Raw genomic sequence first — 64,560 nt, 5'->3', positions numbered from 1 at the left:
AGATAGAGGTATCTTGTGTGTGCTCTCTCTTCCCGTTAGAGGGAAGATGAAGGCCTCTCCTGTGTCCTCTCCATGTTAGAAAACAAATTACATCACAATGTAGGACATCTGCTGTCACCTATGCAACCCTTTTCACTCTACTATTAATAATTTTAACATCGTCATCAATTAGGACCAAATTAAATATTTTTGAAAGTTAAAAAACTTAATTGAACCAAATAAAAATTAGAACTTTAATGGAATTTTTGAAACAAATGAGAGAAAAAAAAATTTAGGCGATGCTTATATTGTTTATTGTCTTTTATTTGGTGCATGATTATATAATTTATCAAGGATAAAACTTGTGCTAAATTTTTAAAAATGTTATTTTATGGTTACTATAAGATGTAATTTTTGCACACCTAGTTTCTGGTGGGGAATTTAGGCTGATAGAGCTAAAATTGATGTCTTTGTTTCTCTATCTTATCTTGCAATTATGGTAAATGTGTTCTTTTATTTAGTATGCACGTTATTTTGATAGAAATTTCATCCACGACTTCAACAAGATAACCTTGTCATTGTCCAAATTTCTACAAAATGATGTGTAGTTTGTCTTTAACCAAACATGCTGGGAGGCATTTCAAGAGTTGAAGAAGAGACTTGCCACTACCCTTATTATTCAACCATCTAATTGGAAGTCTTTTTTCTTTTTTTTTACTTTATCTGTGATCCATCAACTTTGCATTTGCCAAGCGATTGAATATTTATGCCTCTCACCTATTAGATACAACTCATACTAATTATACCACCATTTATAAAGTACTTTTGGCCATTGTTTTAGTTTAAGATAAAATTTTATTCTTGTTAGGCTTTAGGATTGTAATTTTTGACCATACAACTTTGCATTTCTTATTGAAGAAGCCCAAATTAAACAAAGATTATTAGACGAGAGTTTATTTAAGTCTAACTCAATATCACAACACAAATTTATAAAGTGAGGTTTATATCTATTTATATATTGTGAAATCATCTTATATTTATTTAGTTATTGTGAGATCTCTAACACGTTTCCTCACATCAAAACGTATATATCTCGAGCATGAGACTAGACATTAATGACCAATTCGATAATAACCCAATAACGAGTAAAACAATAACATAACAAACAACAAATTTCACTAAAATATGCTTTGATCCATGATAACTTTGATACCATGTTAAGTTTCATAGAAAAAAACTCATACCTCTTTATTTATCAAACCATTAATACAAAGATATATTTCACTTTATTCATTCTAAGCATAGTATAAACATAATAAATATTAATACATACATTTTTTTTGCAAATTTAAAGAACTAAAAAGGAGGCCAATTGTTGGTAGATATATAATATAATTTTTTGGGTTAAGTATGTTTTTAGTATCTGAATTTTGACTCAAAATTGAAATTTGTCTTTCTCCGAAACTTCGATAAATTTTGGTTTCTGCACTTTAAAAATAAATGAATATAGTCATTTTAATCCAATTATGTTGAATTTAATTTTTACGTATTTGGGTGGGTTGAAAGAACTATATTCATTTATTTTTAAAGTTCAAGGACCAAGATGTATCGAAACTTTGAATGTAAGCCCACTTACTTTTCTGCCTTTATTTTAAAGGGTTGCCCCAAATGAGTTGGGCCTAGGGTTGGCCCAAAAGGAACCAAAGTCCCTAAACCAGCTGAAACACTTTCATTCTTCTCACTTTCAGAAAATAGCCTCCTTTCTCTTACAACAGTAACGCTCCTTTGCTAGGGTTTGGGATTCATCAAAGTTCAACTGAGTTCAACCCCTTTCTTCCACTCACGTAAGTTATTTTCGATGCATACTCTTCTCCTTTAGTTTAATCATCGTGCTTATTGTTAGGGTTCCTCGTAATAATCTCGTGCTCCATCTGTATTAAGATTTTCAGCTCTTAAACCTGCTCCTGGAGCTGTCGTGCTCATTTGCTTAAGTGTCGGAGTCATTTGGCTAGCTCCTTCCAAGTAAGGGAAGCTAGGGTTTTATCTGTTCATCGATTTTATGCTTGTTTTGGTATGACTTTATGCTATGATAGTTTATTGTATGTGGTGAGTGCTTGGAAAAATGCTAAAACTTTGTGTGGTTGTGAATTCTTGGTTATGCGTGCGAGAATAGTGGAGAACTCTGGTATCTTCGCACAAGCGAGCTAGTCTCGCCCAAGCGAGAGCCTTAAGGGTTTCTCCCTGGAGCTTGCGCGAGCTGTCGCTCAGGTGACGAGCTTCTGTTTTGAGCGAGAGCCATCTCGCTCAGGCGAGGAGGTCTCGCCTAAGCGAGAGAACGCGAATGCTTCTTGTTCCTCTTTTCGAGCTCTCACCTAGGTGAAGGGAGCTCACCTGAGTGAGGGAAATCTCTCGCCTAAGCGAGACACTTCTGCCTGAGCGAGCAGTTGGGCAAGAAGTGCATTTGTTCTGTGGTTTCTTGGTTTTTGGATGTTGGTCATATGTTTGGACTGATTATATATTTTAAAGCATGAGTTGAGTGATTTTTTTTTGCATGAGCAAGATGAATGGTGGTTTGTGGTTTATGAGTTTAACAACGATTTGGGTATGATGCATGGGCTAGATTCATGAGTCTTGGCATGGCTTTGGTATGATACATGTATGAGATGGTTGGTACTAAAGTGACATGGAATTGGTATGAGCAATACTTGTATATTGGTTGTTGGAACATGTTGTTGGTTTGGGTTAAGGCGTAATTCCATGAGCCTCTAGGAGAGACCTCATGGTGGTGCCTCACTTGGTCGGGACGCAATTCCATGAACCCTGTTAGTGGGAGTTCATGGTGGTGCCCCATCTATATAATTTCGTAAGGATTCAAGGTAAGGTTGCATCTTGATGCTCTAAGGAGTCAGTTAGTCTCACATAGAGCGGACTGACTCTTGTGGTGAGAGTAGCAAGAGGCCTGAAACTCATTAAGGGCTAACCTTGTGTGTGGGGGTTGAGACATTGTAACACTTAGCTCGGGGGAGAGCAACTCGGTAGAGTAGGAAAATCCACCACAAGTGCAAGCATCCGCTGAATCTGACTAATTATATGTATTCGGATGAGTCGAGTCAGAGTCTTAGTGTATTGGTTGAAAAGTCATAACATGTTTGGTTGACATATACTGCTTGGACTGTGAAATAGCCTGTAACTGTATGATAAACTATTTTCCACTCTAGCTTACCCTTTTGTTTGTTGTATGTTCTATCGTGTGGTTTTCTCTCTTTGTGATGATCATCAACTTGTTGATGTGAGCAGATGTGAGAAACACCCATGGTCATCAGGATGATGGAGGTTCCGCTGCGTAGCCTACCCAACCTGGACTTTGCTGTTTTGGGCTTTATTATAGGGTTATGGCCCATGTATTGGCTTGTCCTTTAAATTTCAATTTGATTACTGTTGAACTTTGTATCTTGTTTTGTTTTGGCATCGTTGTATGCCTTGGATATGGTAAGGAGTAATGTTTTTGCTCCAGGACCGCGCTACTATATTATTCTGTGTGAAGTTTCCTTTAATTAGGATTATTAATTAAATGGGACGTTACATTTATGGTATCAGAGCGGTCAATCCTTAGAGTCTGTGGACTTGGATTTCTGCTTAGCTTTCTCTATGTCATTCTGAGTGTTCTTAGTTAAGTTAATGTCTTATCTACTCTAACTTTTGGTTTTCCTATGTGCCAATGAATTATGGCACCTCCTCCTAGGACCTCTTAATCATCTCAAGGCGATGTACCTGATATCGCCAGAGCAATAGAAGCCATGGTGGCGGCGATGACCCAACAGAGTACGACTATGATGCAGCAACATGAGACATCAATGCAGTGACAGGTAGTGTCCCTTGAGCAGCAACAACTGGTGATGCAACAAATGGAGGCTGCTAGGGTAGCTATCGAAGATGCCCACAAGCAGCATATGGAAGCCCTCCTCCAGCTGGGGGAGAACATGATGGTTGCACTTGCCTTTGGTCTTGAGCCACGACCTACAGTCAGGGAGTGGAGTCTAGAAGACTTTCTGAAGCACCATTCAGCGAAATTCAACGACAAGAAAAGTCCTGATGCCACAGACCAATGGCTAAAGGACATAGAAAGAATATTTAATGCGAAGATGTGCCCCGCTGAGAGCAAACTGGCGTTTGTGGTGTACATGCTCACCGGTGAGGCAGAACATTGGTGGATAAGCATGAAGTCCATCATGGAGGAAAGAAGGGAGCCCGTTACTTGGGAGGCCTTCAGGGGGAAATTCCTCTCTGAATATTTTCCAAACAGTGTGAGGTATACTAAAGAGGTGGAGTTCCTCTAGTTGACCAAGGGAGGAAAGTCAGTGATGGAATATGCTGAGAAGTTCAAGCATCTCAATTGCTTCTACACCTTGCCGCTCGATGAAGAATGAAGATGCCACAAGTTCGAGAATGGCCTCAGGGGTGATATCCGTTTGATGGTAGCCCCATCAAGGACTTTGCTGCATTGGTGAAGAAGGCCAGGGTGATGGAGAAGATGAAGAACGAGGTAGAGGGTCAACGCTCACAGCACTAGAGGATTGGGGGACCATTTGGGTCCAAACCGAGGCATGAGGAGAGGAGGAAGCCTTATGACATACCTCATCACCAATCCCAAGGGTCTAGGAGTTTTCCTACACAATATGGCCGAGTCCAGTGCTTCTAGTGTGGGGTCCCTCACTTGAGGAGTGTCTGCCCCCGTATGAAGGGTTACCGCAGATGTAACAACTGTAGCAAAGAGGGCCACTTTGGTAAAGATTGCCCTTCCCTTACTAGGGCAGTGGTACGACCTCTAGTGCAGACTCCTACTCAACACTAGTAGAGGAACAGAGGCAACAAGCCTCAAACGACAAGCAAAGTCTACGCTTTGATAGGAGAAAAGGCTGCAGACTCAGGTAATCTTGTCATGGGTCACTGTGTGGTAGCTGGAAAGCATTGTTGTGTATTGTATGATTCTAGAGCGACACACTCCTTTGTGTCAGATGCTTGTGTGAAATGTTTGGGTCTGCCGGTATGTGAGCTATAGTGTGAGCTTATGGTGTTTACTCCAGCGTCAGGATTGGTCAGGACATCGTCCTTGTGTGCTAGGTGTCCAATGGAGGTAGAAGGACGCAGGTATAAAGTGAATCTGATATGCTTACCTCTACAGGAGCTAGAAGTGATATTGGGGATGGATTGACTCTCTTCCAATCGCATTCTTATAGATTGCCGAGAGAAGAAGTTATTGTTTCCCAACTCAAAAGAACCCGAGTTGTCATCTACGCAGGGGGTTATGAAGGAGATTCAAGATGGTGCTTAGTGCTTCATCATCTTCACGCACCTAGAGGTGGAGAAGGAAGAGGTGACGTCTATGATACCAGTCGTGCATGAGTTTGGAGATGTATTTCCAGAAGAAGTACTAGGGTTGCCTCCCAGTAGAGAAGTGGAGTTCTCTATTGACCTGGTGCTAGGAACCGGTCCAGTGTCGATGGCTCCATATCGTATGGTTCCAGCAGAACTGGTAGAGCTCAAGAACCAAATAGAGGAATTGTTGGAGAAATAGTTTATACGGCCCAACACTTCAGCTTGGGGAGCACTAGTGTTGTTAGTAAAGAAGAAGGATGAGAGTTCACGCCTATGTGTGGACTATAGACAGTTAAACAAGATGACCATAAAGAACAAGTATCCCTTTTCGAGAATTGACGACTTGATGGATCAGTTGCATGGGTCGTCGGTGTTCTCGAATATTGATTTGCGGTTGGGATACCATAAGATTCTAGTGAAGGCGGATGATGTGCAGAAGACGGCCTTCAGGTCCCGATATAGCCACTACGAGTATGTGGTTATGCCGTTTGGTGTGACCAATGCTCCAACGGTGTTTATGGACTACATGAACAGGATTTTCCGACCATTCTTGTATAAGTTTGTCATAGTCTTCATAGACAACATACTTATCTATTCCAGGACCCAGAAGGAACATGCAGAACACCTGAGATTAGTGCTTAGCGTCCTGAGAGAGAAGCAACTATATGCTAAATTGTTTAAGTGTGAATTCTGGATGGATGAGGTACAATTCTTGGGCCATGTGATATCTGCACAAGGCATTGCACTAGATCCAACAAAGGTTGAGGCAATGGTAAAGTGGGAAAGTCCCAAGTCAGCGACAAGATAAGGAGCTTCGTGGGTTTAGCTGGCTACTATAGGAGATTCATAGAAGGATTCTCCAAGATAGTGGCGCCTCTGACCTAGCTTACCCGGAAAGACCAACCCTTCACTTGGACAGATAAGTGTGAGGAAAGTTTCCAAGAGCTGAAGCGATGATTGACGAGTGCTCCGATATTGGTTATCCCGGATGTTGGTAAACCCTTTGAGGTGTATTGTGATGCCTCTCACCTTGGACTTGGTTGTGTTTTGATGCAAGAAAAAAAGGCGGTGACATATGCTTCGAGGCAACTCAAAGTGCATGAGAGAAACTACCCCACTCATGACCTGGAGTTAGCAGCCATCGTGTTCGCCTTGAAGATCTGGAGGCATTATCTTTATGGTGCTCAGTTTTGTGTATTCAGTGACCATAAGAGTCTCAAATATTTATTCGATCAGAAAGAGCTGAACATAAGGCAGAGAAGGTGGATGGAATTCTTGAAGGACTGTGATTTTGAACTCTTGTACCATCTGGGGAAGGCGAACGTAGTGGCAGATGCTCTGAGTAGGAAGATCGTACATACTGCACATCTCATGATCAAGGAGGTGGAGCTACTAGAGAAATTCAGAGATATGAAGCTACATGTGGAGTTGGGATCCGAGTTCATTAGGTGTAGTACGCTAACTATATCTAGTGACTTCTTGGACTTAGTTAGAGAAAGATAGTTATTAGATGTCAGCTTGAATCAAGTGAGAGAACAACTTGAATTAGATGAAGCAAAGGATTTTTCTTTGGGTAATGATGGCATATTAAGGTTTCAGGGCAAGGTGTTTGCCGGATGATGTTGAGGTGAAACAGTTAATCCTTGAGGAAGGGCATAAGAGTCGTCTTAGTTTGCATCCTGGCATGACTAAGATGTATCAGGATCTCAAGGAAACATTCTGGTGGCAGGGTATGAAGAAGGATGTAGCTCAGTTTGTATCAACTTGTTTGACGTGTCAGAAGGCAAAGGTAGAACATCAAAGGCCCGATGGAATTCTACAGCCCTTGGAAATACCAGTGTGGAAATGGGATAACATCTCGATGGATTTCGTGACCCATTTGCCACGAACTTTTAGGGGGCATGACACCATCTTGGTTATAGTGGATCGACTGACTAAGAGTGCTCACTTCTTGGCGATGAAGTTGAGGATGTCCATGGCCAAGTTGGCCTAGTTGTACATTAAGGAGATTGTGAGGTTGCATGGGGTGCCGTCAAGTATTGTTCCAGATAGAGATCCACATTTTACTTCCCGGTTTTGGCAGACATTACAGAGTGCTTTGGGAAGCAAGTTGACTATGAGTTCAGCCTATCATCCCTAGACCGATGGCCAGTCTAAAAGAACGATCCAGTCGCTAGAGGACTTGTTAAGAACATGCGTGCTGGATCACTTGGGTGCTTGGGGTGAAGTTTTACCATTGATAGAGTTCACCTACAACAACAACTTCCACGCAAGCATTCACATGACGCCATATGAGGTTCTATACGGTAAAAAGGGTAGGACCCCTCTATGTTGGTTTCAGGATGGGGAAGCAGTATTGGTTGGGCCAGAGTTATTAGAGCAGACTACTAAGAAAGTGAGAATGGTGAGAGATAGAATGCAGGCTTCACAGAGTAGGCAAAAGGCATATGTAGACCGTAGGAGGAGACCCTTGGAATTCGCGGCTAGAGATCACGTATTCTTGAAGGGCTCTCCGCTCAAGAAAGCTTTCTCCTAAGTTCCTTGGCTCTTATCAGATCTCAAGGAGGATTGGGCCAGTGGCTTATGAGATTGCTTTGCCTCCTCAGTTGGCAAATCTTCACCCAGCGTTCCACGTGTCACAGTTGAGGAAGTATGTCTTTGATCCCTCTCATGTGTTAGAAGCAGATGATGTACATATCAGGGAGGATCTCACTATGGAAGTACCACCAGTGGCTTTAGAGGATAGCAAAGTTGAGGAATGCCGAGAAAAAACAGCCAATCTTGTCAAAGTCATCTAGGATCGGAGGACAAATGACTCTACTTGGGAGTTGGAGGAGGATATGAGGAAATTGTTGTAACGTCCTAGCCATAAATTACTTATAAGATAAATAAAAATAATATTTAACTGAATAACCTAATTTATTAAGAACAATTTCCCAAAACGCGGGAAGAAATTTAAACTTAAAGTCCAACGTGCCAAATCAATTAATCATACAGCGCGGCAAAAACCGAAATGTAATATAGGTGTCTATAAAATTTATTACATCAAATCCATATCATGGCAAAATAAAATCAGAAAAACTCTCAAAGAGGTCCCCTCTCCGCCTCTATGTCTCGGTCTATCCACTTGCATCAACATCTGCTCCCATGTAACAAGTTACATGATCATCGTCACACATATACAGATAGGGTGAGCTCGTTTAAATAAAATCAAACAATATATTAATAAATACCACATTAACAAATTTAAACCCGGTTAGCACACTTCCCTTTCTTTTACTCTTTAATAACCAACACTTGCCTTTAGACGTCTATCATTTTCATACCCTTTAGGTGAGATCCATGATCGATCTTTGCTGTACGAGTGTCTACTCGCCCCTCCGACTATAGGCCACCACCCGATAGTCCACACGTGGGAATAACTTTGCCACGGCATCTCACCGTGACACCAAGTGGAGTTCCCCAAAACAAACATAAGTTTGTAGTTGTTCCCAGACTACCAAATCTCTATCAGAATCCACTGAAGAGGGCAATCATCTGAAACCTCGCCGTACGAGCCACAACCCGCACACTCCACTGGACTTCCTAAACCACCAGGCTACTACCTAGAGTGGTCATGTGTTACCCCAATACAAGATGCACTCGTAACTGGGCCCCCAGCCAAAGCATCGCATCATAAACGTTCTCTAAAGCGGTGTAGAAAACTTTCCTCACGCACCATCACTGGACCAAAATCAGCTGGCGCACATCTCACGCCGCTAGGCGGAACTTAGCTCCAGACCGCCTGGCGGGCATCACACACCGCCAGGCGCCATGCATCTGCAGTACCCCCTTTCTACCGCCACTGCTTGGCGGCCACCACCGCGCCGCCAGGCGCACTGCTCCGTCGTCACCGCCTGGCGAAGCCTTCGCCTGCCGCTAGGCGCCCTGCTCCGGTTGTGACCACTGTCACTTATTTATTTCCCGTCCGCCTGGTAGCTCGCTCACGCCGCCAGGCGCTATACCAGTAGCACAATGCTACTTGTGTTTGGCACTAAAACTGGTCCTAAAGGATCCCAAAACATTCAACATAGGGAATTACAACACAGTATGATTTTCCAAACATAAACCTTTAACTAGATTACATTACAACTATTCCCAACACCACCAATTTGCTCAACATCATGCACACATGCTCACAATCTTTTGGTTCTACCATTTACTGACTATAAGATTCATGCCACAACAGTTTTCTTACCAACATAGCTCAATATATTATCACAAAACCACTTTCAACTCACTAATTAAAACATAGATAACACACATGCAATATCATTCATATCAATCCTACCTCTATTGACTTATAACACATGATACCAAACATGCAATATCATTCATATCAAACCCACCCTTTATTGACATTTAACACATAGTCATACACCTCCTATAATTTTCAGTGCATACCAACATATACTCATTTAGTTAACTCACTCTTCTTTTTCCCCTTAATTACCCCTCATGCACACCCAACCTATAACCTGTGATAAAAGTTCCTTTCTTCCTACTATTCTCTCTCGAAATATACCCTCTGTTTATCCCTCATACTTCTCTTGGCATACAATCATAGTTTAAAACTCAACAAAAACATCAACCGAAGCCATGACACACCATTTCACAGATTCATACCCATCAACAAATATCTGTAGATCATATAATAATCTGATTTCGTAACGCCATATCTAATCCCGAATTTATATCATGCATAATTGTTTCCAACCCTCAACATAAACCCTAACCTCCCAATTTCATATCAAAAGTAGTGTTTTGCAGCAAAATCAACATACGCATAGTCTATCAACATCAAAATTCATATTTGAGCATACAGACATCACGACCACATCACAGGTATCCCAAAACATCAAAAAAATGACCAAAACAGTGAAACTGGGTTCGTGCCGCTTGGCGGTTCATCCTCTGCCGCCAGGCGGTTCATCGCTGATACCTAGAAACTGGGTTTGGTGCTTTTGTCGCCTGGCAATCACGCGCGACCTGCCAGGTGGTTTCTGGAAAAATTCCAGAAAACCGATTTTCCTTCTGATTTTCACGTAAATAGTAGTTCCCATTCCCACATACATCACGATTCAGTTAATACTGAATAAAACAACCATTGGCTGCTCCTCTAGCTAGGTTTCTCTCGCCCCTTCACATTCTTACCAAAACTAAAATTGATAAAAAGAAAGTCTATGGTTTTGTCCAAGCCAAGGTTTGAACCCAACACCACACAATTCAAATTCAAATGCATAACCAATCCAACCAAATCACATTTTATGATACAATTCATACTTCAAAGGTTATATCCTACTATCACGCTCCAATCACATTATCAGACCAAAATAATAAAATAAAATAACACAAATGACATACACAGGACTTGAACCCAAGTCCTCTCGTAAAACCAAAGTACTCTCAACCATTTGAGCTAATACTTTTCCATGTCATGAAAGTTAACATTTAATGCCATAAAGGCTTCTCCTACCCACATTTATTAAATAATTATTTATTTAATTATTTAAATTTCGTGGGTCTTACAATCACATTCACACCTTTTTACCTAGTAAGTTTTCATTTTTGAGATCGAAAATTTTTGTTGTTGGGGAGAATGTAAGGTCCACTTACTTTTCTGCCTTTATTTTAGAGGGCTGCCCCAAATGAGTTGGGCCTAAAGTTGACCCATAAGGAATCAAAGCCTCTAAACCAGCTGAAACACTTTCATTTTTCTCACTTTCAAAAAATAGCCTCCTTTCTCTTAGAACAGTAACGCTCCTCTGCTAGGGTTTGGAATTCATCAAAGTTCAATTGAGTTCAACCCCTTTCTTCCACTCCCGTAAGTTACTTTCGATGTATACTCTTCTCCTTTAGTTTAATCTTCGTGCTTGCTGTTAGGATTCCTCGTAGTAATCTTGTGCCCCATATGTATTAAGATTTTCAACTTTTAAATATGCTCTTGGAGCTATCGTGCTCATTCGCTTAAGTGTCGGAGTCGTTTGGCTAGCTCCTTCCAAGTAAGGGAAGCTAGGGTTCTTTGTTTTATTCGATTTTCCTTGTGTTTTGGTCCTGTTTTCTTGGTTTGGGATGCTTGATTTACGTTATCATTGTTTGAGAAATGTTAGCACTACTACTTTGGTTTGAAATGGCTATCTGTGCACGCGGGAACAGTGGAGAACCCTAATAACCTCGCCCAGGCGAGCCACTCTCGTCCAAGCGAGAGTATCAGAGGTTGCTCCCCAAAACCTGCGTGAACTGTCGCTTAGGCGACGTGCCCCTGCTTTTGAGCGAGAGCCCATCTCGCTCAGGCGAGGAGGTCTCGCCTAAGCGAGAGGACGCGAAGACCCTGTTCCCACTTTTCGAGCTCTCGCTTGAGCGAGAGTCCCTCTCGCCTGAGCGAGACCTTTCTGCCTGAGCGAGGAGGTGGGCTAGAGTGCGTCCTTGTTGTGATATCTCTTTGTTCTTTGATGTTTGGCATATGTTTGATTGAATTACTATATTAAAGCATGAGATGGGTGAATATGCATGAGTAAAGATGGTTTATGGGTGGTGAAGGATGAGTTTGCCATGATCTTATTATGGAATATGAATGAATGGTTGGTTACATATGTAATCATGGATTGAGTATGAGCATGAAAGTTATATTGATTAATGGAATATGTTGTTGGTTTGGTTAGGACGTAATTCCACGATAGTTTCGTGGTGGTGCCTCATTGGTTATGGTGTAATTTCATGGGTCTCTATGTGAGATCTCATGGTGGCGTCTCAGTTGGTTGGGACGTAATTCCAAGACCCCTATTAGTAGGAGTTCATGGTGGTGCCCCATCTATATAATTTAGTAAGGATTCAAGGTAAGGTTGCATACTGATACTCTAAAGAGTCAGTTAGTCTCACATAGAGCGTACTGACTCTAGTGGTGAGATTAGTAGGAGACCTAAAACTCATTAAGGGCTAACCTTGTGTGTGGGATGAAACATTGTAACATTTAGCTCGGTAGAGCAGGGAAGTCCATCACAAGTGCAAGCATCCGCTGAATCCGACTAATTATATGTATCTGGATGAGTCGTGTCTGAGTCTTAGTGTATTATGTGCAAGTCATAACATGATTAGCTGATATATATATATATATATATATATATATATATATATATATATATATATATATACATGTTGGAATATGCAAGTGTGTGTGATAGTATGATAAACTATTTTCTACTCTAGCTTACCTTTTTGTTTGTTGTATGTTTTGTTTGTGTGGTTTTCTCTTTTGCCATGATCATCAATTTATTGATGTGAGCATATGGGAGAAATCCTCGTGGTCAATAGGGAAATGGTGACTCCGCTGCATAGCCCACCTGAGCTGGATTTTGCTTACTTAGGCTTTCCTTTTAGGGCTATGGCCCATGTATTGACTTGTCTTTTAATCTTAATTTGATTACTGTCAAACTTTGTACCCTGTCTTGTATTGACATCGTGGTGTGCCTCACTATACCATTTTAAGTACCTTGAGTATCTTTAAGTTGTGATTTCATACCCCGCATTTTGGCTCCCTATATTATTCTGTGTAATATTTCATTTACTATGTTATTATTTAAATAAGGTGTTACATTAAACAGAAATGAATTTCAATTTTGGATCGAAACTCAAAGACTAAAAACATATTTAACCATAATTTTTTTTTAATTTAGACAATTTTATCCCTTACTAAATTATTTTACCATCTTATAATTATTTTTAACAAAAAAATGTGTTCTTTGTTAAATTAAATAATTTAATTATTCGGTCTTTATTAAATTAAATAATTTAATTATTCGGTAAAATAAAATTTTAAACAAAAAACAAGTCTATAACCTTTTAATTAACAAATTGATACAACTTCTCAATTTATCTTTTTGTTTCATAACTGGAAATTTTCTTTAACAATGCACATCGCAATGCACAGTAATACTGAAAGACTTGAATATGTGATGAGTATAGTTGTAGAAATCGGGTGAGAGGGAAATTCCAGATCCATACGAACCAGTTAAGAAAGAAGCAAATGACAAAGGAAAATGGCAATAACACGGTTCCAGGGTTCCAATGGCTGAATCGCATGGTTTCAGAACCCTATTACCTCTTCCATTTCTTAACTTTCTTCTCATATTTCATCATTCGCAGCTCCGCTTCCGAAGTTCTTTCCCCTCATCTCATTCAACATCTCCTTCGTCGCGTAAAATTCTCTCTCCCTCTCTCTCTCTATATATATCGCAGGGAATTCCATTCAGATTACTTACTTTACTTGTTCCCCTGTCTCAGGAAATACAAACTTTGCTTGTGTTGGCGATATTGGTTGTCATCAAGGTACGTGCTGTTAATGTTAGATCGAATTTGACCTCGATTTTTCCTTCCGTGTTTACATTTGCCTGAAATTTAGTAGTTGATAGTTTGAATGGTAACTGTTAACTCTAAAAATTGATCATAAAAAATGTGAATTGCAGGCAATTCAACTCTTGGTCTGGTCAAGTTATTTATTAATTTATTTTACCCGAAAAACATTATGTTAAGTATACCATCGCAATGCTAATGGAAATGTCATGTCATGTGGCTAGTTCATGGATACGTTAATAACTGTTTTAATATCCAACAATGCCATAGGTTGTGGGTGAAATTTATGCAACAGTGGTGAGTTGGTTGGCATTAATAATGAAAGGGGTTTTGCGGTTTAAGTGTGAATGGCGCAAAGCTGAAGTGTAATCTTTCTGCATTCTCTAATCATGAAGCTTCTAGTTATGGCTCATGTGTTAGTGAGATTCTCCGTTATAGATATCTTGTGTTGTTAAGGCACTCTGATTTTTTTGACTAGTTTGTTGATTTGGGTGTATATGATCGATTGATCAACTGTTGTTTCACGCACTGCTGCTTTTAACCTTGGAGAACATGTGTGTTTTGTATTCAATTCTACTTTTCTTTTGTTACAGGGAGTAAAAGAAGACAACTGGGAAGCCTTTATAGCCGATGCACTTTTCCTTGGCAAGGTAATCACAATTGATGAATTTGTAGGACTTTTACAGCTCCCTTCTTTGATTCATAAATCAATTCTCGCTTGCCCCATTTTATTATCAGTAAGATATGGTTCTGAACTTTTTATTTTATTTGAAATTAAATTGTTCATAACATCTTAAGTCTAACTAGGTTAGATGGCTATTACACTATGGAGCATGCATTATTATGATCTTCCTGCTCCTTGTTTATTATTGGCAACTGCACAGTTTCTGTTGTGAAAAAAAAAAATGACATGTTAAATCACTTTCTTGCTGCTGCATCCTGTGATTTAATTTTTTTTTTTCTGTGTCTATATGGAAATTCTCAAACCTTCTATCTTATCTTATTATTTCCAGATTTGTCTTTTTGTCCTAGCCTTTACGATGGATCGCCAGTTAGCAGTGTGGTATATTCTTGTATTTTTAGGTGGGTAGTTTCATCTTATTCTGTGTTAGTTAAGCACAGATGCCTTTTATTCACACCATGTTTAATTTCTTGCAATATAATTTTAACTATAAAAGGCATCATGAACCATCACACTATTGTTTTTTGTTATTTTAAAAAAAATATCTTATATATTCTTTTCACCATTTTTTGTGTTTTAAAAATATTTTTTATTGGTGATTTTTTTTAATAAGAAAAGTATATTAAAAACTGCATATTTAATTCTCATGGAGTTAGATCAAAAGGAAACATTAGATGTGCGTTAGATAACTACTGAAAGTAACTTACAATTACAGCTTGTGATGCTACACCCCATTTTGTAGAGGCGTGCTTCTGATTATTTTCTGTGTTGCAGTGATCCATATGTTAACACAACAACCTGTATTCCAAGGACTAGGTACGGTTGGTTGGGTTCGACTGATTGCCTGTGCGATTTTGTTATATTAAGCATCTTATCATTGGAAAGTATCCTAAGAAATACAAGAATTCGTTATTTTATTATAGTCATAGATCATATGATTAAATTCTGTTTCTCTTTGATTAATTCTTCTCAGGCACGTCCAACAAGCTAACCCCATTGCAGTTGGAAAGCCTGTTGACAGAGGGGACAACTACAAGATTGTGGCTGGTGCGTATCTTCAGTTGAATGAAATTGCTTTCTGTATCTTACGGAAATATGCTGTTAGTTTAGTGAATGCAGTCAATGCACAATGATAATGACCTGGAAAACAGAGTGTGGTTCAATACCTATATTTATATAATGTACTACTTCTTTTTTACCCATTTTCTGTTTTGTTTTTTCGAGTATTGCTTGGTGGAATTGGCTGGGTTGAAATTTAGTTGGTGAGAAGAACTTATTTCTGTTTTTTCCTTTTTTTGCAATTTATTGGTCTACTAGTGATGCAAATGGCTAAATTTCTGCTTTATATTATTATCAAGCAATTAAAGATTATTCTATATATCGATACTTACATCTCCTAGTACCAGTGGGATGACAGCTAGTTTTGGGATATCATTATTGCCGAACCAAAGGCTTATATTGCATTTGCTATAAGAGTAATTGAACAAACATTGAATACCCGAAAATTTACAAGTAGCTGAATGTTTATTTCATAAGGGTTTGGTCATATCATTGCTTATGTTTTAGTTCTCTTTCATTTTTCCTTTGGTTTTATCCACTTTTCTTTCTTTGTGTGAGTTGGCAGGTGGAATTTCGTGCTTCATATTCACCTGCTTGCATTCGCTCAAGTCAGTATTTTCCTGACCTCTCAATTACGTATGTTTCTCTTTGACTTTTGTCTTGAACTATTTGTCCTCTCAAGTGAAAGAGGAAAATATTGGAAACTTCATATTGTTGTACTTCTTACCTATTATGAGTAGCTTTCGTGCCTTTAATAGGTTTAGAAGCTGTGTAAATATTGAGTTATTTTTATTTGAGTTAACTTTTTTTTGTGTTCTATTTTCTTTATAATGCCCAAATGAAGGAAACGTTTTGGTTATAGTTTTTTTATTACAATATAAAGTTGCAACCACACTTTTCCTATTTTAATAATTGATGGAAATGAATACTTGGTTTTCAAATTTGACCTCTTTTTTTATTTGTTTACCAAGGCCTTCATTCAAACCTAACCAAACAATTTCAAATTTTAGTTCTTTTTAAATTGAAAATTAAAATACAAAACTAAACACTCATTTGTGGTGTTTTACCATTAAACGCAAAGCAATCTTATATTTCTTTCATTGTTTGGCTTGGGAAAACTAAAACCACATGAACTAGTGTTGAAATCCCACACCAGCTAGGTCTAAGTATATGACTAAAATACTCCTTAATATGACTTGGGTGGAGCACGGATAACGACACGGACACAAACAGATGTGTAGTCTCCAAAATGTAGGACATGGGACATAGATCTATATATTAGATCATTATGAATATTTAATTTAATAACCAATATTTATATACTCAGTATAAACAAGTTTAGTAAAATATAATAATCTAAACATATTGTCACCTTTTACAAAAATGAATCTAATCCATCTATGTAATATCTAAAAATTGAAAAGTAGTGATCATATAGTTTTGTTCTTTATTTGTATAATCATAATAGAGTCTTATGCAATAAGTTTTCAAGTTTGAGTTTTTAGAAAATAATTGTATTTGTCTTTATTAACATTCTATTGGAGCCACGTCAAGATTATGTTTGAGGCAAACAAATGCCTTTCAAATTGAACACTTCTCCGATACGTAATCATACGAGTATCGTAGGTGTCCGATTCGTGTTAGACACATGGACACGCCATTTTTGAGGCGTGTCCGAGCTTCATATGGGTGATTCTCTTTCCTTCAGTTAGATTCTGGAATTGTTTTAGATCCAGTCTGTTATAAATTCTATTAAGGCATTAAAACCTATCCAATGCCAATAAATTATATTAGGGAAACTTATGTATTGTTTACACTGCAAGTATACGAAGTTAACTAATTTGGTGAAGAGGAATTTACATCCCGCATCAGCAATTTCCATGAAAATTGTTGTGATTACAGTTTTTGACAATTTCCATACATTCATGTCTCTGGCAGATATTCAACCAAAAATTTATCGTTTGGAATAGTTGATCTTGGTCTCTTTCCCAATGCTGCTGAAAAATTTGGAATATCACTAAGTGGTACCTATTCTAATTGTTAGCTTTTTGAAAAAAAAAAATTCACTAAGTGTTTAATTTCTTTCTTTTACTATTATGTTGTTTTTCTAGTTAATGTTGTATAGTGATTTAGTGAATATGGAATTTATATGATGCCTTGTGATTATCAGGAAGCATGGGCCAGCTTCCTACATATATCTTATTTGAGAATGCAGCTGAAGTTGCCCGCTTTCCAGAGTTGGATTTTGAAGCAACATATTTTCACCCTACGATTACAAAGGTTTGTCATATTTAGGATATATGCTATTTTGAATAGTGACTGAATAAGACCAACTGGTCAATCTCTGTTTAGAAAAACTTAGCAATCTCTTTATAAAAGAAGAAAATAAGTTGAGTTTCTTGTAAATAGAAATAATTTATGAATCTTAGTTTCATGCAGGTAGATGAAAGAACTTTTATACAAGTGAATGGCATAAATTAATTTTAACTTAAAAGAGAAAGTAAAAAGTATTTGCAGAAATTTAACCAAAAAGGTTCAAATATGCTTTGATTTTGAAACATTGTCAATGCTCTGCATATCATTGAACTCGGGCTGGGACAATTTAAAGTTTACTTCCATCGCCTTGTTATCGTCACTGTTCAATTAACTGTCTCCGATTTGTATAGTTTAACCGGGCACATGAATTGTGAGCTGCAGGGGCTTCTTTCTCGTCATTTTGAGCTTGATCGGCACCTTCTGGAATATTTTAATGGTAAATAGGTAATTTCTCGGAAATTCTATCCTACTATGTTTCGGTTTTTTCTGGCCCTTTCAGTAACATTGTAATAATTGAGATTTATTTGTTGGTTCTAGGATGTAATGGAGCAAGTTGTTCTCCGAAATTTCGCCTCACTCCACTCTAACTTATGCTATTCCTACGGGTAGTGGGAAATCTTGCATCGGTCCAAAGAGAAACAGTTTCTTTTGTAAAAGAATTCAATTTTTTTAATGAAACAATTGACCCTTTTAGAAATATTGCTGTAGTTTCCTTGCTTGCTCTTCCTTTACTGTTAGCGAGAAGGTTATCCTCCTCATAATAATCTCTTTATTAGATAGTCACAGATTCTCAACAGAATTTATTTTATAGATGCTAAATCTTCTGAGATACATTTTAATTCATCCATGTATGAAATTTTAATACATTTTAATCTTTAAATATAAATAATAAATAAATATAGTATTTTTATGTTAATATTTAAGTAGAAACGTGAGAAACGTGTGAAATTGTATAAATAATTTAAATGTTAAAAATTTGACATGTAAAAAAAATATAATAAAATTGAATTAAAGAGAATTAAATTCATTTTTAGAGTTTGAAAATAAAAAATATCTCAATATTTCAAATTAATTTTAATCTCACTTTAAGTTTAAAGAATAAAATCATATTTAAGACTTATTTCATTAATTTCTAAGTGTAATGCAACATTTCCGGTATACTGGATTTGCTTTTGGTCCAGACGAAAATTGCGTGTAGAACCTGAGAAAATGTATGTCTTGTCGTAGTCTATCTGCATAAACATACAGTGTACATTTTTTTTATCAGCAGTGTACATATATCGTTGCTCCCTTATGGCATTCTATTGGAGTTGCCTGAGAAATATATCGTTATTATTCAATATTATGATGAGATTGTTCTACAGAGATTATATTTCCGAGTAACTATAAATATAAGATGAAAAAACAATTCTACTTTCTTAGGAAAAACATATATTCCGAGTCTTTACTCTTGGTAAGTTTGAAAAAAAAATACCTTGATATCTTAATATCGTTGATATGATATTGAGAAATCGATGTATTTTGAGTTTTCTTTGTAATTTTTATTTTTTTAATTAAATATGATATAATGATCTATCTAATAAAAATTGAGGACAATATCAGTGATATTAAATATTATTTATTGGTAATTAATGTGAATTTTAGAAGGTATTATCTAATTTATTATATATATATATATATATATATATATATATATATATATATATATATATATGAATTTTAATGTATAATTTAGTTTTCACTTTATGAGAAGAACCTGAAAGTTAATCACATAATTTATCGCTCATATTTTAAACATTATTTTTTTTTTAAATGTAATGTCAATATCCTTTCCAAAACCAAATATTATAATCATATACTCTTGTTTTTTCATCAATTGATATCAGAGTTTGGCTATTGATATTGAGTAATTTTTGTATACTTTTTTTTTCACACTTATGATAAGTACCGATACTATAAATGTTTCCCAACTTAAGGTATATCATTGTTTGTTGATAATACTGTTTCACAAATGAAGAGAAAATTAAAAGAGAATTTTGAGTAGAGAATAAGGGGAAAAAAAGAAAGAGAAAATGTATAAGAATAAGGGAAGACACACAAACACACAAACACACAATTCAGTATCAATCAATCAATAGTGTTTGCATAGATTTTTGTTTTGAATTGAAAAAATAATGAAATAAGAACCCCATATTCCATATTTGATTTTATTACAGTAATCGGTGACGATTAACCCTATGATTTATCACCTACTTTCTCTTATTTCTTGAGTGCAACATCAATATTCTTCTCCAAGCTCTATATCAAAATGGTACTCCCTGTTTGCTCATTGATAATTAGAAAAAAAATGGAAGTTATAAGTCATAGAGGGAGATTAAGATGATATATTCATAAAAGGGTTATATACTCTTTTGTAATTAGTGGAATCCCTTAAGAGTTTCTTAAAGTTTCTTAGCACTCCATTTATAGGTTACTTTAAGTTGAGCTCAAAGCAATGCCTAACAAGTGTGAACAAGAAAGAAGAAAATGCACAAATTTCCATATTTGTTGCATTTGAAAATTTGATGTATGTTATAGTGTGTACAAGGTCAAACATTAGTCATGTTGTTGGTGTTGTTAATCATTTCTTGTTAATCCTGGTAAAAGGATTGACAAGTTGTAAAGTGGGTACTCAAGTATCTTAAAGATACTTTAGAATTTGGTTATGCTTTGGAAGTGGTAAGCTTATGTTATATGGTTACACAAGCTAGTGATGTAGATTCTAGGAAGTCTACTTTTGGTTATATGATGACTTGTGCAAGGACAATAATGTCATGATAATCCAAACTAAAAAAAGGTATTGTTCTATCTTTATAGAGGTAGAATATATTGTTGTTATAGAAGTTACTAAAGAGCTCTTGTGGATGTAGAAATTTCTACAAGAGTACGGACTGTCACAAGAAAAAATATGGTTTGCATTGTGATAGTCAAAGAACAACCCAATTCAGTAAGACCTCAACAATTATATTAGAGAAAATGCATACTAATAAGAATGACTTGTTGAACATGAAGAAGAGCTTCAAAGTGAAGATGAATGATGATTGAAGACATTGATGCTAAAGAACTGTCTAGCTTTCTTTGTATTTTTTTATTCAAAGTATTCATAAGGACTTCTAATTCGGCACACCTTAAAAGAATTAAAGAAAATGATTTGATATGGTTAAAATCAAGCATACAAGGATTTTCATCATTTTTAATTGATTAGTTTCATTTGTAATTGATTAAATTATTTCTGGGAAGACTCAAAACAGGATAATAAATTATTTAGGTTAATAATTAATTAAACCAAAGAAAGCTTGAACTGTTTTCAAACTCCCAATAACCAATTAAACTCATTTATAATCGATTAAACTTAACTTATTTTATGTTATTAATGAGGAGTGTGTGATAAGAGTCTTCTTAGTGATTTTTAATTGCCAAGGTGTTATATTCAAATTATTTACGAAAACTCCAAGATCCCTACTGGACATTAAGATAATTAAGTTATCTTAGATAAAAAGGTTCACTTTAATAGGGGTTCATGAGGAAGAAGAGAAGTTGGATTCAAAATGAAAAAAATGAAAAGAACTAAACAAAAACCCAAGATAACAAAAAGTAAACACAAGCTAGAAAATGAAGTAAAAGATGAAAAGAGGGGGATGGAAAAAATGGAGGTAGCACATCACTTTAGAGGATGGACCAACCCAAAGATGAGTGGTGTGTCGTCACTTGAACCTTAGTTCAAGATGAGACTAAGAAAGCTCAAGAACACTAAAAAAAGAGCACTATCTCAACTCTCTACAAAGGTTGAAGCATAATAGCTTTACTTAATCAAATGTTCAACCCTTTCATAAGTGGTGGAGGCAAGAGAAACCTCTTAGCAATAAGAGTGAATGAACTCCCTACCAAAAGAAAAATGCATCTTTTAGCAAACCTAATGATAAGGGAGGGACAATGCATTGAAGAATATTCTCCAATCATCACCAAAATCATCAAAAAATGTATTTTCTCTCCTCCAAGTGTGTGCCGTGAACCCTAATAGTCATTACTTCAAGACGCTCTCCATTTTCACTTTTAAAGGATATTCTTTGCAAAATTAGGAGTGTGATGATTACACATCTTTAAACCAGACAAATCTTTCATTTCCTTAGAAATGCGACAATCTCAAAAAGAGAAATACCACTATCAACCTACAAAATAAACACACTAGATGCTAAACACAAAGAGAAATACTAAACAAATTCAAAGAGTAGGTGAGGAAGAGATTTCCCTTTATGTTTAATCGATAACACGTGATAATCAATTTTAACATAAAGATGTACTGTTTTTGAAAATTCTATCAGGATAATCAATTACCTACTTGATTTAATTGATTAGATATATAATAAAATACACAACTTAAAGAAACTATTTTGTAAGGCCCACTAAATTCCTTTTTCCTTTTCTGCCATAAATTAAAAGGGCTGCCCTAATGTAATGGGCCTAAGGGCTGGCCCAATGGGGATTCAGACCCTAATCTACCCTAATTCCATTCTTTTATTCACTTTTCAGAAAACACGTTCCTCCTTGCCTCCTTTGAGCAGCCGCAACTCTCTGCTAGGGTTAGCCGTCAACCTTCTTCAACCTAGCTCAAGCCAGGTTTCCACTCCACGTAAGTCATTCCTTAGCTCATGATTTCCCTTTTCTAGGCCTATTTTCGTTTTTACCGTTAGGGTTTGGTAGTAACTCGTTACTTTTTCTGTTTTACCATTTGTTTTAGCTCTTTGGCCATCCTTAGGACAGTCGTGCTCACTGTGTGCGTGTCGGAGTGTTCCGCTAGCTTGTTTTCCAGGTACGGGAGGCTAGGGTTTGCCCTTTCTTGTGTTATGCTGATTGTGCTAGTGTTTCATCATTTAATATGCTTGGTGTGTTGATTCAAACCTGTGTATGGTAGTATTGAGCCATTTGTGACCTGTTGAGTGTTTGTGCACGAGAGAACAATGGTGAGCACTGGTTTTCTTGCCCAAGAGAGCATGTCTAGCCTAGGCGAGATCAACAGAGGCTCGCCCAAGCTGCTTCATGCGAGTGGTCGCTCAGGCGACCCACGTTGCTCTTGAGCGAGCGAACATCTCGCCCAAGCAAGAGGGGTCTCGCCTAAGCGAGATCCTGCGTGAGGTTACTGTTCCTCCTTCCCGAGCCATCCGGGGCTCGCCTAAGCGAGCGTCTCTCGCTTGAGCGAGACCCTTCAGCCTGAGCGAGGAGCTGGGCGAGGGCAGTGTGATGTGTGATCGTTTCTTTGAATCTTGAACAGTTAATACTTGCTTGGATTTGTGTATTGTGTTAAATGCATGAGACAAATAAATATGCATGAGTGATGTGATTCATGAATTGTGAATAATTGGTTTGGCATGAACTTAGCATGTGATCTTAATGAGGAGGTTGGTATTAAAGTGGCATGGTAACAAGATGAGTTGGAATGGTATATTCATGGATGGAGTATGATGAACTGGTATGGATTGATCTAGAACGTGTACATATATATATATATATATATATATATATGCATGATAGGTCTTTCTTGATTGAATGAACATGATTGGTCGATGGTCAGTGCATAAATCCTTGAGATCTCTAGGTGGGATCTCAAGGTTGTGCTTCAGTGGTCGGGACGTAATTCCATGGCCCCTGTTAGTGGGTGTCCATGGTGGTGCCCCATCTATATGGTCTGGTAAGGATTCAAGGTAAGATTGCATCCTGACACTCTGAGGAGTCAGTTAGTCTCACTTATAGCGGACTGACTCTTGTGGTAAGAGTAACCGGAGGCTTGAAACTCATTAAGGGCTAACCTTGTGCGTCAGGGATTGATTCATCGTAACTCTTGTAACACGTAGCTCGGGGGTGAGCAGCTCAGCGGTGAGTAGGGGTATCCACCACAAGTGCAAGTATCCGCTGAATCCGACCAGATTATATGTATCCGGATGAGTTGAGTCATGGTCTAGTGTATTGCTTGAGAAAGTCATAACATGTTGGATGATTTATAAATATTGCTTGAATTGGGTGATAGTATGTGACTGCATGATAAATTGATTTCTACTCTAGCTTACCCTACTATTTGTTATTGTATATTTTGTGGTGTGGTCTTTTCTTTTGCAATGATCATCAACTTGTTGATGTGAGCAAAGGTGAGAACTCCCCAAAATAATCAGGGTGATGGAGATTCCACTGCATAGTCCGCTTTAACTGGATCTGTATCTTGATGGGTTTTCTTTCTGGACTATGGCCCATATATTAGTTTACTGTTTTAATTGCCTTTGGGTCTACGGTTGAATATTGTAACTGGTTTGCTTTGGCATCGTGGTGTACCTAGGATCTTGTAGAGATTGTGTTTAATACCCCAGAACTGTGTTTGTGCGTAACGTTTCTTTTAATTACACTTATTAATTAAATTGGACGTTACATATTTCATAACTCATTTGAATTTTAGCCTTCTTTTAGAATTTAAAATTCTACAATTAATTTTAACAATTAAAACATCATTTAAAAATTTTCATTTTTATAAATTATTTATCTATTAAACTATTTCACATGATTTAAATTCCATAAAATTAATTATAAATTATTATTTTAATGTATATATATATATATATATATATATATATATATATATATATATATATATATATATATATATATATATATATATATATATATATATATATATATATATATATAATGTGTGTGTATTACATATTACCATCGAAGGTACCCGTAAAAAGAAATTAAAGCTAATATTTGTTCTTTAAAATCAAAGTACCGTTCAAATAAAAACCATCATTCAACTTTAAGTCAGACATAGTTCTGGAAATTCAAAGCAAACCAACTTGTATCCCCTAAATTAAAATTTAAGAAATTAGAACGACCTTTTTTAAAATTTAAGATCCAAATCATGTATATGCTAACTTTCAGAGCGTAACTGCATAATTAAGCCGAAAATTTAAGTAGTTTTTCCTATACAACTTTAGCGAATGCAAACATTTACGTAATAATTAGAAACACTAAGAAAACTAGTCTCACAGTCTTGTCTGTTTCGAATAAAAATAATAGAAATTTGAGACCTACAGAAGAGGGTCCCATTGAAAAGGAAAAGTGGAGGGTACATTTTTTGTTTTAATTGGTTTAAAAATCTTATATAATTTGTAACAAAATAATAATGATGTAAAAGTTTACGTTTTGGGCTAAAATTAATTTCCAACTAAACTAAAGCATTTTCCACTTTCTCTACTTAGTTAAGAAAATTTATCCACTTCTTGTTACTTTGTTCAAACAAGAAACATTTTTAACTTTATTTCAGTTTCATTTTTATCATCTTTTTTCTTCCCTCAATTTCAAAGGGCAGAAGAAAAGTGACGTCATGATCTTTTTCTACGACCTGCTAACGACAGAATCCTTTTCCACATTGATGCTTAAAAGAAAGAAGCTTTAGATCATAACTACAGGCACAAGAAGGGAATGTAATGTAATACAAGGAGAATTGTCACAAATTACAATCCAAAACCAATTATGGTTTAGCCCCTTTCTCCCCATTTTTCAATATTTTCTCTAAAACGAATGTACATTATCAAATGCTAATTCCCAGACAAGCAAACAATATGTAACAAGAACCAAAAAAAATTATATATATATAGTAATATGAAAACATAAAAAATAAAAATCAAAGAAAAAGGAGGCCAAAAGTTAGCAATCGGATGAAATGTGCAAACCCGGTAATTTAGTTTTTACATGCTACCAGCTCGGCCTGGGGTGGGATTGGGCTTCACCTTTGCCAAGTTAACAAGGTCACCAAATAACTTATCCTCTGGCTTGGAAGGTTTCCCAGATGGTGGAGCATAAGATGTGGTAGAAACTGTGTAAGAGTTTCTCAAGGCACTGTCATCTTTCACAGACATACCATACATTTGACGTTCAATATATGGAACTCCTTGTTGCTGATGATCATAACCGTATCCCATAAATTGGGTTCCGTACATCTGTTGAGGATACATCACAGGACCACCCTGCATTTGATGTGAAGCCATACCCATGTAGGGCCCAGCAACACCTTGTATATGCTGAGGATGTAAGCCCATTTGATTGCTCCCAACATGGTTATGCATTCCTGGCATATGGCTGTTAGCATTTGGCTGCATATACATGCCAACGCCCTGCTCATTGCCCATTGTTTGAGACCCTGGAGGATGTGCAGCATTCTGCACATATGGATACTGAGCGCCACCTACTGAACTTCCATTATCTGCTGCTTGAGCTTCCCAAGGAGGGGGTGGCAATGATCCACCGCTTTGCGTACCTATCAAACAAAGTAAATAAGTCAGTTATGCAACCTAGTACAAACAAACTATTAGAGCACAATCCTATTTAAATTTACATTCTCAACCCATCCAGCACCAACTCAACATATCAGTGCCAGACCAATTTAAAATATTGCAACTTTCACATTCCAACACAAACCAATTTAAAACCATCTTCTAGAAACAGTGTAATTCTGAAGGATTTCTGTCACAGGAATTCGTTTAAATCCAAAGAAACATGAAGCGCACCATAAATAGGCGAAGGTGGTTGTTGCTGCTGTTGTGCAACCTGACCATTCCATGCAGGACCTGTACCGTGTGTATACAGCGGTTGTTGCTCGTACTGAGGCGAACCCGCATTTGGGACATTTCCATTGGGGTAAAATCCACCTTGAGATATGACTGTTTGCTGTTGCTGAAATTGGGGAGTATATGGAGTGCTTTGGCCAGCAACATTGGCTGGCTGGGGCAGCTGGCTATTGACAGATGTAGGTGCATTATTTCCATTGGAAAACATATCAAAAAGAACAAGGGCATTCTGCTGAGAAACAGGACTAGCAGGTGGTTGTTCTCCCACAGGAACAAGAGCATTTGAAGCATCTGCCTTTGGAGAGTTATAGTCATCACCACTGAGTAGGTCCAATTTGGGGTCAACCTTAACAGGAATTGTTGAACCATTAGAAGTAGGAGGCGCAGGAAGCAGCAACTGATTCATTGTTTGGGATTCTGCTTCAACATTAGAAGAGGGTCTGCACATATATATGTAAGTAAATAGCTATGAGAGCCATATAGCCAAAGCATCATATGGATCAGATCAACATGAAAGTAGTTCATATACATCAATCTCTTCCTACATGTTTACAAATAAAATAACGAAAGTAGGTCTTCAGCCAAAATGAAAGGTTTTGACTACCTCATGAACAATAATCGATCAATTGTAATGAGTGAACTGAACACAAATGAATCCTAATACAATTATTCATTGCATGAGTCCTAATACAATAAAACTAATAGTAACATGCCAAAATGTGACATTCATGAGCAAAGCAATAATGGAAGAAACAAGAGACTGGATTACCTTTCTTTAGTTTGTCTGCTAGTATCCCCAGTATCAACCAAAGGAGCATCTATATCTACAAGTGCTCCAGGAAGGGCAGGTTTTGAATTTTCTGTGTGATTTTGGTTTTGGGCGGGAGTTCCCGAAGAAATAGATTCGTGCTTGGCTAGTACACGCTGCAGATCATCATTCAGGGCCAGTCCTTGGCATAGCAGTGATTCATCGCTAGAAAATAGTCAGAAAAAGATAATAATAATAATAATAATAAAAATAATAACATCAAAAAGAAATTATTTTACAGAAGATGCAATTAACATGAATTAAGGATTTAGCGAGTACTATATCAGTCATCATTATATATTATCACGGGAAGGGACTCCAGGACTTACGAAGTTGAGTTGACAAGGTGTACCACTCTCTGCTTGTAAGTTCGACACTGCTCCACCAAGTCCACAATAACCTCCTGTCTAATCCCCTGAAAATAATAACAAAGGTCATCCATTAGATGTCAAGAAGGTTTTGTAATTTAAAGCTTGGTAATCAATGACCACTTGAAATTAAAGGTTGAAATAAAAAGTAATTAGACTTGGGCAAACATGTTTACGAGCAAGGTCAAAATCAAATATACTGTAACAATGAGTTACGCTTAGATTTGATGAAAGCATGGAGGTGAATGAAATTTCATAACATATTCAGAAAGGATGGAGTCATACAGACTGGTCAGCTGGCATACCATGAGCAGCAAATTACTTGGTAATAGATGCCTAGCAGTATTGGTTGGATGAAGAGGTTTCCCATGCATTTTCCAATACCAATCAATGGTATGACCATAGCAATGACAATGCTCACATTTTAAATGATTTTTAGAATTACCTATCCAAAAGTGCCCAAAATTAGTACTCTAATGTAAAAACGGAAGTGTCCCCAAAAAAGAGGTATGAGTCTCTGCAGAGCAGAAGACATAATTGGGGTTACTGGTGATCCCAAAATCTAATCATGTGTAGTAACATACTCAAGAGGCAAGCCATAAAGTAAAAAATTGTACAGTTCTTCTCAAGTTTCTATTTTAATCTACATATGGTGGCAGGAGCTCATTAAAATCATGTATGGGAACATGAATCCGCCCAAGATATAGCATATATCAGGGCCATCAAATCACCGAGGAGAAAGTAGTGTCAAAAGAACTTGCAAACACAATATAAACGTTGGGTATCATTAGTATTGAGGGCACAAGCCTCACTCCACATTGTTGCATTGCGTCTCATGAGGGAAAGTAAGTTTGTTTGAGTGAGTTGAAGATAGTGGACTTTAAAACACCAGAGTCGAGCATCAATCTATATATACCCACTATTTGTGTTCCTTTATTGGGGTGGATTCAGAAATGGCACGGAGATGGAATTCATGGAAGAATGAGAGACAACACGTGTGCAGGCACATAGATGGGTGGTTTGTCTCAACATTTGTATGGTTTGAAAGATCTGTTGGATGCAATCCCAACCCTGTGCTCACCACTGCAAATATAGGCCGCAAGAAAGCTCCCCAAAATACTCAATGAGCATAGCACATGAATCTAGGAGAAAGGTTCGCTACAAAAAAATCATCCTTCGGATACAATTGGTCTAGCTTGCCAACACAGTTTTTAAAAACACTCTAGATACTATGTTAAAATATAAGAAATAGAGAAGCATTGAGCTAAAACAGTGTATTTTTAAAGCATGGTTGTTTTATTTATATGAAGAACATGAATCAATACAATAAATAGAAGGGATTTGTACCCTCTAATAATAAAGATATAACACTAGAATAAATAATACTGTTCCTAATAAAACAAATATAATTGAGATTCCTAATTTTGAATCTGCTCCTTATTTTATAAAGAACTCTGCTTTCCTGGGGGTGCAGAATTCACTGAATGCAGAAATCATGGGTGTTGTTCTAGCTATTGAACATTCTCAGCTGGCTGGATATAGGCATCTCTAGTTGGAAAGTGATTCCATGTTGTTATGTAAAGCTTTTTCTACTGTACAAATTGTTCCTTGGTCACTTAGAGGAAGATGGAGAACATGTATGGAGATTTGTGAACGAATTGAGTTTAAGTATTCTCATATTTTCAGAAAAGATAATCATTATGCGGATAAGTTGGCTTATCTTGGATTAGAAAATAAGATTCAGTATGAATGGTATGATACTATGTCATCTAAGATAGCTCTTGATGTCTTTCATAATAGGTTTCAACTTCCAATGTTTAGAGTTGTTTAGTTCTTTGATAGGAAGTTTTCCTTTGTTTTTACATACAAGGATTTGCTTTGAAACACAAAAGTAACTTCCATTTTCACTCTTCTTTTCTTTTATATAAAAGGTTGACCAACATGTATCACTATGGAAAAATGTCTTCTCAACAACGTTTATGGCCCAAAACCTAACAATCATTTGATTCTCACTCATACTTTTATTCTAATTATTTTGAATTCTAAACTAAAGTCCCAAGATTCTCTTAAAAAAAACCCATGTATTTTTAAATTTACTCAAGAATAGCTTTCTTGGATAGTATTTGTAGAAATTTTATTCCAGGAAATACAGGACCATAACTTGAAATTAATGTCACTATAGAATCTACCTTTTTGTCCGTATCCTTAAAGGTAAAGTAAATAGTAAATAATACAGTTACATAGTGTTAAGACATCTATCGGGTAAGGCTAATGCTATTTGGTTAAAGAAACAAAACACCAAACTAAAGGCATATGTAGACCAGTTAAAATACGTAATATGATGTGGTGCGTATTACTATACAAGCCATTCATTAATCATGCGATGCACTGAAATCAGTACTACCAAATCTTTTGTTCTTGTAACCAGTGTTATCACTAGTGAAATCGAACTTTTGCCTTGTCCGATAAACAATTTTCAACACCTATTGTTAAACTATAGGAAAGAGAGACATTAAGCTGAAACCATGTGTTTCTCAGACAGAACCGATGCTTATTTATATTGTGAAAAGGAATAAATAGAGAAGATTTGATATATATACATAAATATATAATCTAGATATTGTTGATTATAAAAGATTTGTCCCTGATTTCTATAATTATAACACCTATGAATAGCAATCACCATATCAACAGTTAAAGCATAACCACAACAATGAAGACGGAGCACAAAAAGCAGTCAATCAATTTAGTATCAAAGTAATTCAACAAAATTATTAAGATAACCAAAGAAAAAACACAATAGTTGTGAAACAAAATTGGACTACAGTGAATCTGATAATTAATACACATTCAACCAGATCAATGTATTATTTTCAATATGCTACACTCATAATCTTCACCATCATTACAATATAAAGAACTTTAATACCTTTATGTCAAAACTGTGCTGCTCATTATGTATTTTAGGAAGTTTTTTATTTTAACCTTACTATAATTTTATTCTTGATTACAGGTGTATCTTGCTATTAAAACTAGGATTACGTATTCAAAAACAATCCCAGAACTACAAGGATTTGTTTCCTTAGAATTAACTCTACATTTCCCAAAATAAACAACAGGCTCATGTATTTACAGATCCAATGACCTCATCATTGAAATACAGAAGGAATATAGTATTCTTTCTAAATCAGAGAATTTGTTTTCATAATTTGAATAACAAAATTGTGTAACTTACTTCTTTGTTGCTAGGATCTAAGGCATTGAGCATTTCTGCAAGAACATCCATGATGCCACGAGCATTCTGAATTTCTGTCAAACTGTAAAAGAAATATCGATTAGATATTGAGAACAAAATAAAGCATTATATATGGGAATCTGTACCAAAGCTTAACCCTCACTATCATTATATGAAAATACCAATTAAGTACATACTAAAAGAAACATGAGCTGATTACATCAAATGAATGAAATTAAATTCATTCAGCTTATTTAATAACACATAGAAAGGCACTGATAAATATAGAAAGAGAAACTTTGATTAAAATTTGAGTCCTCTAACTTATTTAGCATATTTTTTTCACATTTCATTGGTTCCCCAAATACCATTAAACTTTTCTTGATTCCATACAGCCATCAAAGAGTACATTGGCCAGTAACAAGCAAGAATATGGCTTCAAATGTGACATCAGAACAGCAAATAAAAAAATCACTTTCCATTGGTTCCGCAGATACCACCCAACTTTTCTGATCTCATAGGGAGAAAGATCCCGTACAGCTATTAAATAGCACATTGCCCAGTAACAAGAAAGAATATGGCTTCAAATGTGACATTGGAACCGCAAAATATTCTGCCATTATTAAAACTACCACAATGCATATATGATTCTTATGCGCACACACACACTGTATAACATTATTTCAACCATAATTAAAAACAATACAAAAATTGAATGACCATGAATATATAAGAATAAAGTCAAACTCCCTTCATATAAGAAAAAGGAATTTAGTCTATACCTTAGAGTTGGAAACTCAGACTCAGCAGAGGATTCAGCTGTGTCCTGACGAGTATCCGTGTCACGTATATTTTGAGGGTATGACGCCAATGGCTGTGTTTGTGGAGGTGTGAATACAGGTGCAGATTGTTCCGATCTCTGAGGGAATACTGCCCCAGCACGCTGAAATAAACAAACCCTTTATAAAATAAACTATCATTGAAAAACAATTTCATTCTAAAAGTTTTGGGTTAAATTTTGACTGCAACAATTCACACTCATAAGCAAGCAGATAAAACAGTGTATGCAAAAAAAAATGCTAAAATATTGATTGTTTTGTTGAGCAGCTTTCCTTCATTTTCACAATGGCAAGAGGAATACTTGGCAACAAAATCTCTATGTTAAACAATTCATAGTAAACATTACCAACAGTTCCTGATAAGCAGCAAAATATTGTGGATATCTTGCCCTCGGGCCTCCAAATGCTTCTTGCCAAGTATCTATAAGAGTCAATATCTTCTCTTTGACATGAAAATCAGGCTACAATCAGCATGAGAAATGACATCAACATATTTTACAAGCAAACAAAAACATCAGAAAACTAAAAAAAAATGTTCAAGAAATTATGTATACCTTTTTCTTCACTATTTTGACCATATCATGAAGCACATCTCTCTCTGCAACATGCATATGAACAATATCTCCACAGTTCTTTATGATTGTCTCCAACAACTAGAAACAGTAAACCAACATAAAACCAAATGAATTTTTTGAATAGTCAATCATCTAGACAGTTAATCATACCCAAACAAGAATGATTCCTTGCTGAACACACATCATTTGAAAAGGTACCCAAGGTGATCTCAAAAATTAGTTTGTTATTTCACACAAGTACTGTCAAAAAACTTTACTTTTGATACGTGCATGTATGGAAACAAAGAAAAAGAGCAGCAACACATCATCCCAAGAAGGATAGCCAAGAGCATGACATGAAAAGATGTTCTTACTCACAAAAATAGTTGATTAGCTTCTTTATTTTGTATTTCTTGGACTCATTAAATTGTAAGATATTTCCTTTATTTTTTCTTACTAAAATAGGTATAGGTGCAAATAATATTTTTCTAGCATATGTTGTAATTCAGCTCTTTCAAGCCCAAATGCAGGCTACATCATTTGGCCAAGGAAGCAAGGACAAACACAGAAGAAAAACTAAACGGAAAGCCCATTCTTAATTTTGGCCAAAGCACGTGGGAACAAGGTAAGGGAAGTATGACTGGACATAATATGTTAGTAGCCTAAATAAACCTTTAGGCGCAAAAATGGTATTTTCCCTTAGATTGTTAATAGGGAAATTATTTGGACTGTATGAAAAAGGAATTAAAGAGTGAGGGAATAATGAGCTGGCTAGGGAGAGTGATCTGAGCATTGTACATGAGGCCAATTAGTTGGAAAGGATTTTGTTACATTGGGGCATGCGAGGAGAGAGAGGCATCTTGTCCCTTATTTAGAGTTGGCTACGGATGGAATGCAATAGCTCTTCATAAGAGCTTTGCTCTACAGACAGGTATTTTGTTTCCTATACTTTCCCTTCTGTGTTTTGATCCAACGATGCAGTATTACCATATTTCTTGTGTTCTTTATTCCTTTTTGCAATTTCTATTTCTGGGAGAATAGAGGTTAAAATCACGTTGCAGGAGGCAGAGGTGCACAATCTCACAGCGACTGTGGAAATCCATGTTCAGACCACATTGATCTTGGAGAAGCTGGAGGCTGTATTCAGAATACAAAAGAACAACAAAACCGATGCTGGAGGTAGTAAAAGGAAGGAGCAGGACACTGAGCAATAAAATCAAGAAATTGAAGGCGTTTTAAGGAAAGAAAGCCACCACTTGGAAAAGCACTTCAAGATCTAGCCCAAAGAAATTACAATGGGATGCACTAGAAGAATTTTGCCAATTCATTAAGAAAATTGAGTGATCAATGTCTGATCAAGATGATACTACCTGTTGGATTTCCCAAAGTTGAAGTCTATTTCCAGGTACAAGTAACACTAGATGATGTATTTGTGAATCTAGCCCAAGTTTGTATTGTGGTCCAACAATTCATTTCTTTCATTCTCTATTGGAAGATGACGAAGATTTGACATGGGATCAGCTTAAGGTTGAGCTCTTGGAAAACATCTTTGAACAATTTAGGGGTCTCCAAGAACTGAGTGTGGGCGATTACATTCAATAATTTGAACTTCTCATAGCACAGGTCAAGTTTATTCCCGATCATCAATATTTTGGGTATTTTTTACATGAGTTGAAGGCATCTACTTACCAAGATGGTACAGAATTATGTCTATATGCACTCTCAACTAACAATAGCTTAAACCAAGTATCCATTTCACACAAGAAGAATAAAAATTTATTGTAAATTTTAGGTCTGATATTTTTGAGGATATGTTAGCTGTATTGTCATTTTCTCTCAAACAAACTAACTATTATATCCAAAAATAAAAGCATCTATTGGTATTTCCCTGTTTTACTTTAATAGTATACAAAGGAAAGAAAAGAATCTTAAAAAAAAATCTTAAAACGTACATTAGTGAACATCATATAATTAAAAAATCAGGCAATAATGTAAAGTTTAAGAGGTCAAAATGAAATTTGAAAAATGCATTTGAAGCAAAGATGCATAAATCTGAAAGAATCTGGAACAATGCTGACATCAGACTTTACAGAGAGAGAAAAAGGTTGTATTACAACACTATTTCGCTTACAGTTAGTGCAAGAAGTTGAACTTTTGAATTTTTACTTCCAATCTTCTTCTTTATCCCTTTCACGACATCCTTTGCTTGCCTGTTAATCATAACCAAACACAGTTCTCAATATATGGACACATAACAAAGAGAAAATCCAAACATTATCAAGTATTCTGATTCTAGTTTAAAAAAGAATCATCCAGTTCATAACTGTGTAAACACAATCTTGCAGAAACTCTAAAGATGCACATGTTTAAGACACTCCACCTTGTTCTCCCCCTGAGCAAACATTAATATCACTCAGAATATACTTCAAACTGTTGGATATTCGTTCCAATTTCTAATACAGAACGTCAGAATTTTCGAAATTTAAGGAAACATACAAGAAAAAAGAGATGTAAATTATGAAACCGTAAGAATTGATATAAAGTTAGGTTAATGATAATTTATGCTGCTCTGATCCCTAAAATTGTACAATTAGACCACAAAGTGTCGATTTGTAAATAAATTTAACGTTTAACCGACCATATTGCCAACTGCCAACTAGTTCATCCCTCGAATAACCAATTTATATAAATGAAAACTTTCATAGATCAAAGTAACACGAGATAACACTTTCCGAACCAACTTCCATGCTATTAACTAAAAGCATTACACAGAGTATGGAAAAAATATCCTACAAATCTTAATATAATTCCGTATATAGTATAACAAGTAAATTAGACGTCACCTAGCATATACGCACTCGTCCGAGACAAAAAGACTTTAGGAGAACCCACAGTAGCTATGAACTATCACTGGTTGATCAATTCAAAAGGTTTCACGAAAACTCCATATACAATAACACTCAGATACACCCATTTTGAAACAACAATTATCATACGGCAAAAACGGTTATCATTAGTAAACAGACCAAATCACTCCGAATCCCAGTAAAATTTTAATCAAGAACTTAGCTCAACACATCGATCGGAAAAGGCAATTTAATCTTGAATATTTGTTCCCAAAAAAGGAGAAAACGATAAAAAGAAAGAAATCAAAAAGAAAACGATGCGTTTTGGATGCAACAGGAAAAGGGAGGCGTACCCAGGGTCATGATTGAGCATGTCGCAGATCTCAATGTTCATGGCCCAATCGGGCCCTATGAGCATGTCGCTCGTGGCGCGCTCGACCATGGAATTCACCATCTCCAGTCGCCTACAAAGACGATTCGAAACCGAAACGAGATCAGCGATTCTCCGATGACCATAAACCGAACCACCGGCGCGATCGGAGAATGGTTCCGGCCTCTCTCTCTCTTTCTCTCTCAAAAGAAGACTAAGATTGTGAGTTTAGTGGATTCCGTTGAGGAAAGGTTTGGTTGGGGTTAGAATTGGAACTTTGATGGAAGCAATTTGACATTGTCCTTACGAGGACTTGCCACGTGTCCATTGAGATGCGATTCGCACCTGATGCCGTTGCTTTTGCCGACCACCTTTTGGATCAACGATTCTCACCTGCAGTTGCATAGGTCATCCTAGCATACCCACCTGCCTTATAAAACTAACACGAAATTAAATTAGGAAAGAATAGAGTGTGAGCTCATTAAACAACTTTATTGTCCAATTATAATCCAATTATCTAATTAGAAATAATTAGGAATGTGAAGGGAGGGTTCATTGTATCTTATATTTATTTCTAAAGAAAAAAAATCATTATCTTATACTCATGCATATTGATATAACATTTTTTTTATTATTTTAATGTTAATTAATTATTTTTTATTAGAAATACAACAAAAAAAATATGTTATTAAATATTTAATATTAAAGTTATATTTTTGTTTATTTAGTAACAGATAATTACAAAGAAATTATAATTATACATACCTCAAATTAGAGTATCAGACAAAATTATAAAAAAAAATATCTTAAATGTCTTTTTACTATTTTCTTTTTCTAAATCTTAATTAATTTTTTTTCTATATACTAATAAAAAATATAATATCTCACTTGAACAAGATCGCACATAGAACAGAACAAAGATTAAACTAGTAATAATTGAAATTTTATATAAATTTTTTATCTTTTGAACTTCATTGAATGTTGGGATGATAATAAACAAGATTCATGACAATGACATTAAATTGTTATGTTCTAGTAAATAAAATCTTTTCATACAATTACAGTCATAAATTACACGAATAAAATGAGTTAGAAATAAAAGTAATGATATGAAAAAAATAATTATCAAAACAGTATTCTACATTATAAAAATAAAATATAAATAAAAATGCTGAATGAAATTCTATAAATGTATAATCAAGACTTGATAAGATAAAAAGTACCTTAAAAATCTAAGAAATAATTTTTTTTTCAAAGTAGTCAAACTATAAAAAGATAATGAAAATTGTTTTGAAAAAACAAAAATTATTTTTATGAAACAAAAATTAAAGATAAAAGGAAATAAAAAAATTAGGCTTTTTATATTACCTACTAGATGAAAAGTTTATGTGATTGAACATTTGAAATTAAAAATTAAATATTTTTATGTGAAAAAAAATAAAAATATTTAAAACAATATAATAAATATTCACATGAAAGACATAAATATTTGACTAAATATAATTATAATGAGACATAAAACTAATACATCATTTAATCAAATATATGGACAAATTTAAATAATATCTACGAAGAAAAAAATTTATTTGACATAAAAAAATAATTATATATTACACGCACATACAGTCATATGACCATTAAGATTTAAATGTACTTTTAATTCATTGAAATTTTTAACATCTTTCGAAGTTTAATATTTATCTTTAAAGTTTCTTTATTGCAGTAATATAATATTGTATTATATATATATATATATATATATATATATATATATATATATTAATTAGTGCATTTAATATTTATCTTCCAAATATGGAGATTCGTATAATTTATTTTGATATTATAATTTTAGTAATTAATATTTATAATAATAATATTTTTAATATAGTTTTTTTTATTTATTTTTTGTTTAAATTTATAAAGGTTTAATATCCTTTGATCCTTATATTTATAATAATAATTTGATATTTTTTAAAAATTTATTTTAAAAGTAATACGTTTTTAATTTTTTTTAAAAGATTTAATGTGATTTTTATCTATGTTAATAACTTTTATTTTGTGAGACATGTGACTTCCACGTGTTTTAGCACGACTAACACGAAGCGTGTTTTATAAGAATAGAGTTTAATTTTCGCATCACATTATTAGTAACACATTTTTAAGAAATGTTTTAGGATGCTAAAATCTTTATATAAATATATAAAAAAACATGGAGTGACATATATAAAATAATATATATCTATACCAATATATAAATATGATTTTTCCTTTTGTGTCTACATTTTAAAATACCAATTTTACAATTTAAAATATAATTATTTATTAAATTTTTGAAAATTGACCGTTATTTTTATAAGTTTTTTATGAAATCGTTTATCTCTACTTCTTCTTTTCTTCTTTATTTATCAACGGTTATCTCTCATCTTTTCTGATATATTTCACTTTATTTTTAATAAATAATTTTATTTTATATATTAACTTAATAACGTTATAATATCATCACCTACTAATATAATATCACACATATTTAAAAAATGCGTACACAGAGGCGCATGTTTATCCTATCTAGAAACTTGTGGAAACACTCTCCTTCGTGATCATAGGTGTTGTAGCTGTTGAAGATTGATCTTGGATCAATTCTTGAAGCTTTTGGCTTGGTTTGAAGCTTGGAGAAAGTGGTTTGTGTTAGGCAAGGCTGTGCTACCACTAAGGTTTGATCTTTCTCAAGCTTTGTGTGTGTGCCTGGTGGTTTTCCAAGTCTGTAAGAGGGTTCTTGTTGTGCTGGTGTGATTCTTGTGTGATTCAAGAGTCTTTTGTGGTGTTTTTGCATATTTTGGAAGTGTAAGGGTGGAGTCTTTGTAAAACTTTTGAAATAGTGCAAAGTCAAGCTCAGGTTGCCTTGACAAACTGGATGTGGCTCAGGTTTGAGTTAACCAGTATAAAAATTCGTGGTGTCCTCTCTTCTCTAACCTTTCTCTCTTGCATTTTCATTTTAAAGTTTCAAGAACTTGTGCTTTAATAATATTTTTCATGTTCTTGCATGTTTTCATAGCATCTGAAGCATTGAGCATGTTTGTATAATCATTTGGAACTGATCTTGATCATTCTTGAGCATTGTTTCTGGTTTAAAATTCAAATTCACATTTTTGCATTTTTCCTAGTATTTTAGTCGACTGTTTTTCAGTTTCAATCGATTGATTATACCATAACAGAATCTGTTTAGTAAAATCAATCTGTTAACTCTGTTTTTGATCGATTAAAAGTGTATAGTTTAGTACTGTTTGCATCCTAACTTGGTGATCTATTTGATTCAATTAAAGGAGGTTTTTAGCTTGCAAAAATAGCCTAAAGTTTTAACTAGCCAATTCAACCCCTCATACATTCAATCACATAATGTAATACTTTGAGGAAGCATTTCCTTCAACAATTGAAGGAATTTTGTGAAGCTTTTATCAGTCCACCCATTTAATGCATTCAAATTGATCAACCTTAACACTGTTGATAATCGTGTGAAGTTAGTGAACCAAGATATAATGGGGTCTCTACATCTGTAGTCGTATTTTTATACACGCCTTTAGTAAATGTTTGTACTCCAACATCACAATCATGTCCTCTAATCTATCTTTCATTGTCTATTCCACAAATTGATGTGCTTCAACCACAGTTTGAGTTTGTACTAATTCACCATGCCACACCCATGTAGTATAATACTTTAAAAATCCATCGCATAAAAGATGTTCTCTAATATCGACAACATCCAATATTCTCCCATTCAAACAATTGACACAAGGACACCTCATCTTTCCTCTATATTTTGCATTACCACCATGACGTTTAGCGAATTCTATAAACTCCTCGACTCCTCTCTCACAATCATCACTTATACATGATAGATTAATCTAGCTCTGATCCATGACTATTCTATAACGAGAAAAAAATTTATAGTACATAAAAGCAATAAGTTTCAATGTAGCACATGACTATTCTACAACACAGGGCAACAATAGTGGAGACTTTGCAAGTGCAGCAACAGTTCAGTAGCAGCGGCCTCAACGTAGCATAGCGACGCGGTGGCAAAGTTCCCAGCAGCGACGCAGTCGTAGGGGCTTTGGTACAGTGGCAGCGGCACATGGAAGTGGTTGTAGCGGTGTCAGCGGCGTAGGGAAGCAAATGCAGCGGTGGCAGTGACTACAAACCTCACACAAGGAGGCGGTGGCAGTGACACAATGGACGTCACACAGAACTCAAGCAGTAGCGGTGGACGCCGTAGTGGCTAGTGTAGATGGAGTGCAACAAGTGGAAGTGAGAAGAGTGAGCGCAAAGAGAAACAGTGAATATGGTTATTTTTTTAACCCGCGACAAGCTCATCCACGATGGTTCTAGGAAACACCGTCGTGGTTATCACACGCCAGCATATCAACGGCAGTTTTGGAGAGCACCATCATGGTTATGGTACACACTAATGATGGTTAAATTAAAAGACCGTCATTGTTCTCTCTTCTGTGCACATCAACGACGGTTGGAGGTAAAGTCGTCGTTGTTTTTGTCCAAATATTTACAAAAAAGTCACCACCTTTTTTTTTCACAACGGGTGTGTTGGAACCGTCGATATTACGTGTCGTTGAACAATGTTTCCGCACTAGTGTGGGTGACTGGGAATAAGGTTCTTAGAAGAGTAATTAGAATGGTCTTATGCTTGTAGTATTGTGATAAAAATTGCACAAGGGTTAATGGTAAAATAAATTCGTGCATGGAATAAGATGGAGTGATCATATAAGGAAAAATTGATGTGGTAATTAATAGTGAGTCTGTCTTGGTGTTTTAATTAGCTGAAGATAAGGAGAAAAAGATGTAGTGTAACAAAATAGGGAATGGTGAGGATTTGGGGTATCTTAGTGTATGGAATTTGGTAACTCTGGATATCTTAGTGAAGGATTGATAGAGAGGATAGAAAGTGAGTAGGTGTTCGATACTGTAAAATAATTGAACATGCAGGTAGAACTTGAGGTAAGATCTGGTTTTGTTATGTGTGGTATGCGATAATGACTTTGTGATGTCCAATTGTAGTGTTGAACTTGAGTTAAGTGGATAAAATTGTGCTTGTAGATATATAAGATTAAAGTATATGAGATGTGACTCTAAGTCTGGAGTTAGAGAATAATTTGTGGACATATGTTATTGTATTTGGATGAATTTATATTAAGTTATAACCTGTTTTGACATGCTAAAATAGTAGTTGGTACACTAGTAGTATAGCGCTTGGTGGCACGGGAGTGGTCACCAAGCGATCGGAGTATCAGGGAAGTCCCTGGAGTGAGTAGTGCCTGGCAGTGAGGAGTGATCTGCCAGGCGATAACGTTAAAATAGTGGCTCTGGAATTTATCTGGCGCTTGGCAGCGAGAGGTTTCTGCTAGGCGGTCTGCGTAGGAATGTCGCTTGGTGACCTTTAGGCAGTGCCAAGCGATAGTCGCCGCCAAGCAATAGCGTTGAAGGCAATAGTCTTTTCTTAATTGTGTGTTGTATGTTGTAATGTGGGACTTGGACTAGGAGATGCTTGACTAGGTCATGAACGAGTAGGTTTAGCTGGTAATGAACACGTGATAATATGAGCGGGAAGGTTCATATTACGATGCTCTCGTGTGAGGATATGAGCGAGGAGGTTCGTATGTTTTGTGCTCACACTTGAGGGTTATTGCGAGAAGGGAGGTTTGTAGCTATTGGATCATGTGTGTTGGACTACGGGCGGGGAAGTCCATAGAGTTTGACTACAAGCAGGGAGGTTCGTAGAGGCATGACCACAAGTAGGCAAGTTCATGGAAGCATGTTATATCTTGGGTCTATGGTCAAGTAATTGTGTGTTGGAAAACCTTACAGTAGTAAGGTTTCTTGGCTAAGTATTAACTGAAATAAAGTAGTTTTGGGTGGATATTTATTTTATTAAATTATGTGTTTATATGGTTATGAGCTCACCCTTTCTGTTTGTGTTTGGCGATGATCGTGTGACTTGTCACACATGAGCAGATGATATTCAAGGTGATGCTGGTGATGCCTAGAGATAGAGCGAGGGCATGGAACTTTTGCCTAGGGATTCTGTTTATGTTTTCTTAAATTTAGTCGGTTTGTTGGAACTTGTAGTACATTTATGATTTGGCTTATTTAAATTTAAGCGTGTTGAATAATATTCAAATTTTTCTGCATTTGGGAATAATAAATTATGACGTTCAAATTTTAATTATAAATTATTTCTTTTATTTAAGTAATTTCCAATAGGGATGTTATAGTCACCCATTCCATGTTTGTCCAAGAAAAACTCAATGTTAAAAATGATTGGTGACATTTTTGTAAATAAAACGCTAAAATTGATGTTGGTTACTTGTCCCACCGAAGTTAACTTTAAGAATAACGTCGGCCTCTTCACGTTGGACGTCAAATAATGTCGAAGCTCGAGAATCAGACGTCAAATGACATTGGCATTGCCATCTCCGACGTTGAGTAACGTTGGCGCACCCAGGGTTAGACATCCAAAAACGTTGTGGCTCTCAAGATTCGACATTAAGCTCATTTCTGCAATTTAAAAAAAATACGTGAAATCTTATTCTAGTTCCCTGTTCCTTCGCGCTCTCCTTCTTCCAAAGTGACACAATGACAACGACGAGTTTTCGACCACCACGAAAGGTTATTTTTAGTTTGTTTAACTTCAATGGAAGTTGATTGGCACCCTTGATTTACATTTTTTAACGTTTTCACTGATCATTTTGTCAAGGATTCGCATAGTAATAGCGGCAAGGTTGTGCAGCTCCTTCGACAACGTCTAATAGCGGCAACGACGTCGAACAACGGCTACGACGTGTTCTGTACTGTCCAATAGCAGCGATGACGCGGTCTCCCCTCTCCATTGCTGGCAGCAACTCCCTTCCATTCCTCATCGACATTTTGGGACCCTCTAAGGTTAGTTTGTTGGTACATTGCAATGTCTTGATTGCTTATGATGTGATTTTGATTATGTTTCCTTATTATTAGGTAAATATTTTTACAAATTTAAGCAACTTTTTTTGAAAAAGGTTATTTTGATAAACCTTTTTAAATTGTATTTTTAGTTTCTATTAGATATTATATTAATTTTAATTTTTTAGATATTTGATTGGTTTACTAGCTATATTTTAACTTTGATTGTTTAATTTAATTTTAGATTTATTAACATTTGTTGTAATTTTAGTTAAACATTGAGTGTTTGAGATTTCATTCAAATGATTAAATTTTTAATCGTTTGTATTAAATGTTGAATTGTCCGATCAAATAGTTTGAAAAAAATTATTTTTCATAATAAACTATAATGTGTACATTGAGGTTTATGCATAAATTTGATAAAATTTTGATTGAGACAATATTGTGTTGTTCTCTGGATGCATACTTGATTGTGATCATTAGTGATCACTTTCATTTCGTGTACTTTAGAGACCAATGCAAAATGTTGTCAAATTTATGATGTTTGACTTCTTCGTATACGTGTTAGTAAATTATAAAAAAATATTCTTGATGAGTTCAAATTTTTGCCCTCATTTAATATTTAAATTTGGGGATTTAATTGATTTTTCTGTTCTTAAAGATTGATTTAATTAGGATTTGTGATTATTGGATTTATTGAGTAAGTTTGGTAAAAGTGGCGTAAAAATTGATTTTAGTTGCATAAAATATTATTGGATATTCTAACGTTTGTTAATGCAGCTGAAATTTATTTTTGGTCAATTAATAGTGTGATTTTAAATATTCAAAGTTACAAAATAAGTCCAAAATCAAGAAATTCTGAAAAAGAATAAATCAGGAGCTAAATGCACCCCCAGTTTTCATTTGCACACTCCTCCCTCAAGTAGACCACAAAAAAAAACAAAACAAATAGAAAACAAAAACAGAAAAGGGGGAAATCTCCCCACACCCCCACACTTTATCCATGCATTGTCCTCAATGTATTCAATATGTATAAAATGCAAAGAAAAAGTATGAAGTGTACTTACCTCCTCAAGGTGGAAGGTATGAGGGAGAAGTCAAGTTCATCCCATCCATCGTCTTGTTCAGCATATCTTGATTTTCATTGAATATCCGAAGACGATGCCCATTAACTTTAAAAGTTCTTGCTGAAGATTCTTCCTTGATCTCCACTGCTCCATAAGGGAAGACTTCTGTAACAATGTATGGTCCTTCCCAAGTAGAACGCAACTTACCACTCATGTGACCAAGCTTGGATTTGTATAGTAACACCTTCTGGCCTACCTTGAAATCCTTTCTAGCCACAAGCTTTTGGTCATGGAACTTCAATCTCCACAGGTAGATGACAAGCCTTTCCAAAAACCACCCTGAAAGGTGACATACCTATAGGTGTTTTGTAGGCTGTCCTGTGCGCCCAAAGTGCTTCATCCAATCTTGTGGCCCAATCCTTTCGACTAGGCTTCACTACTTTCTCTAGTATCTTTTTAATCTCTCTGTTAGAGATCTCTGCTTGCCCATTGGTTTGGGGATGATATGGTGTAGCAATGCGATGTGTCACCCCATACTTCTTCAACATGTTCTCAAGTAGCCTATTACAGAAATGAGTCCCCTGGTCACTGATGATGGCTCGTGGTATCCCAAATCTGCAGAAAATGTTAGACCTGACAAAACTCATAACAACTCGAGAATCATTAGTCCTTGTAGCTATGGCTTCCACCCATTTGGAGACATAGTCTACAGCAAGCAAAATATAAGAAAACCCAAAAGAAGGAGGAAAAGGACCCATAAAATCAATACCCCAAATATCAAATACCTCACAATATAGCATGGGTTGTTGAGGCATTTCATCCCTTCTTGTAATGGATCTCGCTGCCCTTTGGCACTGCTCACAATTTTCATATACCCTCTATGCATCTTTAAAAATGGTAGGCCAATATAATCCACAATCCAACACCTTCCTACCTGTTCTTTGTGTGCCATAATGTCCACCAAAAGGAGACGAATGACAGAACTCAAGCACATGAGGTATCTCGATATCTAGAACACACCTCCTTATGACTTGGTCACTACCAATGCGCCATAAGATTGGGTCTTCCCAGATATAGTATTTTGCCTCACTTTTTAGCTTGATTCTTTCATATTTGGAGAAGGAAGGAGGAATAGCAGAAACAACCAAATAATTAACAATGTCAGCAAACCAAGGTTCAGGAAACATACCTTTCACAGCAGTCAATGCTAGGAGGACTTCATCAGGAAAGTCATCCTTAATAGGAATGTTATCTTCTCCATTTTCAATCCTGCTAAGATGATCGGCTACCAAGTTATGTGCTCCACTTCTGTCTAAAATCTCAATGTCAAACTCTTGGAGCAGTAGCATCCATCTGATCAACCTTGGTTTCGAATCTGCTTTCTTCAGAAGGAATTTTAATGCTGCATGATCAGTATAAACAATTACCTTGGAACCAAGTATATACGGTCTGAATTTGTCCAAGGCAAACACAACAGCCAATAATTCCTTCTCAGTCGTGGTGTAGTTAGCCTGCGCTGTGTCCAACGTTCTGGAAGCATAATATATCACATGTGATAGCTTCCCATCTTTTTGTGCAAGCACCGCTCCTACTGCAAAGTTTGATGCATCACACATTAGCTCGAACGGTAATGTCCAGTCAGGTGGCTGGATGATAGGAGTGGTGGTAAGCGCCTTTTTCAATGTATCAAACGCATCTTTGCACCTCTCTCCAAAGTCAAATACTACATCCTTTTGCAACAAGTTGGAGAGAGGGTTGGCTATCTTGCTGAAGTCCTTGATAAACCTCCTGTAAAATCCTGCCAATCGATCTAGCATCTGGTCCATGAATGGTAAAGGAAAGTGGTCCTTCCTGGTGGCCTGGTTTAGTCTTCTATAATCAATACAGACCCTCCAGCTATTCTGAATACGAGTAGGAATCAACTCGTTCTTCTCATTCTTGACCACGGTGATCCCAGATTTCTTGGGGACCACATGTACAGGACTCACCCAAGTGCTGTCAGAAATGGGATATATAATACCTGCTTGTAGCAACTTGGTGACTTCTTTCTTCACAACTTCCATCAGCTGAGGATTCAGTCTCCTCTGAGGTTGCCTCACTGGCTTAGCATCCTCCTCCAAGAGTATTCTATGCATGCAGAAAGAAGGACTAATACCAGGAATATCTGCCAAAGTCCAGCCTATTGCTCGCTTGTGATCTTTGATAACCTGCAATAGCTTTTGTTCCTGCTCATCAGTAAGCAAGGCAGATATAATAACAGGGAGTTTCCCATCCCTTTCAAGATAAACATATTTCAAATGAGATGGTAAAGGTTTCAACTCCAAAGTGGGTGGCTGTTCCACAGATGGCAAAATTTTACTGCCTAAGGTAATTTCAGCCACCTCAGCATCACACTTGGACGCCACAGAGGTATCAAATAGTGACACCGCGTCCTCAACATCACCTGTTTTACAATTTTCTCCTTCGTCTAAAATTGAGCCCGAAATATTCGAAAAAGAAAAATCCAAAGAAGAAGAAAAACCAGATAAAACGTCCAAAAGTCCAAAAGCATAATTGTTCACTACATTACTCAATAAATCAATACAAAACAAAGAATGGTCTTCAATTGGGTGCTTCATGGCTTCTAGCACGTTGAACTGCACCTTCTCATCTCCTATCTCCATAGTTAAGGATCCTGCATGCACGTCTATCTTGGTACGTGCTGTCATCATGAATGGTCTTCCCAAGATGATTGTGGTTGAACTCATTCCCTCATCATCCTTTATGTCCAAGATATAGAAATCTGTAGGAAAAATTAACTTGTCCACACGGACAAGCACATCTTCTAGCACACCTGCAGGGTTAACTGTGCTACGGTTGGCCAATTGAATGACCACACCAGTAGACTTAAGAGGTCCAAGATGAAGTGAAGTAAAAACAGATAAAGGCATTACATTAATAGAAGCTCCTAAATCTAACATAGCATTGTCAAACTTAGTACTTCCTATAATGCAGGGAACAGAAAACATACCTGGATCCTTACACTTTTGCGGCATTCTGACTGCAGGCTTCTTAATTAAGCTAGAGACATTTCTTCCCATGTTCACTACCTCTTTGTCCATAATACGCCTTTTATGTGTACATAATTCTTTGAGAAACTTGGCGTATTTAGGAATTTGTCTCACAGCATCCAACAAAGGAATGTTTATCTCCACTTTCTTGAAAGTATTCAGGATTTCTTTGTCTAACTCCTCCATCTTTTTAGTTTTTGGTTTCAAACGGTTTGGATAGGGAGGATGAGGAGAATAAGGAGAAGGATTTTCAGAGGAAGTATTAGGGGATACCAACCTGGAGTTATCACTGGGTGTAGGCATCTCAGATGTTGCTTGTGTTGCTTCATCTGATCTTCCTCTTTCATCATTAGGTACAACTTCATTGTCCTTATCTTCATCTTCTTGGGCATCCCCAAGACCTTGTATTTGCTTACCCGATCTTAAAGTAATAGCACTTACATTTCTCGGGTTGATTACAGTTTGTGCAGGCAAATTGCTTGAGCCTTGTTGAGACTTCATCTGATTTAACTCATTTGCCATTTGTCCAATCTGATTTTGCAAGTTTTGATTGGTTGCTTCCATCGTCTGTTTCAACTCATTGATTTGTCCCTTCATCATGTCAGCCATCATTTTCATCATTGCTTCCATGTTTGAATCACCAGAGGTTGCCGCTGGTTGTGGTTGTTGCCTCTGTTGAGGTGGAACATAGACTTGTTGGTGTTGAGGCTGTTGATTTCCCCATTTCTGGCTGGGATATTCCTTCCAATCTGGGTTGTACTTGTTGGAGGACAGATCATGGTTGTATTGCTGCCGAGGTGGTCTATTATTGCCATAGATGTTTGCAGCATATGCCTGAGGTTGTTCATTGTCTAACGTCCCTGTCTCTTTTAACATAGAACAAGCCTCTGTAGGATGATTAGTAGAAGCACAAATTCCACATAAAGTAGAAGGGATAGACTTTTTCTGTAAGTCTGTCAAGGTCCTTACCATGGCTGCTAAGTCATCCAACTTCCCTTCTAATTTCTTGTGATCTACAACATATGAAGCTTCTACTCCATGGGTTCCCTTCAATAGAGTTATAGAATTGCTCCTTGTGGAAAATTGTTGATGGTTCGATGCCATAGTTTCAATCAATTGTCTTGCATTTGTTGGCATTTTATCCACCAATGACCCTCCACTTGCAGCATCTATCATTTGTCTATCCATGATACTCAATCCCTCATAAAAGTATTGAATGAGGAGATGCTCGTTTATTTGGTGATGAGGACATGAAGCACATAACTTTTTGAATCTTTCCCAATACTCGTGAAGACTTTCTCTTTCTTGTTGCCTTATCCCATAAATATCTTTGCGAATAGCAGCAACTCTAGATGCTGGAAAAAACTTTTCCAGAAATAATCTTTTCAGAGTCTCCCAGGTATTGATGGATCCTGGCGGAAGGCAGTATAACCAATTCTTAGCGGCATCTTGCAATGAGAATGGAAAAGCCTTAAGCTTGATATGTTCCTCTGTCACTGTTGTAGGTCTCATGGATGAACAAACAACATGAAATTCCTTCAAATGATGGTACGGGTCTTCTCCTGCTAATCCATGGAATTTGGGTAAAAGATGGATTAACCCAGACTTAAGCTCACATTCTCCATCTGGATATTGGATGCACATGTTTTGTGTAATTGCTGCATCCGGTGAAGCCAACTCTCTTATTGTTCTTTCTTCCATTCTATCTTCTTGAATTTCTGGTTCAGGTGATGGATCAGAAGATATGTTAATCACCGGAGGTGATTCTAGTGGTACACTTTCAGTGGTAGGTTCAGATGATGATGGTGCTCCTTCAGTAGAACACCTGAGATCAAGTCTCCTACGTGATTTACGCAAATTCCTTTCAAGTTCTGAATCAAGTTGATAAAAATGACCCGGATTGGCCCGAGTCATGCACTGTGCAAGTCCACCTGAAAGTGTTTCCCTGTGTGTGTTTTTTTTTCTTCCTATTCTTGTTTTGGAGAAAGATTTCAAGAAAGAAATGAGTTAAGATGTCGTTGGGTCTACTCCCAGGAAAGAGAGGTGCGTCACAATGGACAACTTAAATACCAAGTCTTTCCTAGACAGAGTTTTCCAAACTAGTCTCAAAAAATTTCTTAAAAGAAATTCTTAATCAAAACAAAAATAGAAATTTGCTTGGAATATATTAACAGAAAACTAGATACTACAAAATAACAAACTATATCAAACGTATATGCGTAAAATAAATAAAAAATAAAAAATAAAATAAAATAAATTAAAATAAAATAAAATAAAATAAATAAAAACAGAATCAAAATAAAAGAAATACTAACCGTATTCCCCGGCAACGGCGCCAAATTTGATATCGCTGTCGTTAGGCGATCAAATTACCACTACTTTAGCAACTTCAGTATTGCCAGTTTGTAGTGAAGAAAATAGTTAGGGTTAAGATAACCCTGAGTCGTCTCACAACGAATACGGAATTGATCTCAAATATTTGATTCTCAAAAATGCAATTTAAAACTAGCAACTATAAAAATAGGGGGGGTTTTGTTATGCAAAGAAAATGACACGGAAGATTGTAAACACAGTAATAGTAAATAAGTCAATTCCACTGCTTTTTCTAAATAAGATTCTTCATTGGTTATCTAGAGATTATTGTTAAATTAATTATTGTTGTTGATTTACAAATCAATCAATGTAAAGACTCAATTCATTTGTTGGCATCCTCACTTTTAATCAAAGTACAGTCTCAATTAAAAGTGAGAATTGTTAGATTGTCCATAGTAAATTCAATCAAAGTACAGTCTCAATTAATTTTACTATGCCTAATCATGTCTATTCCTTTGTTTCTTTACCAAATAGAAAACTTAATTAATCAAAGTAAAGTCTTGACTAATTTTAGTTAAAGTAATTACCTCTAATCAAATTAAAGTCTCAATTATTGGCAAAAACTTATTTAATCAAATGAAAGTTTCTAAACAAAATCAAAGTAAAGTCTCAATTTTATTTAAAAACCTCTTAACTCATATGATTAGCATGCATGTAGATTTAAAATCATTATTCTCTATTCGATTAAGAAGCAAAGGACATAGATAAACAAAAACCACAACAATAATCAAAATAACAAAACATATAAATTCATCTAACCTCAGAATCCATTTAAGAAATTACAGTGGAATCAACCCTTAAAATCTTAGCCCTCCATGGCTTTGATGGAATACATGATGATATGAAGGAAAGAAAATAAAAGAAAGAATGAGAGATGTGGTGGAGACGGTATCTGCCAAAACCAGAGAGTTCTAAGTGTCTAAGCTGTAAGCTCTAAATTTCAGTCGTGAATTGTGTCCCGCTTCTACTCCCTTAAGTCTCTTTATATAGGCTTCCACTGGACTTTGGGCTTTATCTGTCAGTTGCTAAAATCTTTTATTTTTATTTAATTAATTAGCAACTTAATTTCTGTCCAATTTCCAATTCTGCCCCTCTTATTTAAGCATTTTTACCAAATTGACCAGAATTTGACCAGAATTGACTGCTGACTTTGACTAGTTGACCAGAGTTGACCAGTTGACCAGTTTGACTGTCCTATCAGACGCTGACACGTGGCAGTGCAGATTCTCTCTCCAGAATTAGGGTTTCACTCTCACACTCTTCTCCCTCCCTCGTGACGGCGGCTGCTCCGACGTGTGGCTGCTCCGGCGAGCTCGCGGTGGCTGCAGAACAGGTGGTGAACTGCGCGGTGGTGGCGGTCGGAGGCGCGACAGAGCTGCGGAGAAGCTTCACGGAGGTTGTTCGTGTGCGCTGCAGAGCTGCCATGGTGGTGCGCGATGGTGTTCATGGAGGTGGCGTGAAGCTGCGCAGATGCAGGTGTAGGCGTGGTGGCTGCGTGGACGTTGTTGCAGAAGGTTGCGAGAATGGAGAGGATGGTTCGTGACGGCGGCGCGAAGGCGAGAAGATGGTGCTGTGTGCGGTGGTGCGCGAGGAAGTTTGACGGAACTGCGGAGAAGACGGAGGCGCGAATGGAGGAAGATGGTGGTGGCGCGCGGTGGCGTTCTGCGCGAGTGGCCGCGGAAATGGAGCACGCGATTTGTGGTGGAACTCCGGCGAGTTGACGGTGGTGGCCGCGGGAGAAGATGGTGGCGCGAAGAAGAGGAGAAAATTAGGGTTAGGGTTTTGGGAGATGAAGATGATGACGTGGCAGAATCTGAGTGGTCAATTGGGTGAGTGGAGGATTATGACACGTGGCGGCTTATGGTTGGCTAATTTTAAAAGGTGAGGATTGCCACATGGCATGATCTGGTTGAGTGGAGTTTAAGTGGTAGGAGGGGTGCAACTTAGTGAAAACTGGGGGTGCAGAACATGTTTTTGTGGTCTACTTGAGGGAGGAGTGTGCAAATGAAAACTGGGGGTGCATTTAGCTCCTGATTTATTCTTTTTCAGAATTTCTTGATTTTGGACTTATTTTGTAACTTTGAATATTTAAAATCACACTATTAATTGACCAAAAATAAATTTCAGCTGCATTAACAAACGTTAGAATATCCAATAATATTTTATGCAACTAAAATCAATTTTTACGCCACTTTTACCAAACTTACTCAATAAATCCAATAATCACAAATCCTAATTAAATCAATCTTTAAGAACAGAAAAATCAATTAAATCCCCAAATTTAAATATTAAATGAGGGCAAAAATTTGAACTCATCAATTCTTTTGAGTGGGGGGGCCTCACCTTGTGAGAGTTAAAAGTTTGAGATTAAAGAAGTTTTTTACAAATATAGTATGGATCAAAGTGGATGAATGTGCATTACATCAATCAAGAGTGTGAAAAAGGGGTTTTTGAGTTTTTGAAATATGCTCAAGAACACGCAATCTCTATTAATGGGACATATTTTTGTCCTTGTGTTCGTTGTCTTAATCAAATATGTCAAGACTTGGGCACGATGCGTGATCATCTATTCATCTTCGGTATAGTAAGGAGTTATACACTTTGTACTTGACATGGAGATGTATTAGACAAGTCTACGACATCACAAGGAACAACTTATGTGAATGAATATATGAGTGATCACTTATAAGACATGGTATGTGATGTTGTGGTGGAAAATTTTGGAAAAACTCATTTATATGGTTTTCTTAAGTCTGATTCATAGGAAGAGTTGTACCCAAGATACACTAACTTTACGCGATTGTCGGTAACTTTGAAATTGTTCAGTATAAAAGCAAGGAATGGATGGACCGGTACAAGTTTCAGAGAATTGTTGGAGTTGTTGAAGGAGATGCTTCCAAAAAATTACGAGGCGAAGAAAATTTTATGTCCAATGGGTTTGGAATATCAAAAGATACATGCATGCGCCAATGATTGTGTTTTATACAAAGACGAGTTTGCTTCACTGAAGGCGTGCCCAACATGTGGTTTATCGCGATTTTAAAAGAAAATTGATGGAAATAATGGTGATTAAGACAAAGATGGTCCACTTGCTAAGGTGATGTGGTACCTTCCTATAATACCTAGATTCAAATTGTTGGCACAAGCAAGCTTGAAGCAAAGATTTGATAAAGCCAAGTGCATGAAGATCACATGTGTTTGATGAAGATTGATGAAGATCCACTTGAAAATTATGTTTTTAGTGTATTAAATCTGGAAATAATGTGTTAAATGTAATGATTAGGTGTTATATCATGTTGGTAGGCTATATGACATAGGTTGGATGTCTTTTAGTCTTAGTGCGTCTCTTTTAATCTGTTAAAATGGGTTCTAACAAGTTAAAAAACTTGTAGTATACCGTTTCTAGTATAAATGTATTCAATCAGTTGAATTACTTTTCAATCGACTGATTTTACTTAAGTCAAGTGAAATCAACTGACTATACGAAAAATTCAACCGACTGATTTCACTTAAACCAAACTATATATGTTGTGTTTTCGAGAGCATAGGTGTAATTTGAGTTTTAGAGCACAAAAACTTGTCATTCATCACTAGAAAACTCTCTCTCTGTAATACACAGCTGGAATGTGTTGATTGAAGATCTTGGTTGATCTTGGAGGCATTTTGGCTTAGGAATAACTTGAAGAACACATGTATGGTTAGCTAGGGAGAGTCAACATCAGGTATGATTGTTCTTGTGCCTTTGGTTCTTTTGATTTCAGGTCTGTAAGTGTGATTCTTGCAGGGTGTTAGTCTAGATTTTTGTGTGAGTAAAAAATATTGTGAGTTTCTTTATTCAAAAGTGTAATCTTGGTGTGTGATTTGTAAAACTTTTGAATATAGTGGAAACCAGGCTCAAGTTGTCCTAGTAAAGTGGATGTAGCTCTGTGATTAAGTGAAGCAATATAAAAATAATTGTGTAATTCTTTTTCCATCATCTCACTCTATTTGAATCACTCTAAAAACTCAAGAGAACCAAGTAATCCACTCTTTGTTATGCTTTAATGCGTTCTTGTGTAATCTGAGGTTGTATACCTATTAGAAATATTGATTGGATGTAGCTTTGTAATTGAGTGAACCAATATAAAAACAATTGTGTAATTCTCTTTCCTTCATCTCACTCACTTTAAATCACTCTAAAAACTTAAGAAAACCAAGTAATCCACTCTTTGTTGTGCTTTAATGCATTCTTTTGTAATTTGAGGTTGTATATTTGTTAGAAATATTGATTGGAACAAGTCTTATATGTAAAAAATTGTTGTTTGAGTTAAATTTTTTTAATTTTGCATTCTGCATAAATTCCTAGGACTTTAGCTGACTGATTTGATATTTTAATCGACTGTTTCATACCTCAAGAACTAATTAGTCTGTTGTTTTATATTTTGACAGATTCAAAGTGTACTGTTATGTAGATTTTACATTCTAATTCTCTAGTCTATTTGATTCAATTAAAACGAGTTTTATGCTTTCAAAAAAGTTTTAAACAACCAATTCAACCCCCTCCTTCTTGGCTTAAATTACCATTTCAAACTTACAATTGGTATCAAAGCAAGGTTCTTGAAAGATATTCAAGTTTGATAAAAAATCTTTTGAAATGGCTGAAAATAAACTACCTTTTACTAAAGGTGCTTCTACTCATAGGCTACTTATGTTTAGTGGCATAAACTACCAGTTTTGGAAATTAAGAATGCAAATTTTCATTGAACCTATAAACAAAGCGATTTGGGATGCAACATTTAATGGACCATATTTTGAAAATAAGTAGGTGGACAAACGTTGGACTGAATGGATGGATGAAGAAAGGATAAGAGCTTAATATGACTACAATGCAAAGAATATCATAACTTCATTTTTTAATATGGATGAATTTTTTAGGGTCTCCCAATGTAAGTGAAAAGGAAATGTGGGATGTACTAGAAGTCAGACATGAGGTGAAGAGACCAAGGAAGCATGCCTTGATTCAAGAGTTTGAACTTTTCAAGATGCAAAAAGAAGAGTATATAACTGAAGTTCAAAAAAAGGTTCACTCACATTGTCAACAGTCTCATGGGTCTAGGCAAAGAATTTGACAAATACGAGCTAAACATCAAAGTGCTAAAGTGTCTTGATAGAAGTTGGCAACCAAAGATGACTGTCATCTCAGAATCTAAGGATTTATCCATCATCACCACAGTTGCACCGTTTGGCAAACTAAGAGAGCATGAAATTGAAATGCAAAAGCTAAGTGAGCTTGAGTCAAGTGAGAAAAAGGTAAAAACCATAGCCTTGAAGGCTAACTCTAAGAATATTGATGAAATCGAGGAAGAGGTAGCTGAATCAAGTGATAATGAGAACTTGAATCTACTAGTCAAGTGGTTTAGGAAGTATCTAAAGAGGAAAGGCAACAAAGGTAATTAAAGGAGATACATTTCTAAACAAAATGATTCAAGTAATACTTCAAAATTCTCATGTTATAATTGTGGAAAGCAAGGACATATTAAGATTGAATGTCCTAATGTTGACAAAGAGAAAGAGAAGTTTGGTGACAATAAAAAGGAGAAAAAAGCTAAGGAAAGATGTGCCTACAAAGCTTGAGAGGACAATGATGATTCAACAAGTAGTTCATCTTAAGAAGGAAGTGAGGAAGCAAATCTATGCCTCATGGCCAGATATGAATCATCCTTATCAAGCCAAGTGAGTTCCTTGTCATCCAAAGATAAAATTGACTATTACCAATTTTTGCATGACTTTGAAGAGTTGCATAATGAGGCTAACAAAATTGTTATCATGAACAATCGACTAAAAGGGTTAAATAGCTGGTTAGAAAATATAGTTAGCCAACTAGAATCAGAAACAAACGACTTAAAAACTAATTTTGAACATTTAGAAATGATTTATAGTAATTTGGTCAATTGTTATGAAAAAAAGCTGGCTATAAAACCTTGTGAAAAATGCACTACTTTGAAAAATCAAGTGAAATATCTTTTGAAAACTTATGCAAAGTTCACAAGAGCAAAGCAAACCTAGAAGTTGTTCTTAGCTCTCAAATTTGTGTTTTTTGGAAGGTTGGACTTGGTTATACACCTATCTTTGAAAAAAAAGCCAAGAAGTTCTCTCGTTTCTTTTCCAAGAGTGAGCCAAATGTTATGCCATTCATTTCTTGCAACTATTGTATGAAGAAAGGCCATGTGCTTAAGAATTGCTACGCAAGAAAATATGACGTACCTAAGGGATTTATAAAATGGATCCGAAAGGCAAAATCATGTTGGACCCAACCTATCAAAGGGTACCATGTAATGCTATGTTGTTTTGCAGGTCATAAAACATGAAAAGAAAGACCTATGGTACCTAGATAGTGGCTGCTCAAGGCATATGACTGATGATAAGTCCAAGTTTGCAAAGTTGGAACTGAAAGATGAAGGCTTTGTGACTTATGGTGATAATAACAAAGAAAGGATACTTGTAAGTGGAGTCATAAGTAATGGAGCCTCATTCAATATCTATAACGTGTTCTAGTTGAAGGGCTAAAGCACAATTTGATAAGTATAAGCCAACTGTGTGACAAAGGTTTTAATGTTGTGTTTGAACCAAATCATTGCCTTATATATGATGCATGTGGTAACATGGTGTTGTTAGGAGAAAGAGTCAATAATATATACTTGCTTAATCTGCATCATGCATCATTTATCATTCATTGTTTGCTTACAGAAGAGGATGATACTTGGTTATGGCATAGGAGGCTTTGAACATACATATGTACCATTTGAATTGGCTAAATAGAAAACAATTGGTTGAAGGGTTACCAAAACTTAAATTTGAGAAGGATAGAATATGTGAAGCATGCCAAAAGGGAAAGCAAACCAAAGTTTCCTTTAAACCCAAAAACTGTATTTCAACTGAAAGGTCCTTGGAATTTCTTCACATGGATCTATTTGGTCCTTCTAGAACTATGAGTCTTCGTGGAAACTTTTATGCATTGGTTATTGTTGATGATTTCTCTACATTTACATGGACATTATTTCTAGTTGCTAAGAATGAAAAATTTCATGCTTTTAAGAAACTTGCCAAGGTTTTAGAAAATGAAAAAGGTTCTAAAATAGTCTCTAAGGAGTGATCATGGTGGAGAATTTCAAAATGAAAAGTTTAAGCACTTTGGTGAAAAACATGGTATTAAGCATAACTTTTCAGCTCCTAGAACTCCACAACAAAATGGAGTGGCTGAGAGAAAGAATAAATCATTAGAGGAACTAGCTAGAACCATGTTAAATGAAACCTCATTGCCTAAGTACTTTTGGGCTGATGTAGTCAACACAACTTCATATGTTTTGAACCATGTGTTGATAAGGCCAATTTTAAAGAAAACACCTTATGAACTTTTCAAAGGTAGAATGCCTGCCCTAAATCACCTAAAAGTATTTGGTTGCAAATGTTTTATCTTAAATAATGTAAAAAAGCAACTTGGCAAATTTGACTCAAAAACGGATGAAGGCATCTTTCTTGGTTATGGTATTAATAACCATGCATATAGGGTTTATAACAAAAGGCTAATGATTATTTAAGAGTTTGTGCATGTTGTATTTGATGAAACTAAACCAGTGCAGCAAGATCAAAGAGCTAAGATTGTTGATGAAGAAGATATGTTGCAGGAAAATCAAACTGCTGCAAAAAAAGAATCTGCTGTAGGAAATCAACAAGTTGAAAAGGAAATTCAATTGGCTAAAAAAGTTGCAGACAACAACTTACCCATGGAGTGGATTGAACCCAAGGGTATCAAAGGACAACATAATTGGTGATATAAAATAGGGAGTATCCATTAGACACAGGCTTGTATTCTTTGAACATGTTGCATTTGTGTCTAAAATTGAACCTAAAAGTGTGAATGATGCATTATGTGATAGTAATGGGTTGTTGCTATGCAAGATGAGCTTAATCAATTCACTATAAATGATGTGTGGTTTCTTGTTCCTAGAACTAATGAAATGAATGTCATTGGTACTAAATGGGTGTTTAGGAATAAAATGGATGAAAATGGTAACATTGTTAGGAATAAGGGTAGGCTAGTTGCTAAAGGTTATAATCAAGAGGAATGTATTGATTTTGATGAAACATATGCACGTATAGCTAAGCTAGAAGCTATGAGATTATTGTTGGCATATGCTTACATGTGTAATTTCAAACTTTCTGAAATGGATGTGAAAAGTGCATTCTTGAATGAATTCTTAAATGAAGAAGGGTATTTATCATAACCCCCTTGCTTTGAACATCACCTCTATCCTAATCATGTTACCAAATTGAAAAAGGCTTTGTATGGTTTGAAACAAGCATCACGATAATGGTATGAGAGGCTAAGCAACTTTCTTTTATCAAAAGGTTATGCTAGAGGTGCTATTGATAAAACACTTTTCATTAGAAAATATGCAAGTGATGTGATACTTGTTTAAGTGTATGTTGATGATATAATCTTTTGATCAAATAATAACTCCATGTGTGAAGAGTTTGTTGCAGCTATGCAGGGAGAATATGAGATGTCTATGATGGGTGAACTAACCTACTTCCTAGGGTTACAAGTGAAGCAACTCAAACATGGGACCTTTTTAAGCTAGTCAAAATACTGTTTTGACCTGTTGAAAAAGTTCAAAGTGGAGGATTGCAAAGAGGCTACCACCCGAATTGCTACAAACTGCCTTATGGATGTAAATGAAGCTGGCCATCAAGTTGATTCAACCAAATATAGAGGATTGATTGGTTCTTTGCTATATTTAGCCGCTAGTAGGCTAGATATCAAATTTGGTGTTTGCTTGTGTGCAAGGTTTCAATCCAATCTAAAGGAATCACACTTCAAGCTGCAAAGGGGATTCTTAAGTATTCGAAAGGGAAAAATAATGTTCGATTATGGTATCCAAATGAGCCTAACATTGTTGTTAGTGGGTTTTCAGATTTTGACTATGTAGGGTGCACATTGGATAGGAAAAGCACAACTTGTAACATCCTAGCCGGATATTACTTATTTAAACTAATTTAATAGTAAATAACCAAATCCATAACATTTATTCAACACATTTCCCAAGATGTGGGAAAAAAAAACTTTATTATAAGCGCCAAAATGTTTAAAACATCTCTTTAATTCGTCCATACATAAACAAATCCAAAGTCAGATGAACCATCCAGAATACAACTTCCTAAAAATAACAGTAGAAAATAAAAACCATGCAAAATCCCCAAGTTGGCCCTTTCTCCGACTCTAAGTATCCACGAACTCATGCATCAACATATGTCCCCAACAAAGTATTGCATCAAGACCTCTATCTAAAGCAATGTAGAATCTTCCTCACAGTCCACATCTGCACCCGAAACCTCCTAATGCCATTCACTATGTCGCTAGGTGAACTTGCGCTCTAGGCCGCCTGATGGGCACCTCATGCCACCAAGCGCCATGTGCCTTCCAAGAACTCTACCAGTTTGCTTCCGCTTGGCGACACAACCGCTTCTACTAGGCGCCACATGTCCAATGCTTCCCTGTTTGTCGCCTGACGACTTATGTCGTGCCGCTAGTTGCCACACCAGTAGCATCACTACTACTGGTTTTTGGCATTTTGGGACGGGTTCCAAGGAACCCCAAGCATTTAATACAAAAATCACAAAACATATAGTTTATCCAGTCATAATCATTTGACTGAATTACAAGTCACACATTCTTGGTGTCACAAAAGAGGTCATACAATCATTCAACTATTAATGTTATTTCTCCACACATAATCTGTTACCAATTAAGCATATTATCATGAATTACAACGCATTACACACAAGCAAAGACTCCAAGTCAACCACTGTACCACATCACATTCTAGAATTCCCCCACTTGTAATCTCTTTTAATTCCAAGTATTACACATTCATACATATACTTAACTTAATCACATACATATGTTTCCTTCCCACACCCTATGCCCAATTACTCAACATTATGTACAAACTTTCTAGATAACGACACCCTGGAATCCAACGCGAAGCAAATCATCGTGTTTGCTTGCACCTGATGTGTCGCCTGGCGGCAGTTCCCGCGCTGCCAGGCAGTGCATACAAAATCATGGTTCTGTCCAGATTTTCCTACACCTACGCGAACTCCAAACTCCCAACTCATCCATTCAATATATATTTTGACATATCCTTACGGTTCTAGCGAAATTTTAGAGTTCATATTCGTTCCCAAATAATATAATTTCCATGAAACAACGCACTAATCACAATAGAGACTACCCTTACTCATCCCCAATCCCAACATGAACCTTAATCCCCTAATCATGAAAATTTCATACAATTTTTATCAATTATTTCCTCTTAAATATTTAATCATTTGGTCAATTAGGAAATAATCCACAAAAATTCATTACAAGCATCACAACATCACAAAAATGCGAGAAATCAGAAAAACTAGGCCAGCCAACTCGCGTTGCTTGGCGGGCAACACACAACCGCTAGGCGGTTCATAGGAAAAACCCAGAAATTGGGTTCTGAAGCATGTGTCTCCTAGCGGGTCACATATGACCTCTTGGCGGTTTCTGGAAAATTCTAGAAACCAAAACAATTGATTACATTTTGGAAGAATCCATGGTTCACATGCTTTCCATTCAATCCAGAAATAAGACAATTAAAATAAAACATGTATTACAACTCCCCTAACCTGGTTCCTTGTTCAAATTGACAATTCAAGTGTTTTTTTGTGATCTCCAATGGTCTCTCCTTGCCTCTTCAATCAATAGCACTCAACCTTCCAACAATGCAGCTTTAATAACCTAGAAATCCTCTGCCTAAGACTCACTAGAAAATGCAGTGTTTCCCTTTCCTCTAATTCCCTTCTCTCTTAAATTATTGCCCCTTAATTACCCTTTACCCTACCAAAACGAAAATTGGTTAAAGATTTGGTTAATGACTATTCAATGGTCATAAATTAGTGGTTTCTCAGCCGTTTAAGACAGCTAGGGTTTCCCTGCTCCTTCACCTTCATGCCTAAAAAGAAATTCAGCAAAAAAAAAGAAGTTAGTTCACACAAGCCAAGGTTCTAACAAACAACCCCACAATTCCAAAGCAAGTGCATAACTAATTCAACAAACTCGTGTTTCATGATAATTCCTATACATATAGGATTATTTTATCACTCATCATGCTCAAACATATTATTAAAAATTACACAATTAAAATAACACATAAATTGACACACACAAGACTCGAACCCAAGTCCTCTCACATGACCAAGTACTCTCAAGGACTTGAGCTAATACTATTCCGCATCATAAAAGTCCACATTAAATGCCATAAAGGCTTCTACTACTCGTATTTATTAAATAATTATTTATTTAATTATTTAAATCCTTGGGTCTTACACAAGTGGTACATACCATCTACTTGGATCAAGCCTAATCTCTTGGAATAACAAGAAGCAAGCATGTGTAGCACTATCTAATGGTGAGGATGAGTTCATAGCAGTTGGACATGCATGTGCTCAAAGCATATGGTTAAAGCATCAACTTATGGATTATAGTGCAAAGCCAGAGAAGATACCTCTTTATTGTGACAATACAAGTGCAATCAACCTAACTAAGAATCCAATTCAGCATTCTAAAAATAAATACATTGAAATAATAAATAATTGCATAAGAGATCATATTCAAAAAGGTGAAATTGAAATCAAGTTTGTGAAAACTAAAAACCAATTGGCGGATTTATTCATTAAACCACTTGCACGTGATAGATTCAACAAGCTTAGAACTGAATTAGTTGTTCTTGACATGAAGAATGTATGTTGTAAGACCTGAGATATTTAATTAATTAAATAAATAATTAATAAATGCGGGTAGTAGGAGCCCTTATGACAATTAATGTTAGCTTTTATATCTTGTAATAGTATTAGCTCAAGTGGTTGAGAGTACTTAGGCATGTTGAAAGGACTTGGGTTCGAGTCCAGTGTATGTCATTTGTGTGTTATTTTTAATTTTTTATTATTTTAATAATAAACTGCTTGATCATGATAAGTGATAATAAAATCTTAGATTTATAGGAATTATCATGAAACATGAATGGGTTGAATGGTTGAACATTATCTTGATAATTAAGTTGTTTAGGATCGAACCTTGGCTAGCATAATTTAGCCTTGACTTGTTTGTGTTTTATTATTTTTTGGGTTCTACTAGGTTAGGGAAAACCTAAAAACACTAGTAGCCGTCAGAGAAACCAAAGAGGTATGGGATAATTAGTTTGAGTGCAATGGGATAGGAATGAGTGTTAAGAAGGGGGAAGAATGGAGTTTCGTGTGGATGGTTGGAGAGAGTTCTAGAGGACACTAGAATGTGAGAAAGAAGAGTGTAGAGAGACTTTTATGCAAAGGTTAGAGAAAGACTTGGAGCTAGATCAGTGGTGGTGCAAGAAGGACTCTAGGATGTCCAATTGGAGCAAGGAATACAAGGTTAGGGGAACTGCTCTATTTGTCATATTAAATTATATGATTTTACGTGGTATGTTGTATGATTGAGTGACTTTTCCGCATTAAATTCCATTGGTTTTGAGTTTCTGGAAATTTCTAGAAACCGCCTGGTGGCTTTGAAGGCCCGCCAGGTGATGCATGAGTCTGACACCCATTTCTGGGTTGTTTCTGATGAATTGTCGGGCGGCACGGGTGCTTCCTCCAAGCGGTACAGGTGATTCCGCTAGGCGACACAGATAATAGTGTGATTTTTGTGATTTTTTTTATGCATGTTGAATGAATGATCTTCTATAATCATTGATCATTATTGTGTTTTACGATACTTGAAAGAGTGAATGGGTTGCAACTCATGAAAGGTTCATGTTAGAATTTGGGGCCAAAACTGTTAATATGAATTTGGGGGTTTAACCATGATGAAATTAAAATTATATGATTGTATTGGATGAATATGCATGGGAAGAATTACTTATTTAAACTAATTTAATAGTAAATAACCAAATCCATAACATTTATTCAACACATTTCCCAAGATGTGGGAAAAAAAAACTTTATTATAAGCGCCAAAATGTTTAAAACATCTCTTTAATTCGTCCATACATAAACAAATCCAAAGTCAGATGAACCATCCAGAATACAACTTCCTAAAAATAACAGTAGAAAATAAAAACCATGCAAAATCCCCAAGTTGGCCCTTTCTCCGACTCTAAGTATCCACGAACTCATGCATCAACATATGTCCCCAACAAAGTATTGCATCAAGACCTCTATCTAAAGCAATGTAGAATCTTCCTCACAGTCCACATCTGCACCCGAAACCTCCTAATGCCATTCACTATGTCGCTAGGTGAACTTGCGCTCTAGGCCGCCTGATGGGCACCTCATGCCACCAAGCGCCATGTGCCTTCCAAGAACTCTACCAGTTTGCTTCCGCTTGGCGACACAACCGCTTCTACTAGGCGCCACATGTCCAATGCTTCCCTGTTTGTCGCCTGACGACTTATGTCGTGCCGCTAGTTGCCACACCAGTAGCATCACTACTACTGGTTTTTGGCATTTTGGGACGGGTTCCAAGGAACCCCAAGCATTTAATACAAAAATCACAAAACATATAGTTTATCCAGTCATAATCATTTGACTGAATTACAAGTCACACATTCTTGGTGTCACAAAAGAGGTCATACAATCATTCAACTATTAATGTTATTTCTCCACACATAATCTGTTACCAATTAAGCATATTATCATGAATTACAACGCATTACACACAAGCAAAGACTCCAAGTCAACCACTGTACCACATCACATTCTAGAATTCCCCCACTTGTAATCTCTTTTAATTCCAAGTATTACACATTCATACATATACTTAACTTAATCACATACATATGTTTCCTTCCCACACCCTATGCCCAATTACTCAACATTATGTACAAACTTTCTAGATAACGACACCCTGGAATCCAACGCGAAGCAAATCATCGTGTTTGCTTGCACCTGATGTGTCGCCTGGCGGCAGTTCCCGCGCTGCCAGGCAGTGCATACAAAATCATGGTTCTGTCCAGATTTTCCTACACCTACGCGAACTCCAAACTCCCAACTCATCCATTCAATATATATTTTGACATATCCTTACGGTTCTAGCGAAATTTTAGAGTTCATATTCGTTCCCAAATAATATAATTTCCATGAAACAACGCACTAATCACAATAGAGACTACCCTTACTCATCCCCAATCCCAACATGAACCTTAATCCCCTAATCATGAAAATTTCATACAATTTTTATCAATTATTTCCTCTTAAATATTTAATCATTTGGTCAATTAGGAAATAATCCACAAAAATTCATTACAAGCATCACAACATCACAAAAATGCGAGAAATCAGAAAAACTAGGCCAGCCAACTCGCGTTGCTTGGCGGGCAACACACAACCGCTAGGCGGTTCATAGGAAAAACCCAGAAATTGGGTTCTGAAGCATGTGTCTCCTAGCGGGTCACATATGACCTCTTGGCGGTTTCTGGAAAATTCTAGAAACCAAAACAATTGATTACATTTTGGAAGAATCCATGGTTCACATGCTTTCCATTCAATCCAGAAATAAGACAATTAAAATAAAACATGTATTACAACTCCCCTAACCTGGTTCCTTGTTCAAATTGACAATTCAAGTGTTTTTTTGTGATCTCCAATGGTCTCTCCTTGCCTCTTCAATCAATAGCACTCAACCTTCCAACAATGCAGCTTTAATAACCTAGAAATCCTCTGCCTAAGACTCACTAGAAAATGCAGTGTTTCCCTTTCCTCTAATTCCCTTCTCTCTTAAATTATTGCCCCTTAATTACCCTTTACCCTACCAAAACGAAAATTGGTTAAAGATTTGGTTAATGACTATTCAATGGTCATAAATTAGTGGTTTCTCAGCCGTTTAAGACAGCTAGGGTTTCCCTGCTCCTTCACCTTCATGCCTAAAAAGAAATTCAGCAAAAAAAAAGAAGTTAGTTCACACAAGCCAAGGTTCTAACAAACAACCCCACAATTCCAAAGCAAGTGCATAACTAATTCAACAAACTCGTGTTTCATGATAATTCCTATACATATAGGATTATTTTATCACTCATCATGCTCAAACATATTATTAAAAATTACACAATTAAAATAACACATAAATTGACACACACAAGACTCGAACCCAAGTCCTCTCACATGACCAAGTACTCTCAAGGACTTGAGCTAATACTATTCCGCATCATAAAAGTCCACATTAAATGCCATAAAGGCTTCTACTACTCGTATTTATTAAATAATTATTTATTTAATTATTTAAATCCTTGGGTCTTACACAAGTGGTACATACCATCTACTTGGATCAAGCCTAATCTCTTGGAATAACAAGAAGCAAGCATGTGTAGCACTATCTAATGGTGAGGATGAGTTCATAGCAGTTGGACATGCATGTGCTCAAAGCATATGGTTAAAGCATCAACTTATGGATTATAGTGCAAAGCCAGAGAAGATACCTCTTTATTGTGACAATACAAGTGCAATCAACCTAACTAAGAATCCAATTCAGCATTCTAAAAATAAATACATTGAAATAATAAATAATTGCATAAGAGATCATATTCAAAAAGGTGAAATTGAAATCAAGTTTGTGAA

At 36.1% G+C, this 64,560-nt stretch overlaps 2 protein-coding genes across 4 annotated transcripts; one reads left to right on the top strand and one right to left on the bottom strand.

The window, feature by feature from the left end:
- Positions 1-13,274: 13,274 nt before the first annotated feature.
- LOC114193416 (thioredoxin-related transmembrane protein 2) lies at positions 13,275-18,686 on the top strand. 3 transcript variants are annotated; one of them, XM_028083204.1, is made up of 11 exons: positions 13,275-13,588; positions 13,675-13,719; positions 14,337-14,393; positions 14,757-14,826; positions 15,200-15,241; positions 15,399-15,472; positions 16,050-16,092; positions 17,423-17,508; positions 17,655-17,764; positions 18,182-18,236; positions 18,338-18,627. In XM_028083204.1, the coding sequence occupies exons 1-11, from the start codon at positions 13,459-13,461 to the stop codon at positions 18,385-18,387; spliced, it is 762 nt and encodes a 253-aa protein (XP_027939005.1). In that variant the 5' UTR covers positions 13,275-13,458; the 3' UTR covers positions 18,388-18,627. The 3 variants fall into 3 exon arrangements, with proteins under 3 accessions (XP_027939005.1, XP_027939006.1, XP_027939004.1); XM_028083205.1 differs by having other exon boundaries at positions 13,276-13,588; positions 18,182-18,244; XM_028083203.1 differs by having other exon boundaries at positions 13,278-13,588; positions 16,050-16,120; positions 18,182-18,244; positions 18,338-18,686.
- A 6,598-nt stretch (positions 18,687-25,284) lies between these two features.
- LOC114194345 (TOM1-like protein 9) lies at positions 25,285-35,739 on the bottom strand. Its single transcript, XM_028084506.1, has 10 exons — positions 35,455-35,739; positions 34,387-34,465; positions 32,256-32,354; positions 32,049-32,162; positions 31,645-31,805; positions 30,863-30,944; positions 27,589-27,674; positions 27,221-27,424; positions 26,392-26,891; positions 25,285-26,141 (listed from the first exon to the last, which is right to left on the bottom strand). The coding sequence occupies exons 1-10, from the start codon at positions 35,553-35,555 to the stop codon at positions 25,573-25,575; spliced, it is 1,995 nt and encodes a 664-aa protein (XP_027940307.1). The 5' UTR covers positions 35,556-35,739; the 3' UTR covers positions 25,285-25,572.
- Positions 35,740-64,560: the final 28,821 nt, after the last annotated feature.

Source organism: Vigna unguiculata, chromosome 8 (genome assembly GCF_004118075.2).
Source record: "Vigna unguiculata cultivar IT97K-499-35 chromosome 8, ASM411807v1, whole genome shotgun sequence".
Classification (NCBI taxonomy): domain Eukaryota; kingdom Viridiplantae; phylum Streptophyta; class Magnoliopsida; order Fabales; family Fabaceae; genus Vigna; species Vigna unguiculata.
The sequence above is the reverse complement of the archived record's forward strand: the minus strand, read 5'-3'. Positions and strand labels throughout refer to the sequence as shown.

Bases quoted from the DNA above. Each gene is read 5' to 3' on its own strand.
- LOC114193416 (XM_028083203.1), top strand. From the start codon at position 13,418: ATGACAAAGGAAAATGGCAATAACACGGTTCCAGGGTTCCAATGGCTG. The intron at 14,394-14,756 runs GTAATCACAATT...TATTATTTCCAG, and splicing joins ATGCACTTTTCCTTGGCAAG to ATTTGTCTTTTTGTCCTAGC. The intron at 17,509-17,654 runs GTACCTATTCTA...TGTGATTATCAG, and splicing joins ATTTGGAATATCACTAAGTG to GAAGCATGGGCCAGCTTCCT.
- LOC114194345 (XM_028084506.1), bottom strand. From the start codon at position 35,555: ATGGTGAATTCCATGGTCGAGCGCGCCACGAGCGACATGCTCATAGGG. The intron at 30,945-31,644 runs GTATAGACTAAA...TTTCTTTTACAG, and splicing joins TCTGAGTTTCCAACTCTAAG to TTTGACAGAAATTCAGAATG. The intron at 26,142-26,391 runs GTGCGCTTCATG...TTTGTTTGATAG, and splicing joins ACCACCTTCGCCTATTTATG to GTACGCAAAGCGGTGGATCA.